Source organism: Alternaria ventricosa, assembly GCF_023758065.1.
Source record: "Alternaria ventricosa strain BMP 2768 chromosome Unknown scaffold_15, whole genome shotgun sequence".
Taxonomy (NCBI): Eukaryota; Fungi; Ascomycota; class Dothideomycetes; order Pleosporales; family Pleosporaceae; genus Alternaria; species Alternaria ventricosa.
In genome coordinates this window covers 769787-830412 of record NW_026055695.1, presented here as the reverse complement: position 1 = coordinate 830412, position 60626 = coordinate 769787, and the positions used below count along the sequence as shown (strand labels likewise).

The window sequence follows — 60626 nt, the reverse complement described above, 5'->3', positions numbered from 1 at the left end:
TATTAGGTTAGCGTAATTATTAAGGTTACTTAGTAACACTTCTCTAACTATTATACGTTAAAGTTTATAGAATAAAAAGTTCTAAAAAAATATAATTAAGCTAATCTTATTTAACTTAGTGTTAGTAGCTAGTTATTAGAATTTAGTAAAGTAGAAGGTAAAGCTACACTTTTCTTAATAGAGTTTACTTAATTAACTAAAAGCTATTAGCTTCTTATTTAGATCTTTATAGATAGCTTTAAGAAAGGTAATAAGCTAGTCTATATTATAGATATTCTTATCTATAAGTAGATTAATAAGAGCTACTACGTTCTTCTTAAGTCTAGAGTAGGTATATAGTAGGTAGAATCTTTTATTTAGGTATTAGTCTACGTTTCTCTTAAGCTTATACCTAAGCTTATAAATAAAAGTAGAAAGATTCTTTTATTAGCTATTAAATAGAGGTAGGTTAAGTAAATAGTTAGTTTAGAAAAGGTTCTTTAGGTTTACGTTAAGCAGTATTATAGAATTTAAGCTAATTCTAGATAGCTTTTCTAAATAAACTTAATCTCTTTTAGTGCTAGTTTAAGTAATAGCTAATATAGGTATATACTTCGCAGTCTAGTATACTTTATAGTCTACCTATACTAAAACTCTACTAAAACTCTTTCTATTATAGCCTATTATAATCTACTTTAGTATAATATAGTATAAAAGACACTAAAATAGTATTAAGAGGCTATCTCTACTTTATAATTATATGTTTACGCGTTATACTCTATATTATTATAATATCTATAGTGTTTTTAGAATAGTTTACTCTCTTTAATATACGCTAGCCTTTTTACTCTTTTTCTATTATTACGCGCTCTAAACTTCTATAAAGTAGTTCTATACTAGCTATTCTCTACTACTATAAACTTTTCTACTCTAACCTACTTTCTTTTATATAATTTACGCTACGTAGTAGTTTTATTAGCTACTTAAAGCTTAGTAATCTTTTTTTAGACTAATACTAGCTTATATATAATTATTACTACGCTTTTTAAAATCTTTTTAAAGGCCTCTACTATAGAAGTTAGTAAGCTATCTATATACTTTTAAATTCTCTACTTTACTAGTATTAATTATAACTCTATTTTAAAAGTATTACTAGAGGTTTATAATAGCTAGAGTAAGTTACTAATAGGTAGTAGTAAAAAGGTGCGTAAGCGTACGTTAAGGTCTATTATAACTCTCTCTAGATTAAATAAAACTAATCTAGTACTTCTAAACTCTTCTTAGATATTACTAGAAGTAATTATAGTATTAAAGGCGCGCTTAAAGTAAAGTAAAAACTTAAGTTTTATAATATAGCTAATCTAGTTATATATTAGCTTCTTAGCTTAGTAGCTATATACCTTCTTTAATAGCTTAAAATAATCTATATTAAGTAGCTATAGTAGGTAAGATAAGTGTAGAGGTATATATAGAGTAATAATCTTTCTCTCTTTATAGTATTACTTAAACTAAAGAGTATTATAGCTCTTATATTTATTAATAATAAGTAGCTAGTACTATTCTATAGTACGCTTCTCTATATAGATATTAAAGTGCTCTAACTATTAGAAACTAATTTTATTTATAGTTTAACTATTCTTAGAGACTAAAATTAACTAATACTAAGAAATAGCGTTCTCTTTATACTAGATAAAGAGGTAATAGTACTCTTTAAAGATAATATAGAGTAGAATAGTCTATTCTATTATATTAATACTTTAAATAACTATAGTCTACTTATAATTACCTAGCTAAATAGACTTTAGTTATTTTTACTTCTCTAAAGCTATAATAATAGCTTTAGTTAATATTATACCTATTATAAAGCTAGTCTTACTAAAGTTATAGATATTCTTATTCTAGATACTATACTTAGCTTTTATATTAGCTACTAGCTAGAACTAGGCTTAAATAGCTATAGAGTCTTTATAGAGAGCTCTTTTATAGTTATACTTATAATTAAACTTTACTTAGAGCTCTAGTTAGCGCTTAATAAATATACTAAGCTATCTTAGGCTAATCTAGGCTAGATTACACTTAGCGTGTAAGAAATTAGCTATATTAGCTATATTAGTAAAGTAAGAGAAGAATTCTTACTTAACTAGGTTAAGTATATACTAAATAATTACCTTCTTCTTAGTCTTATATAAACTTATTATTATTAGCCTATAATCTACCTATAAGAGTTATCTAGTATATTAATAGTGTAAAGTTATATAAAAGATATTATAAGTAGCTATAGCGCGTTATAATAAGAGAGTTATATTTTATTTAATAGTCTAAAGTGTAGTCTATATTCTAGCTTTCTTTAGTAGTTCTATCTAGTGTAGTTAATTATATATTATAGAGTAGAGGTAGTTTTAGTAGAGTCTTAGTATAGATAAACTATAAAGTATACTAGACTGCAAAGTATACACCTACGTTAGAGTAGTAGTAGAAGTAGACTTAGTTTTAATAGACTTAAGCTCTTAGCGAAGCTCTAGAATCTATTAGAAGTATTAGTTTTCTTATTTAGCTAGATTAGTAAGTAGTGCTTTATTACTAGCTTTTAATATAGTAGAATTAGCTTAAATAGTATTAAGCTAGTTTAGAATTAATTATAACGCGTTAGATTATTTTTAAGTAGTTATAGTAGTATAATATAATATAATATTATAAGACGCTATAAGTACGTATTTAGAAGCTTACTAGAAGTGTTAATTATAGCTACGTATAATATCTAGTATAATACAAAATGTTGCGTAAAAAATAAAGTAGAATATAGAAGTAGTAAAAGATATAGCTAGTGTTATAGAGATAGTAGGTAGAGAAGAATAGATATACGTAATTAGTGTATTTACTACGTATTGCTAATAGTATAGAGTTAGACTAAGATAAGAACGTAGCTTAAAGAGCTTCTAATAGAACACGTTTACGCGGGAATTTTAGTGTTATAGATTTTAGGTAAGCTAGCTAGCTACCTAAAATCTATATAGCTAATTAGAGTATAGCGCAGCTCTTAGCGCTTCTTACTAGCTACTACTATAATAGCTAGAGCTATACATAGCGCTTAGGCCTTAGCTAGCTAATTAATAGATTTTAGATAATCTAGTAAGTTACCTAAAATCTGCGCGTTTAGGTATTAGAGAAACGATAGTAGTTACTGTAACACTTATTAAGTATCTAGTCTACTAGAAAAACCTCTTGTTCTAGAGTTAATTACTACTACTATTAATATACTATTATATATAGTTAGTAGCTTTTTATACACTCTTAAAGTAGTAATTAAAGAACTCTATACACTTATATAGCTTATTACTAGCTTCTAAAAATACTAGTATTAAGATTATAAATAGTATTATTAAAAGTAACTTCTTAGAGATCTATATTAAGTATGTAGCGTTAATAGTATAAAGCGCTAAATTTAGAGTAACGCGTTGTAGTAGAGTAGCTAAGAAGTATATGTAGCCGAAAAGTATATAGCTAAGCTTAATATAGCTCGGGCGTTAATACGCACAGACTAGACTATAGAATAATGTAATTCTACTATAATATTGCATAACACACGTGTAACCGACCTACAGCCAGCTAGAACCTATAAATGCAAGGTTGAGTGATCTATGTTTGTAATCACGCAGCCTGTAGGCTATTCTACTGGTCAGCATCTGCTTTGTGGTTTTCCAGCTAATGTGCAGAGAGCAAGACTGTGATTGCCTGCGCATCAACTTTCCCGGCTCTCGTTAAGGGGAACTCGTCGACGCAAGCAATGTCCAAAGGCACAGCGGCTCTAGGCAGCGTGTGCCGCATGGCGTCTCTGACTGCATCTCGACACAGACTAGCCGGCTGCACCATGGCCACCAGTCCATCCCCCCTTGCAGATTTCGCGAGCGCCACCGCCCTGACCGAAGGAATCGTCTTGACAATGCGCGTCTCAAGATCATCCAGATCGAGCCTGAAGCCGCGCAGTTTGAGCTGGCGGTCTCTACGACCGAGACACACAACCTCGCCGTTGTGGTCCCAGTACCCGTCGTCGCCGGTGCAATACATGAGCTCACCCAGATCCGGGCACACGGTATCTGGGACGAAGCGGGCAGCCGTCTCGACGGGCATGTTGGCGTACCCCAGCGCCACCTGCACGCCCGCAATGTGGATTTGGCCCACGGCGCCAGGGGGAAGCAGGCGGCCGTCGCGGCCCAGGATGTACAACCGCGACGTGAGATTAGGGCGGCCGATGGTGACGGGTCGGCGCGGGTGGAGGCGCGTGATGGTGGCGCCCCCAGTCCCTTCGGTTGGGCCGTACATGTTGTAGAGCTTGTGGCCCGGCGCCCATGCATCGACGACGGAGGGCGGCACTTGCTCGCCCACGAGGTACACGGTTTCGAGGTTCGAGAAGTCGGCGGGCAGCAGAGAGCGCGCGACTGATGGCGTCATGATAGCGCTGCTCACGTGATGCAGCACCGAGAAGGGGTCAGCGGCTGAGGCCTGGGGGCGCAGCACTAGTGTGGCGCCGTGCCCCAGGGCGGAAAAGGTCTCGTGGATGCTGCCATCAAATGCCGGCGACATGAACTGGGCAATGCGAACGCCGGGCGCGGCATGCAGCCGCACCTGGAGGTCGCTCTGGAAGGCGACGAGGGCCTGGTGTGTGCAGAGCACGCCCTTAGGCTTCCCCGTCGAGCCGGACGTGAAGCAGAGGTACGCTGGGGCCCGTGGGCGCGGCGTCCGGCTGGTGACGGCGGTGGCGGTGCTGGTGGCTGTTTCAGGTGTGGCGGGAAGACGGGACATCGGTTCCTGGACGAGGCAGTGGGTGCAGCCATCGGGAACGAACTGCCTCTGCCATTCATGGCCAATGACAAAGACACGGCTCCGCGCTGCTCCAAACATGTCGCTGCGCAGCTGGTGCGGCAGCGTCACGTCGAGACTGCAAAACGTCGCCTCGGCCTTGAGCGCCCCTAACAGGCCCACGATCCATTCCAAGCTGCCGTCGGCATGCACACACACGACCTGGTCACTACCACCACCGCCAACACCAACACCAAGCTCCTTGAGCCTCTGAGCGGTGCGCGACGCAAGCCAGTTAAGCTCGGCGTACGTGACGCGCACGCTGCCCATCTCTACAGCGACGGCATCGGCGTGCAAGCGTGCCGTCGTCTCGAATACTGACACGAGATCCTCACTCTGGTGCGCGGCACGCGTCGTGAATCCGGACAGGCAATTCCCCCATGCGCGAAGGCGGCCCTGTATGGGCACTGTCATGACGCCGCCCAGGCACTGCTGCATGCGTATCGAGTGAGTCAGCCGCTCCAGCGCGCTCACGAAGCATGCCGCCATGTCCTCGACTACGCACGCTGCGTACTTGTCAGTATGGTACACAGCACGCAGCGTCATGGCCGCTTCGTCGAGCGCCAGGCTCAGCGGGATGCTGCTCTCAAAGTCGTACCGCACCGGCCGAATAGGGCGCATGCCGTCACGTGTCGGGTCGCTGTCGAGCCCTCGCGTGACCGACAGGGCCGCCTCAAAGTCGCGCTCGAAGCCGTGTTCACACGTGCTCCACTGGTAGCACGAGAGCTCTACGAGATCGCGGAACACGCCCTGCACCATCTCGTCCGTCGTCATGTCCTCGTCGACACTCACGTGTAATGGCAGGGAGTTGAGCAGTGGCCCAATGACTGTGTCGATGCCGTCGAGGGCCGTGTTCCGCCCGCTCATAATGGTCCCAAACACCACACGGCTGCTGTCGGCATACATGGCCTGCACCACCGCCCAGGCTGCATGGAACAGAGCGGCTACTGTGACTCCCAGCTGCCTGGACCTGGCCTGCAGCCGCCCGCTTAAGTGCGCAAAGTCGACGTTGACTTCGTTGCGCATCCGCTGACTGCTGGGTTGCTTCGCTTCTTGCATCGGCTTGCGCACGTCTGGACCGGTAGCCGCCCCCGCATGGCCTTGCACGCGCTTGTTCCAATATTCTGTCGCCGCTGCCCTGTGCTCTCTCCTCACCATCTCGAGCTCTCGCGCGACCGACAAGAACGACTTGCCTGCTTTCACTCCCGCTCCTGTCTCTCCTGCTGCCACCCGCCGAACCTTGTCAGCTAGCCGTTGCATGGCGAATCCGTCCAGGAGGGCGTGATGGATGGAAAGCATAATCGTGGCCTCGCTGTCGCCATGGCTATGCCTGCTGCTGCCCGACGCCTTGTACACCACGCTCTTGAAGACGAACGTCGGCCCGGCTTGCCCCTCCACTCTTGTCAATTCTTCCTCGTACGCCTTGCGGTCAAACGTCACCACGTCCGTCCATGGGAATTGGAACTCGCCCTTGCGCATCACATATGCGCCGGGGCCGGCTTCTTCAAACGTCGTCCGGAAGATGGGCTCAAGGGCCATGACTGTCTTCCAAGCGTACTTGATGAAGGGCAAGTCTTCGAGATGCCATGTCTCAAAGTAGTGGATCGTGCTCTGGCCGCTCTGGATGAAGGCGGCTTGGAGATCAGTTGCCGGCGCAGAATCTGCATCTAGCATCGGCCCGCTTGCCACTTGTTCTGAGAGTGGTAATGGATCCTCCAAGTCGTTTGACTCGTGCAGAAGCCTTGATCGTGCCGCGTCGATGACCATGCTTGCACCGTCTTCCTCTGCATCGCTCGAGTAGGCGGGGCTTGGAGTCGAATCTTCGGACGAGGAGAGCTCTTTGCACTCTGTCACTTGTACGATTGTCCGAGACTCGAGTTTCTTGGACGTTACCATGTCGTCTTCGAAGGGGCTCTGCGCGTCTACGGCTCGCAACAAGTCTTCGATGGAGGGCGATGTGAGTAGCGCCAAGACCGTTGGCGGCTTCGACACTGTACGCTTGCATGCATTTTGCACTTCGACGGCCGAGATGGAATGACCTCCTAGCCCTGTGAAGCATTTCGATGTGTCGATGCTTTCTGGTCGTACGCCTAGGGCTTTTGCGATGCAGGAGAGTACCAAGGCGCGCTCTGAGGATGGTGATGCGATCATTGCGTAAAACGTGGATGAAAGTGTAGGAGGAAAACGAAAACTGAGAAGCGCTAAGGTGTATGAAAAGAATGCTCGGATGCCGATGGTTGATCTTGTCGGTTACAATGGGGTAGTTCGTGAGGGGTAGTTGTAGGCAATGGTATTTGCTTCACACTACAAGAGAATAGTAGGGGAAGTAGTAAGAATAAGTCTTGCTAGTCTCCTTGCGTGCGCAGCGCAGGTTAAGAGCAAGTTCCTAGGTTGTGGCGCTAACGAGAGAAGTAAACCTATTGGGACCCAAGCGTTCTTTTTCCTTGACTGTGTCCCTTGGGTTACATAGTGCAAGAGATATCGAACCCTCCCGTCTACACCTGTTCGCTGGTGCTATGGTACTGGATCAAGTCGATGCTCGGAGATATCCTCCTCCGTGCCCCCGGCATCTGCTCCTGAGTTGTTTCCTCCGTTACCTGGTCTTCGGGAACCGAGAGATGGACCCAATCGAATGCCGACATGGGCCACTTCAATCCTCATAGGCCAAAGGATCTTTCCCCAACAGATACCAAGGACTGGAAACATGATGAGCTCTAGGTCCGATCCGAGACCAGTCCATTGCAGCTGTAGCTGAGGGAACCCATGGTACAAGATGTCTTGCAAAGTTTTCCCGAGAATCTCTGCAATGATTCTTGTCTGCTCTTCAGCTCTGTCCACCCTCACCAGTTCCTTGTTCCTCCATCACGATTCGGATCTGGCTATACAAATTCACTCTTCGATTACCACGAGTATGGTAGATATTAGAGAAGACGGCTGGGCGTTCTCTGGTTCTTCACGCTGGATTTGTGAATGCCTTTTCTGGGCGCATCCAGAGTTATGCTGGTATCTGCACGAATTATGAATATACAGTTCCGGAAGCCGACATGATGTCTGTGTTGCCAAGCCTTGCGGCTCTGGCCATCATTATGCTACGCGGAATTCTCATCTTTGGTCCGTGTGGTCCGTGTGTATACGCTTTGCTTGATCGTTGTACACGAGCTTCATGCGGTGCAAGGTATGTAAGAGCTTGGTCAACGGCCTGATCTTGATCTTTTTTGTACAACAGGCTAATAGACGTCTCAGCAGTCACACTACCTAGGTACGGTTGGCTTCGTCACATCAACCAGGACTCATCACATGGCAATGGCTTTCGAGTATGTTCTTCTTGATTCGTAGTGCGATGTTCGCGTACCTATCTTTGCCAACTCTTTGGCACCAAGTCAAATGCGCAATGCCACGCATTCCTCAGTGGATAGACCTTGGTGATGGTCCACCCCGCACTGTCCGCCAGCGCCATCCACTCGTCCCTCGTCCTCTCCACACCATTTGCTGCAATCATCATGTTCATGTCACCATACCTCGATAGCCTCTTACTCCTCGTCGTATCCAGCATCTCCTCCAGGATGATCAACTTGCTCTTCTCTCCAGGCACAATTGCCTTTTCAATGTTACGCAAAATGCGTCTCGCATCATCATCCCGCCAATCATGCAGCGTCCACTTGATCGTATAGATCCTGGACGGCGGAATACTCTCAAAGAAATCCCCCCCAATTAAATTCTCGACCGGAATCTGCGCACCCACATCCGCAAACTGTCGATCGTTCGAATGGAACAGCGGCTTCGCGTACTCGATGACATGCGGCAGATCGTAGATACCGCCCTTGAGCGCCTTGTGCGCGCGCAACAGCATCGCAATGAAGCCGCCGCCTCCGCCCCCAATATCCATAATCGTTTCGCCGTGAAAGTCTTCCCACGGGTAATCGGCTAGGATACCGGGTGCCTGCGCGGCCGCACCCGCACCGAGCGTCGCATGCAGCTGCGGGACCCATCCCTGGCCGCGAAAATACTCGAACATGTTGAGATCCGTATCGTAATTGATTTGCGCCGCAGACCTTACGGCGTCCTTGCGCAGCGACGACGGTATACCGCGTGCCATGTCGTAGAACTGGGTGCCGTACAGCGACGCCCAGCGATGCCACTGCGTCCAGTGGTCTGAGAGGAGGAGTCGGGACGTGGCATTGTTGGTGTACGTCTTTGACGTCTTGTCGAACGCGAAGATGCCGTTGCTGATTAGGACGCGGAGGACTTGGGCGAGGCGGTCGCTGCGGGCTGAGCACGTGCCAGCGAGGGAGTCGATGGTTGTTGGGCCCGAGGTTTCGAGGGCGTCGGCGATGCGTAGGTCGACGGCTGCGACGAGGCATTTGGCATGCACGTAGCCTGGAGTGGGGGTGGTTAGTTAAACGCGGGGGGCAATATGTGGAATTGGATGGGGGGCTTTTTCAACATACCTAGGAAGTGGTCGGCTAGTACGAGGTACCCTGGCTCGAGCATTTGTTCAATCTCGTGCAGCAGGTCGATGGATTTGTTGGCTAGGCGCTGTAGCTCTGGATCTGGAAGAGAACCTTTGGTGTGATCGTGCAGGCCTTTCTGTAGTTCCTGGCTGACAGCTTGTGATTTGAGAGTGCGGAGGACATCTTCGAGGTGAGTGTTTAGAGAGGTCAGGGTGCTGGCCATTGTGGTTACTAGGTTTTCGTGCGCTTACACGAACTGAAAGATGGGTATAGAAAGCGATGATAGAGAATGTTTTTCACAATTGGCAAGTCTTGAGGAAGTGTAATGGCATCGATATGATGGCGTGAGGAGGACGGTTCGATCTACGATGTTGATACCGATCTGGCTAGCGCGAGATCGGGATCTTGGTGGGGATGTAGGTCGGTACCCGACGAACCTCAGCTGCGAAAGAGTGCAGCCAATAGTCAGACACCATCGATGTACGGTACCTTGATCGTCAAAGTCGTGGATTGGGCGATAGTCTGCAATACGTTGGGAGATGGCTGCCTACTAGAATGCTTGTGTATGGGTGCGAGACTTGGACATGTGAAACATTATGGGTACTGCGAAGAACAGCATCCCTAGGGAACAATGTCTCGAGACGATTATAGAGAGTGTCGCGTGTCTCAATTACTGGTGAAACTAAGTAGTGCGGTCTTCTGAGGCGAATTTGTCGACAGATATCGTTCAAGGATAACATGCGAAGGATATCAGGACTGGCTGCCCTAGGTACTAGATAGTTCATTGGTGAAATATGTTTACCAGTCTTTCCTCTGGTTATACAGCTGGGATTCAATTCATTGCTTATAATCTACAGACACTTTGCGTTATGTACATTTCCCATACATGCCCGAATGGGAAGAACAAGGCTCACACGAGGCAAGCGAAGAGGCTAGCTAGGGTACTTCCGTAACGCCACTCTGAAAACCTCCTTTCATGCCATGTCGATCAGCTTCCTGTTCAGTGAAAATGTTGAATATGTCGACTTGGTCGACCTGTGCCGGGTTTGTTGTCGGAAAGGCAAGGTTCACGCCAAGATACAGCAAGAATCCTGTTGCACCCCCGAACAGGAATGAGAGGTCAAAGAGCTTCGCCGCGCCAAATGTGACATGAACGCCTGGATTGATCGCATTGATGAAGCCCGGCAACTGCGGTGCCCACGTGACCACCCACGCGAAAATGGCTCGCCAGTTGAAGCCATGAGTATACCAATACGGAGCGTACGGGTCCGTGTCGTAGAGCGCAGATAATTGAAGGCGACGGCGTCGAATAACGAAGTAATCGCAGATCTGTATCCCTAAGATGGGACCGATAATGATGGTGTACGACGAGACGACATTGAGAAAAACCGATGCACTCGTGAGGAGCTGCCAGGGACATGAGCAACAGGCTACTGCCAGTGCGAGAAGGGCTCCGCGCCGGATGTCGAGGTACTTGGGCGCCAGACCAGCGAGATCCATACCAGTGCTGAATCCATTCTCGAATGTATTGACCACGAGTTGACAGGCCATCAGACCAAAGGCCACGAAGAAACTGGCAGCCCGTGTTTTCGCCGAGTAGTCATCTTCCAGCCATCGCAGGGCTATCTCTGTGGGGTTCCAGACGGGCTGTCCGTAGATTGCCTGAGTTGCTGATGCAGTGATGCAACCGAAAAGTGGCATGAGGGTGCCGAACAGCAAGATCGACGTCCATTGCCCTGTGATCTGGGCTCCTGGTGTGCGAGCAAAACGAGTAAAGTCGGGTTGGCTCATCAGTCCCACTGCGATTGAACCAATTACTGTCGTGACCGCCTTGCAGATGCCCCATCCAATGTCACTGTCTGGTAGCGGACCTCGCGACAGCAGTGGTCCGCCACCGCCCGCGCGAGTAACGGCCCAAATCGTGATCGCCAGGAGCGTGCAGAATGAATAGACGTTCAGTGCCACAAACACACGCACAATTTTCCTTCGTTCGAGGCGCGCACAAAGGAACGGTACCGAGAGAAGATTGAAGACGACCCAGCCGATGAGCTGCTGCGTGGTGATATTCGCAGAAAGCGGCAGCGTATTTTCCATGCGATGGAAGGAGGGAAAAATGGCGCTGAGCATCGCGGTAATGCAAACACCACCCAGATAAGACTGCACAGCGATACCCACGATGCCACACATGATGCGCTGAATCACAGGAATGTAGGATCCACGCAGACCCCACAGCGCGCGCGAGTAGACTGGGAATCCAATGTGCCAGTCGGCACCGATGAATCCTACTGCGACTGCCACGGCAGCTATTATGATTCGTCCTATGACGATGGCGAGCATGACTTGCCATACTGACAGGCCGAGTGCGACCATTGAGGAGCCCATGGTGAAGTTGGTCAGAGAGACGTGCCAGGCTAGCCAGAAGGCGATGTATGTCCATGTTGTCCACTGGCTTCGTGATGGGGGCAGAGGCCGGATGTCGTCATTGATCCACCGATTGACGTCCTCGTGTTGCAGTCTCAAATGCCTAGAATCGATTAGTTTTGGACATTTTGGCGTCTCAAAATGTTAAACATACATTATGGCGGTATCCTATTCTACTGAGCAAGCTGCTTTGGATGCTGCTATGCTGTTACAGGCCGTTCTGATGTAGCCAAAGACTCTGTACCGTCGTGTGAGCTGGGATGAGGTGGATCTAATATATACTCGGTACCCGAGACCAGAAACAACCGACCTAGTAGTCCACTCCGCTTGATCGCTTCTTCCAACTTTAGCGGCATGACCTCGAACTAGGTCTTGCATGTTGGTAGATTGGTAATCATCAAATGCACAACATCATATTGAGAGTACATGGGAGTGGAAGTCTGGACCATACTAGAGTCATGCAAAGCCTAGTGCAGTATCCGTCTGAAACGCCAACAAGCATCCACGGACGTTTTGTGCTGACTGAGACTTCTTCTTTACGAACACTTTTGAATGAGATTTTGATAACGTGGCGAAATCATCGATGGACATGATAAAGTACTGTATCAATACATCGGACATCAAGCTAGAGTTCTTGTCTGAGAACGCACAGCAAGAATTTATTCCACGCGATATGACTAACTACGGTGTGTTTTGGAAGCTACATAGAGGAACATGAGTCATGTCATGAGACTTGTAGATCTTAGGAGCGTGGAGACATCCGGATGTCCAAGCAGCACAACTGGCCTCTCAGCGGCCTGTGGATCCCTACAATTTGTAACCGAGGATCCGCTTGGACCAAAAGCTCTCGATACTGCTCTTTCGTTCGTTTTTTAGCATTGAATAGCTGTAGCATGCTAATATCGTCTTGCAGCAGCTCAAGTCTCTGTTGTCTGGGAAGAGTGGCAGCATCCCATTCTGGAAGCACGTTCTCGGCGATGATAAGGCGCGTTCCTGGCCCGCTTTCTTCTAGGGCCGATACGATCGCCTTCAGAATGCGTACGCAATTTGCGTCGTCATTGTTGTGCAAGCAGTGCTTGAGGAAGAATGCACCTTCTTTTAAGGGCTTTTGAGGGGTGAAATAGTCGTGAACCTCAAATTTCAACCTGTCGTCCAACCCAGCTCTGGCGACCTGCTCAACGACATTTTCATTGACAAAAACATCTTGAACTACAAATTTCAAGTGTTCAAAGCGCTGTATGGAGGCTCTGTTAGCAATGATCCTTTGTTGGGGAACTAACCATAATACTTACCTCAGCCAGACATCTCGCAACTTGCCCCTCTCCCCCTCCAACGTCCACTACCATTCCTTCAACATCGTCCCAATCATACGCATCCTTGATTTCACCTAGTAACAACGGCTCATGGAGGCCGTGCTGAAATCGCGCCAGCTTTTCAGGCTGTCTCTCCCAAAACGCATAACACCCCTCACCAAACCTGATCTCAAATGCGCTGGGCTTCGCTCCATCTTCTCTCACAGGAGCCAAGAGTGCATCGGGCAAGGTCGTCGCAGACCCTCCAAACACCTCCAGACTCGTGCGGGTAAAGGATGCAAAGTGAGGGTGCTCTTTGACAAAGGCGGAGAAGCGCGTGTGGGCGAAGTTGCCTTCGGAAACTTCTTGGAAACATCCTCGGGCTTGGAGAAGGCGCATAACGCGCGTCAATACCGACGAGTCTACGCCGAATTCAGTCGCGAGCAAGGAGCTAGATGTCGTACCGTTGAGAGGAATGTGCTGGAAAATCTCTAGCTCGCTTGCGCAGCGGAATGCAGCAGTGTCGGCACATGCGCCACGGATGTTGGCCCAGTACTCGAGGGGGTGGACAAGGCCGTGTATCGCATTGTTGGCACTTTCGAGAAAGGCATTGCGGAGTTGGTCGAATTCGCGATTATCGATTTCAGAAAGAGTATCCGCTGTCTTCTCCAGGTGCGCTTCGACTTCGCTGGTCAGGGTGCGGAGTTCCCTCAGCAACGTAAGCAGGTGCGTTCTTTCTGTATCCATTGTAACTATCTTGTAACTGCTAAAATCTTTGGTACATTACCACTACTGATTCTTGCTCTTATCTATATCAGGGATTGATCATGTTATACGTTGATCGCTTTCCGGTTAGCTCGTGGTTGAGTTGGCGATGCGCGCCTCTGCGCTCGGCCACCGACGTCTGCATCACAGTGTTTCCACGTGTATACTTGCCCAAGTGAAATATAAACATGGTGGTCAACTTGTCCGTTTTGCTCATAGGGAAGCCTCCGCCGAAATGGCCAATGAAAACTTATCATTCTTCTTGTCTCCATCATGGATTCTGGTGATCGCCTCCGTCTGCGGTTCGATCGTATTACTACTATGGCGATATCTCCAGAAACCGGCACTGGTACTTGCACCAGGAGTCCCAGTAATGGGTAAGCCAGACGATTCCAGCTTTGAGAAAGCAGTTCGGGATGGCGATGAAACAGTGAGTCCCATCTCCACAAGCACCAGCTGAAAATGGCGCACTAACTTCGATCTTCAGTACCCCGAAGGCGTCTATCAGATAGCTTTACCGACCATGCCACATGTGTTCTTCCCACCAAAGGCGATGAAAGAGCTCTATTCATCGACCTCCGCAAGCTTTGCCGCTCATACGGCTGATATCCTTCTCGGGAAATACACGTATCAGGGTGAGGAGAACATAGAGCTCAAATCGGGTATCCGGGCTATGTCGAACAATCTGGACGTGGTGATTAGGTCTTTCGAGTCTGATGTTACCTATGCATTCGAAACAGTCTTTGGAAATTGCAGCGAATGGGTGACTGTGGATCAGATCTGGCCTGCTACCTTCCGGCTCGCGGCTATCATGAGCTCCCGCCCTTTCCTTGGTAAAGAGCTGAGCCGCGAACCGAAATGGTTCGCCGCCATGACAGATTATGTGGAGAGTCTGAGCAATGCAGTTGGCAGCTTGAGGCCGGTACCTACTGTCGTCCGATTCTTCTTCGAGTCGCGCATCCCACGCATCCGGAACCTTGTGAAGGCACGCGATCGTATGGAGGATCTGATGCTGCCAGTCATCCAAGAGCATCTTGATCGTTACCTTGCGACAGGAAAAGATTCCAAATCCCGGCGCACAGCTGCTATAAGCTCTGACGGGGGCGAGCTACTTGATTGGATGATTCCGGAGTACTCGAATCCATCCGCAAAAAAGCTGGCCCGCGATGAGATCACAATCATCCTTGAGTCAGTGATGAATATATCAGGAGGTCTCAGCCATTCGCTCTTTAACATCGCGAAGTATTCTGAGTACCAGGCACCACTGCGAGAAGAGTATGAGGAGGTTGTACAGAAGACGAAGGGACTGAGCAAGGCTGCCCTATTCAACATGAAGAAGATGGATAGCTTCATGAAGGAAGTACATCGCCTGAACCCCCCATCCATGAGTAAGTTCTTTTGCTAATCTAATTGAATCGTTCCAAACTAACGCATAATGATAGTGGCTATTATGAGAAAGGTAGTCGATCCAAACGGCATGCAACTCTCAGTGGGGCCCCGTATCCCATACGGGACACTGTGCGCCGTTAGTGCTGATCGCGTCAACATGTCACCAGAATATTATCCTGAGCCGAACAAGTTTGATGGCTATCGGTTCTATCGCATGCGCCAACAGCCTGGGGAAGAGTTCAGACATCAGCTTGTCTCTACTAGTAACTCTGAGATTAATTTCTCATTTGGTGGCCGAGCTTGCCCTGGTCGCATTTTTTTCTCCGCTTTGGAGAAAGTTGTGTTGGCCTATTTGTTGACAAACTATGACATCCGCGTCAAGCCAGGTCATGAGCACGTAGATAGCAGGTATATCGATGGCATCAGGGTTGTCATCGATCCTCGCGCGATTATCCAGATTAAGAAGAAACATGCATCATGAAATGAAAAACACGCAGTTCAACAAGACTTTGTCTCTCTACAACCTGTGAAGACTTTGCCACAACGTGTCCAGCCCACACAGAAGTGCCCGGGCAGGAGCCGAGATACCGTCTTCATTTTGCTCCAACCGTCACAAAAAGAAATGGCACTGTCAAGTTGTTGATATTCGCGATAGCTGTGATTCAGAGGCAAGTTTTGCGTTCGCGTGAAGATCGATCGTACGATTCATAAATGGCTCTCCGCTTTTCTACGTCATAGAAGGTTCAAAGCATTAGGTTGATGGTAATGACAGTAATGGAGCTGTCGTTAAATTGGACCGTACATGATGATTGGGAGCATGTATGCGATCAGGCTGTTTGACACTCGGCTTGTAGAGGATGTAAGCCCTTTGATTGGCTCGTAGATGTATACTTGGTTTTTGGACAGGTGGGAGAATTCTTTGGTAGTACTGAGTTAGGCTCCCCGCACGTGTTTTAGAGCTATGTGCATAGCACTCGGTCCTAGGAAAGTCCAACCTGATCCGACTTATGCCGCTCTTCCATGTATGTCGGCTTCAGCTCACTGATTGTTCTCCCGATTGTTAAATCTAGACTTCGACTTGCGTTGTATTCATGCTTTATCTAAAGTTCGCTATATAGTCTTCCTCAAGCTACGTTCAAACCTTCTCTTGAGTTACGCTCTCAACACTGATTTGGATAGTTCTCTCGTCACTAGTCTCAGAGCCAACATCGTTGTTCTTCGCGGATCGGTAAAACCCAACAAAGGTGAGACCTGCAACTCCAGTGACCCCAAGAAGCAGCCAGAAAGCGGCTCGGTAACCATTCAGCAACGAAGATTCCTCATTAGGGTCTTTGGTGTAGCTCTTCGCAGTAGCGTTAGCCAAAGCAAGTAAGATCGCGCTACCAGTCTGGTAGGCGACCATCAACATAGCTGTGGCTTGCCCATGCTGTTCTTTCGGTATAGTGTTGAGAGTAGTCGCCTGGGCACGTACTACAGCAGGCGCGTTTCCGAAGAGGTAAAGCAATGCGAAACAGATAATGTAGGCTCGATGAGCATCTAGTTGCAGCAGACCCCACGGGATTATGAAACCGGCAGTCCACAGGTAGGCTCCTCCGATCTGCACTCGGACGGAGGTGCGAGAGGCGAGGAAACTGCCCAGGGCTCCGGAGACAGTCGACGCCACAGCTGCTGGCTAGAATCATGTTAGCATATACTGTGCTTGATTGTGTGTGAACAGGTGCTCGAAACTCACCAGTAGATAAACAGCTGAGCGAATCGGTGACAGGCGAAGGCAATTCAGGTAGACCTGCGTGGCCAAGAGGATCCAAGTAGCGAAACCACCTCCGAAAATGACAAAGGTCAATAGCATCAGCATCATGTTGCGATTGAAGATGAAGGGTTTCGGAAGAATGGGGTTGTCGGTGCGACGCTCGTAGATGGGGAAGCAGATCACGAGTAGTGCGCCCAAGATGATGGTGATGAGGATTTCAGGACTGGTCCAACCACGATTACCACCATCGTCGATACCGTAGATGAGCATCGGAAGGCCGGTGATGATTAGACCCAGGCCAACTTTGTCGAACTTCTTTGTTGGGTCAGGCGTTGGCTTGGGGAACACTGGAACGACGAAGAAGCCGGCGATGCATAGGAAACTGTTCATGGCTAGAACTAACCAGAACAGTGAGCGCCATCCTGCGGGAGATTCTGTTCATGACCGTTAGACTTGTTTCTAGCAAAGATGGAACTATCGCAACCTACCGACGAGAAGTGCACCAAGGATCATTCCTGAGATCATGCCGAGAGGTCCACACATGATCAGAAGCGACAGTCCTTTCGTACGTTTTTTCTCATCAGTGAACAGATGTGTGATCATAGGCGGTGCAGTAGCCGTCTAGTACATGACCAATGGTATGTCAGCTTCTTTCTGATGGTTACTTTCTCAAAAGGGTTGGTCTGCTTACACTCATGGCTGCACCAACGCCGCAAAATACCCGCCCAGGAATGAGCCCGTATCTGCTTGGTGTTGCGGCGCAAAGCGCACTTGCCCAAGTCAAAAAACCGGTTCCAAACAGAAACCCAAAGCGCAGTCCGTACTTGTCGACAACAGCACCGGAGATAGGGAGGATTGTGGCGAAAGCGAGGTTGTAGCCGATCAGGACCCAGTTGACGTCGAATGGTGTCATGTCAAGGGACTTCATGATGGCTGAAAGCCCAAAGTTGACCATTGTTGCTTGAAACGTGTCGATATACATGGCCATACAGGCCAGTGTAGTGACGGTCCATGACAAGCGGTCAGATCTCGTGGCTTGGTTCTCAGCCCTCAGCCATGAGGGTGTCGAGATCAAGTTCATAGTGATGTCGGTATGGTGTAAAAAATGCCCAGTATAGGAAGCAATAAGATCTGGCAATAAGGACTGAGATTGTAGAAGATAGGTGTAACAGTCGTCGTAATTGGGTTGAGGGTCGGATGGGCCCGCCGGAAATTTTGCGGAAACTTACCGGAAACAAAATCAAGACAATGCCTGGAAGGCACAACTTCGGAACAAAAATGGGGGACGACACCGCTAATCAGCGGGATGCTGAGTCCCCATGACAGGGCTAAAAACACATCAAGGTCGGCTCCCGACAATTATGCATAAGTTGATCAACCCGAGTACTAGCAGAACATCATTACGTAGATCAGACCTCATTGGGCCATGCGCGCCTGAAGAGCCTCCGTAAAGGAGTTTCGGGGACTCTTGATCCACTAAAGGGGTCTCTTGGTTGAGAACGTACCGGCTGCTTGCGGACACTTGAGTACCTTGGCAACCCCAATCTTGACTCGATCTCCATCTAGTGCCAGAAAGTATGGATCTAATTCCTGCATGCTACAAACTGAGCATTATCTGGGCTCCGCACTGTATTTGCCGTAAGAACGCTAAGCATTTTTCCAACCATGGGTGCGCAAGAATGCTATTAGAAGCCCCGGCGCCACAACTACAACTCTATAATAGAAAACCTCAATGGTTCTATAAAAAAACGTAACTAATACCCGAAACCATGAGCTTGACACGCGTTCAAGCAGAGACCGCCTTCGTCTGCTTCTCCCACATCGACTTGTACCTTCCATTGATAGCCAACAGCTGCTCATGCGAACCCCTTTCGACAATCAGCCCCTGATGCATGACAAGGATCTGATCCGCGTCGGTGATAGTCGACAAACGATGCCTACGAGTCCAAGTCAGTGAAATGTCGCGCGCGACAAGCGATGCATGTAAACTTACGCAATAGCAATAGTGGTCCGTCCTTTGCACGCAGTCTTCAACGAGTCTTGGATCAAGCGCTCAGTCTGCGAGTCCAAGGATGCAGTAGCTTCATCCAGGAGCATGATCTGCGGGTGCTTGAGAACAGCACGCGCGATTGCAATACGCTGCTTTTCGCCGCCGGAGAGCCGGAGACCCCTCTCGCCAACATTGCTGTTGTATCCATCGGGGAAACTCACAATCTTCTCGTGGATACTAGCGACTTTGCAAGCAGCCTGTACGTCGTCAAAGGATGCCTGCGGGTTTGAGTACTTGACGTTGTAGAGAATGGTTTCGTTGAAGAGGATGGTATCCTGAGGCACGACGCTGAAGTGTGTACGCAGTGTTGCCATTGTGATATCGCGAATGTCGACACCGTCAATCTGTACGCTTCCTCCGTCCACCTCGTAGAACCGGAAGAGCAGCTTAAGGATGGTAGATTTACCGCTGCCGCTTTCGCCGACGATGGCTGTAGTAGTTCCCGGCTGGACTTCGAAGCTGACGTTTGCCAAGGTGGGCCTCCGTTGATCGTAGGCGAATTCCACGTTGTTGAATGATATCCTTCCTTTGCATGTGTTCATGGGCATCGCGTTGGGCCGGTCCTTGACCTGGGGTGTAATCTTGTACTAGAACGCGTGGTCGTCAGATTGAGCGTCATACCGATGGATGATTTAGGTCCACTTACAAGAGCAAGCATGCGCTCGGCATCTACCATATTGTTCTGCACCTGAGTGTAGAAGCTTCCAAAAAAGTTCAATGGTGCTTGAAGTTGTGCCAAGTATGTCAAGATTGTGACGAACATGGCGACCTTGTAAGTTCCCTCGGATATCTGGAAAGCGGCGAGGAGGCATGTGAGGAGAACGCCAAGGACGAAGATGAAGTTCTGCACCGCGTTCAAGGCATTCAGCGAGAAGAAGACAGAGTACTCCGCTTCCTGGAAGTACTTGACCAGGCGTTGGAATTTCGAAAGCTCGAGGGGCAAAGCACTGTTGTGATGCACGGTCTCGTAAGACATGATGGCATCGGTTCTGCGCGGTATGTTAGTACTGATAAGCAAGAATGGAGGTTCAGTGGACTGACTTTGCAGCATCCATCTCGCGGTCCCTCGTGGCAGCTTCGCGTCTTGCCCGGCCACGGTACTTGGCCATGTAGATGGTGATGAAGAGATAAAACCACATGACAGCAATGACAATGATTGCATAGAATGCGTCCAGGAAGACAAAGAAATAAACAGCCGCAATGGCCAGGTCAAAAACCATGGGGAAAAGCTGAAAAACAAGGCCGTCAAGGAATGTGTTGATGGCGCTGCCTTTGCTCAGCGCGCTAATGACTTCGCCAACGCGCTTACTCAAGTGGAAGTCCAAGGAAAGCTTCATGACGTGCTCGAATGCGGCCACAGTGAGTCGACGGTAGGCCGATTGACTAATAGGGATCCATAGAATCGCACGGAGTGAGCCTAGGACACCTTGCTGGCCTTGAAGACTCCGGTATAGCACGTACAACGCGATATCCTTGAGCGGTAGTTTGCCTTTGCCCAGGTGCTCCACCAGAATACCAAGTTGATGCGGCACCATGATGTTGATGGCTCGCTGTGCGACCAGTAAACCGAAACAGAAGACTGCCCATGCTTGTAGAATGCGGTTATCAGAAGGCCTCTTTTATGTTAGCCCACTCCGCGTTGCCAGTCTAGTTGCAAAGAGAACATACCAGAGATAAGGAATAAGATCGCAGAAACCGGCTAGATAGTCAAATGCTGAAATGCTCTGCGCATCTTTAGGACCTGGCGACGCAGCGGCTGGTGTAGAGCCGTAGTGCACGCTCTGTTCTGGGCTGAGAAGAGATTCTGTCTCGCTGTCGGAGGTGGGATCTTCGACCACACGTCGGCTGAAGAGGAAGAGTATCACCATCACGCCTAGTATCACAATCCTGGCGGCGCCCAGTGTCTCGCAAGCTATCGACAGCGCGTTCTGTTGTACATTTGGCGACTTCCTGGCACCGATGAAGCATATAACCAGGATAGCTGCCTCGTATGCGAGGCTGAGAAGCCATGTTTGGTAATTGGGGCGGTTCGGCGAGTAGGGTAGATCGGGGTCTGGAAGGAGAGAGCTGCAGAAAATCAAGAAAATCGAGATGATTTCACCCTGGGATGTACCGTTAGCTATCATCTCATCTTGTGACGTTGGTCCATCTTACCAGATATGCCTCGCCAGCAAACAGGGGGCCGGGAACCTGTTTCACAGAACTATATGCTGCAAGACCGGTGTTAACAGCCTATCCAAAGTCTGTGTTAGTGGTAACTTTCCCTCCAATGGCGACATGAGACTCACGAGGACAATAACTAGAACGTAATGAAGCAAGAGCAACGACTTATCCGCCCTCTCTATGCGTCGACGATTCAAGGTCTTGTTTGCAACTTTGTTGGATCCGTATAAGGCTTCATAAGAGTTGCCAGCGAGCGAAACTAGTCCAAAAGCAACCGGATACGACCAAAGGACTGCAGTCAACAACTTTTGCTCCATCGTAGGCCGCGACTAAAAAAAAAGAATTGCGTATCAGCAGGGACAAACAAGCTGTGGTGGTTCAAGAAAAACAAAGATACGGTAATGAACGACAATGGTAGAGACAGTGACTAAAGGCATAACAGCACCAATATTGAATGCATAATGGCAATATCAGCACTAGTGGTGGTCCTGATTCGGTGTGGCTTGCCAGAGTGGCCAGGGTGTAGAGGATGTGATCGGCTTCCGACCACGATCCTCGAAAGCCGACCGTCCCTGTCGATCCCGGAAGCAGGAACCGCGAACGCACATTTGGGGCGGATTTGGATTGTCAGCGACATGGTATAGGGGATATCATTCATGGGCAGAGAGCTCTCGGATAGCGCATAGTGTAATAATCTCACAGAGACCAGATGATCGTTCTTGTGGAAAGGTAAAGTAATTGCAGTCTTGAACTTGCAAAGAAACTCGGTGAGCATGCGGGTGCTAATTTCCGCACTAGACTCAGTCCAGCTAGCACATCGGAACCGTCGAATTCCGATCGGAATTTTCAAGAACATGCATTTCCACAGCATCGTTGTTACATGACCAACAACACTCTAATTCCCTATCGTAGGCGCAAACTCCAAAATCTTGCGCACAGCAGGCCGACCCAACATGCGCTCAGACCACTCCTTAATCCTAGGCCAATCCTCAATCTTGACCTGCATGAACTCGAACATGTACGGCATCGCGAACGGCAGATACGCCAAGTCGGCGACGGTGGGTCGGTCCTTGAGCGCAACATATGTCTGGTCTGGCTCGGAAAGACGCTTCTCCATGATATCCCATTGCTTGAGCACATTGGCATATAATCTGTCGTGACTGGGTCAGAACTGAAACGCAGATAAGGTGGAGTGAGGATCGGTGACTCGTACTTGTCGATTGTTTTTGGTAGTTTTTCGTTGTGCACGGCGTAGAAGTATAACCAGTACTTGGACGTCGCTCTGCGATATCCCGTTAGCCAAACGAAAAGTTTCAGCGGGGGGAGAGTGGGAGAAGCCACGCACCCCAGCCCGGCAGTTTGATACGCTATCCATGACAATATGTTTCCTTTTTCGTATTGAGTCTTGCCATGCCAGAGCCCCTCTTTGTCGTACGCCTCCGCTAGGTACTGCAGACACGCTGTGCTCTCGAATACATATATGTCTTGGTTTGTTTCTGGGTCCCGGTCGCGGATCGTGGGTACGTAGCGCTCGGGATGGATACTATGGTACCATTCGTCTTTGGTGACGACGACGGAGATGTCGTAGTCGATACCGAGTTCCTTGGCTAACATTAGAACCTTCATGTAGTTTATGTAAGAGGTCTTGGTCGCTACGCGGCGTTATCAGAATGGTAGTCTCCTGGATGTGTGCCAAGTGTGATGTATACCTTTGACGACATACAGAATCGGCTTTCCATCGTATGGTATGTTGCCTTCCTTGACAAGGGGAAACTTGGTATCAGTAGAGTCCATCCTGTATGATGATTTTCGATGCGTATCTCTGTTGGTGATCTGTAGATAAGACTAGACTTTGCATGGTTTTATGAAAGCGTATGATATTCTATTCGGCTTCCGACGATGGAAGTTATCACCCGTGACAATATGATGGCAGACGGCGTCACGCATGTAATAGACAGCTCAGACCGCCAAATTGCTTTAGAGCAAAACAAACCCCCTAGCAGTAATACGGTAGTGATGAAGTATCTCACAGCTACTGCAATGTCCTCCTGGGGGGTCATTACACGCCCACTCTCTCAATGTGGAAAGAGATGTAGGCGGGGTGTCGCGTCTCATTCCACTGAATCCCTGCAAGATCAGAGTGCTCGGGTGCCGATGAAGCCTGTGAGCAATAATCCCACCATGGTCGGCCATGGCGTTGAGCTGCATCGTTCGTCGGCGCCAAATTCATGACTATAGTCCATTTGTAGCCATCGCAGCCCGTCCTGGGGGAAAACCTGCTGTATGAACCCTATCTCACAAAACTCATCCTACGTTCTTTCGAAATCTGGACTCCAAGTATGTTACTCCAGGACGTCATTGGCGCCAGCCCGCTGGACCCCAAGCATCTGGCGTTGGGCCTAAGCGTAACCACCCTATTCACCATTGTCCTAATCAGAGCCCGCTCATTCGTTCGTGGGGTCGTGACAAAGGTGCTTTCGGCTGTTCTGAACGTACGTGGTAACACCCAAGAAGGCTGAGCTAGGCGTGAACTTACAAGGCGTAGTGGTATTTGCACTGGGCGAATCCTATCAAAGACGAGCACGGAAAGAAGAGCCTGCCATCGCTACCCTACATATGGCCGAATGGCAATGGAGACGTCGCAAAGTTCCTCCAAGGTCGCGAGAATGCTGAGGGGTGGCGTAAGGCGCATGGATCTACCTACAGAATCTGGTCCGGATCTGTTTCAGAGATGTAAGTATGGTGCTATACTGCAATGAAGAGTTGACCAACAACTGTGTTTAGTGTCGTCTCTGACCCACAGCACCTGAAGGAGCTTTTCAAAGACTCGGATCAGCATTACAAAGCCGTCAACAATGATTCCGGGTACTTGATGAGCCAGATCCTAGGACAATGCGTTGGTCTGCTCAGCGGGAAGTCATGGCAAAGTCTACGAAGCCAAATGGAGATTCCATTCACACACACGGCCATCTCGAACAACGCAGCCATTGTGCGCGAACAGACGCGAAAGTTTGTTGAGCAACTGCGCAATAACGGAGACTTCCGCAACGGCATATTCGATCCGGCCAAGGACATTAGCTTCTATCCGTTCCTTGTCGTTGCAACCGTCTTGTATGGCGACCTCGATGCAGAAGATGTGCGATGTCTTAGGAACATTGCGCCTGTGCGCCAAAAGCTCTTTACCTATGTTATTAACGGTGGCATGGCGCGATTCTGGATATCCAAGTTCTTGCCCACCACGGCAAACAGACTTTTGGTCGAGTTCCGGCGAGAGTGGCTAAGCTTCAACGAATCCATGTACAAAAAGGCCAAGGCCAAGGGAGCTGTGACTGCCATGACAGAGCTGTGGGAAGACTGCCAGGCGGGCAGGGTCTCTCAGACACAGCTGCTGCAAACGTTGGACGAGTCGCTCTTTGCCAATCTGGACGTGACAACAGGCGCCATCTCGTGGAACTTTATCTATCTCGCCGCATCGCCCGAAGACCAAGCCAGGCTTCTCGAGGAAATTGAGAGGGAGAGTGGGCCAGACGATGCTCGCTGGGACGCCTACGTTGCTCGAGGCGATACCTTTCTCGCAGCCTGCATCAACGAGTCATCGCGTCTGCGGCCCGTCGCACCTTTTTCTATCCCGCAAGCTCCACCTTCGGACCGCAAGATTGGCGAATGGATCATACCCGCGCGCACAATGGTCATTGTGGATACGTATGGGCTGAACATTCGCAACCCCTTCTGGGGCGACAAGAGCGGCGAGTACATCCCGTCGCGGTTCTTGGAACTCAAGCCAGCGCAGACGCGATACAACATGTGGCGTTATGGATTTGGGCCGCGCCAGTGCATGGGCAAGTATGTTGCGGATCGTATGCTGCGGAGCATAATTGCGTCCATTATCAAGGAGTGGCAGGTGCAGCTGCGACCACAAGATGCGAACCGCGACTACTCTGTGAATCCCGACGAGTGGATCACACACCCTGATATCCGGCTCATCTGCACCAAGCGACGGAGCTGATGGATGTTGTTTGTGTTATAGATACGCAGTGAGGCGGAGCGGGTCGGAATTGATGATTGTATATCTAGTTGCGGAGATTTTCGGTCCCGCGCGCAAAAGCATCAAGTTGAGAAGTGGGCTGTGATGGAAAGTGCAGCCAATTCGCGGGTCGTGTGATTGATCTAATGATGAGGATTGACGGGTGTGTCTTGGGTCTACCGAGCTAGCTATGATGGGATGAGTCATCCTTGACACAGTCATGTGATATAAACGTGACTTTGATGTTGGTCGGAAGTTCCGACGCACCGCGTACTCTCTCGGGTGCCTCTGTCATTCCGCACTACAATTACTTTGGTTACTCATGCGGAATGTCCATCGTCCAATGTCTACAAGAACAATTGTTGCAATACTCTAGTAACACATTCATCACGCAGCGCTACAAACACCCAACTACGAATACGCTCGCCGACGCAGCAGCAAGAGCGGCGGCAACAAACAGGACACTGCCGCCCGGGTGAGTGCTTTGCCATGCACCCAGCAATGGGGCAGAGGCCAGGCTACCTAGGCCCTCTGCGACGGAAATCGCAGCAACTACCAGGGCATCGTGCTGTCTGCGCTGCACGAGATGGGCCTTGACAAAGGACGGGGTCGCCAGGCCCAGCGACACAAGAGCTACCATGGGGAACAGAGCCCAGGCGACATGAACCATGGCGAGTGCGGCCAAAGCAGCCACGAGGACGGTGAGCGAGATCAGTACGGCGGCGGCATGGCGGGCAGGACGAGAGGCGGCGGCGGCAATGACGAGGTAGACGGATGACGTGCCTGCTGCGACGGACAACAACAGCCCGTTTTGGGCCGGGGTGAAGCTAAAGTGCAGCGTCGCGTATACCATGAGGGCGGGGAACATGTACGATATGGCGGCGTTGTACAGAAACATGGCCGCACCATGCGCCGCCACGACGCGGTCGCTGAAGAGGCGCAGTGCTGGGCGGGCGAGGGCTGTGAGGCGCGAGGGGCTGTCATCGCCGCCGCTGCTGTCGGCTTGGTTGGCAACGGTCCCCCCGTCCAGCGGGCCCACCAACGCCAGGTAAGCCGCTGCCACGGCGAAGATGACGAGCGCGACGGCGAAGGAGACGCGGAAATCCGACAGCAGGGCTGCCAGCGCGGGGCTGAGGGCCATGCCGGCCATGTACAGCGCGAGCGACGCAGACATGAGGCGGCCGACGTGGCGCTGGTCGCTGCTGCGCGCGTACAGCCCGTTCAGCACCATGTGCAGCGTATTGTCCGTCGCCAGGCCCTCGAGCACACGCGCGCCCAGTGCGAGTCCGACGCTCTTCCGCACCACTATCTCCACTCGTCAGCCATGCACCTGTATGTAGACGTTGCCTCGTCCGTCGCCTCGCCCCGCGCTTGCGCTGCCTTACCTCCCGCTCCAAGCACCACGACGCTGCCTGCCCTGAGCCCTATCCATACCGCAAGCCCCAGCCGCGTCGACAGCCGCTCGTATATGCCTACTGCCGCGAGTCCGCATACATTCGCAAGCGTCGTAGCCACGGCCACGGCCGATGCGTACGCCGTCTTTTCGGCATCTGCGCACTGCGACGCGTCCTTGCAGAGTATGTGTGCATAGGCGTAGACTGTCGAGGCTGCCGTCGCAGCCATGGCACACGATGCGAGCAGCGACACGGGCATGGCCTTGTAGCCAGCCGGCGTTTCTTTCGCTGTCCATAGCGGCGTTTCGTCGTCGGCTGCCTCAACTTCGTTGCTGTCTGCGCGCAGCAGCCAGTCTGTCTCCGTGTCCAGGGCCATGCTGTTCCTTAGTTGGTGTCTCGTCCAAAAAGATGACGGTACAGTTTCGTCCAAGGAGACAGGACGGTCTTGTAGCTCGCGCGTCATCGTCTGATGAGCTCGGTGACCGACGGATCGCATTATCCACTCTTGCACGCTCAATTGACTGCCCATCATCATCATATTGCGCATGCGACTGCATCGTCATCAAGAGGCAGCATGTGCATTTGCTCTATGGAACAGTCCACACTACTAACCCAGCCCTTCCATCCCGCTTCAGTGTCCGATGCTAGGCGCTGAAGACATGACCTTTTGTACCGCCGGCCGTGCCAGCATCACTTCTCCCCAACGCTTTATGTTTGGCCAGTCGTTGACGTCCACCCCGAAAAAGCTAAACATCCACGGCATGGAAAAGGGAAAATACGAAATGTCGGCAAGGGTCGGCCGGTCCGCCAAGGCAATGTACGCTTGCCCTGGCAGAGCTAGCCGTGCTTCGAGCATATCCCATGCTTTCAACGTGTTTGCGTGGAGTCTGCGCGTGGTCAGAAAACTTGTTCATGTAGACCTCGGTGCAACAGCCTACTTTGCGCATGTCTTGGGCATAGGCTCTGGGTTTTGCCTGGTGGGATATCCTCGCATAAAGTAGAGCCAGTACTTCGCCGTCGCGCTATGAACGTTAGGAGAAAACGTTTTTGCCACGGCTCTGATAGACATACCCAAGCCCGGCCGTCTGGAAGGCCGTCCACGAGAGAACCTGCGCCTTTTCCCACGCCGTCCTACCCGACCATGCCCCATTGCTATCATACTTTGCAGCCAGATACTGGAGGCATGCTGTTCCCTCGAAAACGATAACCGTCTCTCCAGTCACATCATCTTTGTCTTTCAAGGACGGAACCATGCGCTCTGGATGCACCGCGTAGAACCACTCATCCCGCGTATCGATAACAGAGAGCAGGTATGGGCAGCCAAGCTCCTCAGCAAGAATCAACGGCTTGATGTAATTAATGTACGAAGTCTGATCGGCTACACGTCGACCATGTTAGCTGCAACCCAGTGGCTCGTGCTCCGGGGCCCCGCACCTTTGATGACGTAAAGAATGGTCCTGCCGTCGTGTTCTACGTCCCCGATGACTACCACTCCATTGGCTCGCGAAGCTACTGCTGAATTCGTCATGTTTGCTGGATATTCGTAGGTGATATTCTCGTCTTCTTTCTGTTTAAAGAGGATACGGGTGGTAGTCACTTTGTGCATGTGCGAGTGTTGGTGCGATCAAAGAAAGCCACGCTCGGTTCCCGACCACATCGACAAGCGCATCGCTCGAGTAAGCTAGGCACTATACTTTCCGCGCACTATACTTTCCGCGCACCCCACTACAATCGTGATCTCTACACTCAACGCGCAACAACGCAACTATAACGCACTTAATATAGCTAATTATAAGTTCCTTATATAATCTACTATTACTAATCTTAATACTAGCATTTTTTTAAGCTAGCGATAAGCTTATTAGGTATATAATATACCTAAATTAACGCTACGTAGCTACTAAGTAGATTAATAATACTAACGTAGTTAATAAGTAAGTAACGCAGATAAGCAAGTAACGCACTTTTACTAAGACCTAACTAAACTTTAAGCACACTATAATACCTTAACCTAATAACGTAAAAAAGATCTTAAATAAAGTAGATATATAGCTTATAATACTAGCTATCTAATAAAATATAACACTAACAACGCAACGCGCTATAGCTAACTATAGCGTCTCTAAAGTAACACTATAAAGATAACTTACTAGAACGCCTTAACGTTATAATACTATACTAAAATTAATAGCTCTTTAATAATCTAAAGAGGTAGTAATTATTAGGTATATATTAAAGCTATTAGAGTAAGAATACCTACCTTAGCTTATTAATATTAAAGAAATAGCTAATTCTTTACTCTAGGTTTATAACTAGAATCTAGTTAGTAAAAGATAGGCTATAAACTTTATAAAGCGCTGTCTAGAGCTTAAAGTTAAGTTTAATTAAAAGTATAACTATAGTAGAGCCTTCTATAAAGATTCTAAGGTTATAAAAGGCTAGTTTTGCCTAGTATAGAATACAAAAGCTAAGTATAGTATCTAGAATAAAGATATATATAACTTTAATAAGACTAGCTTTATAATAGATATAATATTAACTAAATTAGTAGTTATAGTAGTAAAGTATTAAGAATAGCTAAAGATAGTATAATAGAGTAACTAGAAGTAGGTTATAGCTATCTAAGGTATTAACGTAATAGAATAGATAATTTTACTCTTTATTATCTTTGCTAGTAAGTACTACTTCTTAGCCTAGTATAAAAAGAAAAACCTACTCTAGAACTAGGTTATTAGAGTCTCTAAGAATAGCTAGATAATAAATAAGCTTAGTATTAAGTAGCTAGAGTACTTTAATAGGTATACAAAGAGAAAAGTTATTAGTAACTACTATCTACTAGTTCTTAATAGTTATAAAAGTTATAGCTTAATTAATTTCTACTAGCTCTATAAGAAGAAGAAAATAATTACTCTCTATATACTTTCTTACTTATTACTATAAGAGACTATACTATATTAAGTAGATAGTTCTAGTTATATAACGTATAACTTAGCGCTAACTAAAGTAGTAAAGTATAAGATCTATAAGAGGTAAGTTATATATATAAAAAGAACTTTTTTTTTCTTATCTTTCTTCTTCTGTATATAGAATAAATATATACTTATTAATAGATCTCTTTCTACCTATAATATAAGAAGAAATATTATATATTTTTTACTTTTTCTTCTTATACGTAATAAAGTTAGAATTAAAAATAACACTTTTATATACTACTATAATATAGCTAGATAATAGCTATAAAGTAATAGACTTAGCTAAGACCTATAAAGTAAAAGAAGTAGAGACTTTCTTTTAACTATAGAGTAACTTATATAGATATTTATAATAAAAGCTTATTAATATAATTAGTATTCTTAGAGAAAATCTAAACTAAATAGTAATAGAATAATAATTATATAAAGCGCTATAATAATAAATATAAACTCTAGCTTAAGTAGTATCTTATAAGAGTCTAAGCGTACTAACTCTAAGTAGAGTATTATCTTATACTATATTAGTACCTATACTACCTTTACTCTACTAAAACACTATACGTTAATATAAGAAACTAAAACTACCTAACGTAGAGGTATTTAAGAAAAGCTTATATAAAGACTATATCTAATAAAAAACGCGTATATAAGTAAAACTCTTTATAAACTAATAAGTCTACTCTTCTAAAGAAGTCTAGATATACTATATTATTACTTATATAAAGAGCTAGGCCTTTACTATCTTAAGAATATATATTATAAGTATAATAGAAGACTCTTTATAACTATTCTTAGTGCAGCTTTAGAAGTAGCTTAATAGGTTTTTTATAAACTTTATAATCTATAAGAAAGTAATATAGTAGATCTATATAACTAAATAGAAAAAAAGTAAGTTTATTCTCTATGTATAGGCCTTTAACCTAAATTTTTTAGAAGTAAGTCTAGAAAATATAAGTAATATCTAGAAGATTAACTATCTTAAGAACTCTCTTAATAAAAGATTATTATATTACTAAGTAGACTTTTAGCTTATAAAAGATAAGTTATATAAAAAATTTATCTAGAGAATATATATTACCTAGAAAAACTTTAGAGCTATAGATTAATATAGTTTCTATATACTACTAATAACCTCTTTATATAATACGTCTAGTAATAATAATATAATAGATTAGACTTCTACTATAGTAGCGTTCTAGTTTTATATAAAAAGAAAATTCTAGAGAATATAAACTTAGGTTTAGAAAAGAAAAGAGTAAGAAAACTATTTAAGATATAGATACTAAGGCTATAAAGTTACTTAGTACTAAACTAAAATTAGAAAGTAACTTACTTATATAAAAGAAAAAGAAGCTATAGTTACTATAGTTACTTTTATAAGAGTAGATACTAACTCTAAGAAGTTAGAAAAAGAAAAGCTTTAGCTTAAAAACGTAAGCTAGAGCTAAGTATAGTAAAGTCTTTTTAGGCTGTATAATCTCTTTAGAAAATTCTATTATAGCTAGTAGTAATCTTTTCTATATTAATAGATATTATAATAAATAGCTTAGAATACGCTACTACTATAGTTAATAATAGTTATTACACTTATAGAATTATAACTAAGAAGCTTATATAATTAAAAAGCTTACTACGTATAGAGATACTCTAAATCTAGATTAATAGAGTAAATAAGTAGAAGAGCTTTATTAACGCTATTATAGAGTTTAACTTAAATATTAGAGAATTAAAATAATATACTATAGTATATATTATTTCTATAATATATAATTATAATATAATTCTTAGAAAGTTATAGCTAGAATAAGTTAGTAGAATTATTAATTCTAGCTAGTATATATTAAGGCTACTCTAATATAGTATTACTATACGCAGTATAGAGTTATAAAAAAGAAAGATAAACTTCTCTCTAATCTCTACTATAGTTTTCTAACTATATATATAATAAAATTAGTAAGAGAAGAATAAGATATAGATATTTATAGTAAGTCTTTATAATATTAAAAAAGCTTTCTAAATTAAGACTCTTTTAATAGTAGAGTAAATCTACTAGTAACTTCTAGAATACCTATAGTTATATATATACTTATTCTAACTAAAGAAAAAAGAGAACTTTCTACTCTTATAAGAGTTTTAGATAGACTACTAGCTAAAGCTAAAATAAAAGAATAGTAAAAATCTAAAGATTCTGTATAGGTCTCTCTATAGTATATTAAGAGATAAACTATTAGTACTATAAAAGATACTATATAAGCTTCTAGATAAAGAGTTTATATAAGTAAGTAATTTTTTTATAGCTTTACTAGTTCTATTTATATAGAAGCTAAGTAGTAGATTATAATTTTATATTAACTATAGAGCGTTAAACACTATTACTAAGAAGAATTAATATCTACTACCTCTTATTAAAAAAACTCTATACTAGATTAAATAGACTAAGTAGTATACTAAGCTTAACGTAATAGCTACTTTCTATAAAATAAGAATTATAAAGAGATAAAAGTAGATAATAGCTTTCTAGATAAGATTTAGCTTATATAAATAGCTAGTAACTCTTTTTAGCTTTATAAATACTTTAAGTATATTCTAGTACTATATAAACTAGGTTCTAAGAGACTTCTTAGATAAATTTATCTTAGCGTATCTTAATAATATTATTATCTTTATAGATAGACTACTATACTAGCACTATAGTTATATATAAGTAGTATTAGATTAACTTAAGGTAGCTAGACTATAATTAGAGATAAAGAAGTATAAATTTAATATTTAGTGTATAAAGTACTTAGAATTTATTATAAAAGTAGAAAAGAGTATATTTATAAACTTAGATAAGGTATAGACTATCTAAGACTAGAATATATCTACTATAGTTAAAGGTGTATAAAAATTTCTAGAATTTATAAACTTCTATAGAAAGTTTATTCTCTACTTTATATAACTATCTAAACTACTAGTCTAACTTATATATAAGAATACTAAGTTTATATAAAGAATAGAGTAAAAGAAAAGCTTCTATATAATTAAAAAAGCCTTTCTATTTAATAAGATTTTTATACTTTTTAACTTAGAGCTATTTATAATTCTAGAATATAACTCTTCTAAATATATACTAGAAGGTACTCTTTCTTAAAGAGGCCTAGACAGTGTACTTTATATAGTTACCTATCTATTATATAAGTTTCTTACTTATAAATATAACTACTTAATCTATAATAAGAAACTTCTAGCTATAATCTACTATTTAAAAGAATAGAATACTAAACTCTAAAGTATATAAGAATTTAAAGTTATTATAGACTATAAGAACTTTAAATACTTTACTAAAAAGTAAAAAATAATAAAGCGCTATATATAATAGTTAGTTAAGCTATTAAGGTTTAGAAATATAAAGATTAGGTATAAGCTAGAAAAGAAAAACGTATAGGCTAACGCTCTTTCTAGATAGAACTAAGATATACTATAAAATAAGAATAATAATAGAATTATAAGTAGAGAGTTTATAATACTAACTCTAGCTTACTAATAAGATAGCGTATAAGTTACTATATTACTTTCTCTAGTTATACTAATAGTCTTAAATATACTACTCTAGCTACTAAATAAATAAAAGTTAATATAGAACTACTAGGCTATAGTAGTAGCTAAGAATAATCTTTATTAAAAAGTACTCTAGTCTATATAAAAAAGATAATACTTACTATCTATAACTAGAAAGATAGCTATATCTCTAGAAAACTATATAATTAACTTAAATAACTACTTTATATAGAGAATATAAATCTAAGTATCTAAATTAAAACTACTTTATATAAGTATAATTTAGATAGCCTATCTATTCTTATAGATAGGCTATCTAGGTTAAGAAAAGATATATAGAATTATAGTAAAAGAATAGTACTAGCTAAAAATAAGTAATAATATTAGATACTTTATATAAAACTATAAGCTTTATAGAAAAAGTACTCTATAAAGAAATAGAAGATATAGTTACCTCTACTCTTTACTAGTTCTAAGTTATATATATTAGTACTTAATAGTAGACTTTATTATAGAGCTTTCTCTTTTAGAAAAAAAGTTAAATCTAATAGTAGTAAAAGACTACCTTAGTAAAGCTATAATCTTAATACCTATATAGAAGATAAAGAGCTAGAATATAGCCTAGGCCTTTATATAAAAAGTATACTATTACTATAGTTTTTCTTTCTCTATTATATTTAATAAAGGCTTTTAGTTTATAAGCGCTATATAGAGAAATATCTATAGATTATTAGGTATAAAAAGAAATTTATCTATAGTCTACTATCTATAAACTAATAGTATAACTAAAAGAGTAAATAGTAATATTAAAGTAGTTATATAGGTATTTTATAATAATAACTAAGATAACTAGGCTACGCTATACCTAATTCTTAAGCTTATACTTAACTTCTATATAAATACGTCTACTAGTATCTCTCTTTTCTTTCTATAATATAGTTACTATAATACGCTTTTCTTCTAATAGAGAGAATAGAAATATATAGATAATAGTAAAATAGCTAAAAAGTTTATATATAAAAAGGCTAAAGATATTATCTAAATAATTACTTCTACTATAGAGTAAGTAATTATAGCTATATTATATGTATAGTAAGAATAGAAAAGATAAGTAAATAAGTTTAGAAAACCTACCTCTACTTATAAAGTTAGAGATTAGGTTTAGCTTAATTTATAAAACGTATATACTATAAAAGCTAGTAAGAAGCTAGACTAAAAGAGTAAGAAGTACTAAGTATTACGTATATAAGACTCTTACTAGATAGAGTTAGCTATTCTTTAGAAAACTAAGTTATTCTATATTAATAAAATTAGACTAGCTACTACTAATTCTTTACTCTTATAATAGACTAATAATCTAAATTCTATAGTAGTTATTATATAAGATAAAAATAAATAAAAGAAATATCTTAAATAGTAGGTAGAGAGTATTATAAGTAAAAAAATATATTAAGAAACTAAGTAATATCTTATAAAATAAAATAGATTTTAAAAAGCTATATAGAAACTAGAATAAAATCTAGCTAATACTACTACTTTATAGTTCTAGCTAACTTATATATAAGCTATATAGTTACTCTCTAGTTCTCTTTAAAGAAGATAGAACTACTAGTAGTAAAAACTTAGTTATCTATATTAATAAACTCTTTCTTAGTAAAGAGAGTATAAATTACTTAACTACTTATATAAGAATAAGAACTAGAAAGAGCTTCTTCTCTACTATTAGGCGCTTTTTAACTAATAAGACTATAGTGCGTACTATACTTAGTCTAGATATAGTTAAAATAGGCACTATTCTACTCTCTAGAAATAGAGATATAACTAGTAAAGGTAGTAAAAGCTCTAGCACTATATATAGTATAGACGTAGTTATTAGAGTAGCTAGTAAAGTTAAGAATACTATAAATATAAATAATAAAAGCTTTAATATATAAGTTATATCTAGTAAGAATTTAGTAAGTATAGATAGTACTATAAGTAATAATAGAGAAGTACTTACTATTACCTAGACTCTAATAAGTGTTATATAGTAAGTTCTAGATAGAATAGAGAAAGAACTTAGTAATATAGTAAATAGAAGTCTATTAGATAGTTAGTAAAGTAAAAAAGAAGTTAAGAAAAATATATAGAGGCTATTATAAGTATATAATAAAACTTATTAGTAACCTCTTTATTAAGAATATACTAAATAGAGTAGTTATTTATATTAATACTATCTTATACATTAATAACTATAATTATAGTATTAGAATAGTTATAAGTAAGTAAGTAATAGATAATATTCTAAAGGTTAGTTATAGCGTTAGTGTATAAGCTATTAGCCTAACTACTAGTAGTAGAAGTAAAGTAGTTAGAACTATTAGTAGTTTAGATACTATAAGTAGAAGTAGCTATTATTAAGTTATTATATAAGAGGTTTTAATAAGAAGTAAAGAAGTTAGTATAAGAAAAAAATAAGTTAAAAGAGAGAAGCTAGCCTTATATACCTAGAAGAGAGCGCTAAAACCTTTTCTTACTATAAGAAGTAGTTAAATAATAATAGCTAGATCTATATAAGAGACTTTATCTACTATTAGAGTAGTTAAATAATAATTAATATATATATATAGAAGTTAGATTTACTATAAACTCTAATATTATATTATAAATACTCTTTTATAATAACGCGTTATATATAATTCTTAGAAAAGAGGTATTATAAAAGACTACGCTATATTAAGTAAATAGTTCTAGTTATATAATATATAACTTAGCGCTAACTAAAGTAGTAAAGTATAAAGTCTATAAGAGGTAAGTTATACGCGTAAAAAGAACCTTTCTTCTCTTATCTTTCTTCTTCTATATATAGAATAAATATATACTTATTAGTAAGCCTCTTTCTACTTATAATAATATTAATCTACTAATTATGCTAGTATACTAACTCTATCTAGCGCACTTACTTATACTCTAAGAACTAACTTCTATTTTATCTTAGAATAATCTTTATAATAATTAGCTAAATTAGATTAGTTAGATATATTTAGAAGTAGAATAGCTTATAATAAACTATTTCTAAGTAAAGTTCTATACTTTTAAAATACGTAGAAAAAAATTCTATAGTAAAAAAATAAAGTACTTACTTCTAATATACTTATCTTAACTTATAAAATATATAGAGTTTATATTAGATAGTAATAGTCTATTATAGTCTAGAATACTATTAAATACTTCTAAAATCTTTTTTTAGAAGAAGTAAAGTAAAGCTATACTTTTATTTATACTATAATAGTCTATTATAGCTTAACATAGATATAGAGTAAGCTAGCTAGTAGAGTAAGCTAGCTATCTACGCTAAGACTTTATTAAAATTAGTACTATATATAACTATAGAGTACTATTAAGAATAGTAATTAAGAATTATAATAGGCTATTCTACTTAGAATCTATTACTACTTCTTACTTATATATACACGTATTATACTCTACTTTACTATAGTATTTATAGCGCTATTAACTAGGCTTACCTACTTTAATACACACTTTTTTCTTACTTTTCTTTCTATTACTACGCGCCTTAAACTTCTTAAAAGTAGTTAATTACTTACTTTTATTAATAGTTAATATATCTTCTTACTATATTTACTTTCTTTTATATAATTTATATTACGTAGTAGCTTTATTAGTAGCTTTAACCTTAGCGTTACGCTTAGTTATTAATACTAGAGAATATGTAATTATCTCTACCTCTTTTAATAGGCTTTTAATTACCTTAACTATATACGTAAGTAAGCTATTAATATATTTTTAAATTCTCTTTCTAATTAGCCTTAATTATAACTCTAATTCTAGAGTGTTACTTAGAGTTTATAACTACTAGAGACTATTCTTAATAGTAGATAGTAGTAGAGTACGTAGCTATACGTTAAGTGTTAATATTACTACTTCTAGATTAAATAGAACTATACTAGCGCCTTAAAAGCCTTCTTATATATTAGTTTTTATAATTATAGTATTAAAAGCGTCTTTAAAGTATAGTAGAAACTCTAGTTTAGTAATATAAGTAATCTTATTATATATTAGATTTTTAGCTTAGTAGCTATACGCTATCTTTAAAGGTAAGAAATAGCTTATATTAAGTAGCTATAGTAGGTATAATAAGTAAGAAAGTATATAAAGTATAGTAATTTTATAATTCTTATAGTGCTACTAGAATTTAAGTAAGTTATAGCTCTTATAGCTATTAATAATAAGTAGTTAATAAGTATCTATATCTCTTCTCTTTATATACTTATTAAAGTGCTTTAACTACTATAAGCTAAGCTTATTTATTATCTAGCTATTCTTAAAGACTTTAATAACCTAATTATAAAGTAGGTTCTTATTTTTATACTAGGTAGAGAGATAGTACTTACCTTATAAGATAATAAAGAGTAGAGTTACCTACTCTATTACGTTAATACTCTAGATTGCTATTATTTACTCTTAATTACTCTACTATACTATTTTTAGCTATTTTTAATACTTAGAGCTAGTAACTACTACTTTAGTTAATATTATATCTATTATAAAGCTAGTTTTATTAAAGTTATACGTATTATTATTAAAAATACTATACTTAGCCTTTATAATCTCTATAAGCTAGAGCTAGCTTTATATAATTTTAGAATTCTTATAGAAATCTCTTTTATAGTTATACTTATAATTAAACTTAACTTTAACTTTAGAGTAACGTTTAATAAAGGTTATAGCCTACCTTAGACTAATAGAATTATAGTAGTATTTAGCTAGTAAGAAATTAGCTATATTCTTTACTATAGAAAGCTAGAGTAGAAATTCTTACGTGTTAAGGTTAAGAATATACTAAATAATTATATTCTTCTCTATCTTAAGAAGCTTTATAGAGTTAGGCTTATAATTATATTAAAGAAATATTCTAGTAAGGTAGTTACTAAGTATTACTTAAGAAACGTTATAGATTACTATAGTATATCTCTAGAATATAGTTGCGTTACGTTTAATAGCTAAGAGAGTAAGCTATAATTAAGCCTTCTTTAAAAGTAGTAGACTATCTAGTTATTAGCTTATTACGAACGTATAGTGTATAGTACTAATTTTAATAGAGTCTTAGCGCAGATAGCTAGCTTACTCTACTAGTTAGCTTACTCTATATCTACGTTAAGCTATAATAGACTATTATAGTATAAATAAAAGTATAGCTTTACTTTACTTCTTCTAAAAAAAGATTTTAGAGGTATTTAATAGTATTCTAGACTATAATAGACTATTACTATCTAATATAAACTCTATATATTTTATAAGTTAAGATAAGTATATTAGAAGTAAGTACTTTATTTTTTTACTATAGAATTTTTTTCTACGTATTTTAAAAGTATAGAACTTTACTTAGAAATAGTTTATTATAAGCTATTCTACTTCTAAATATATCTAACTAATCTAATTTAGCTATAAAAGCTATAAATACTCTTAAGTAAGAATTTAACTTATTAGACTATTAGAAAATAACCTCTTATTTCTAGTCTCTATACTATTTAACTAGTAAATTATAGTCTTAGAATATTTACGCTATTATCTAACTTATTATTTAGATAAGTTACCTACTTTATCTAGATTAGTATCTATATACTAAAGAAATATAAGCTATATCTACGTAGTTAGTATATAGATAGAAAACTTAGTAGATAAGCTTTTATAGTTTTACTCTTTTAAATAAAACTACTAGCTCTAGAGTATTAAAGCTAGAAGTATTCTATACTTAGAACCTTTCTAGTTTTAGATCTCTATAGATCTTACTATTTAATTTAAAGCGCTAGGTAATATTACTAGAATATAGTAGATAGACTTTAAACTTATTTAACTAACTAGAAACTAGAACTAATAGAGCTATAGATAATAATATTCTCTATATACTTATAATTTAAGCTTACTTCTACTAGATATCTCTTTAGATTCTATATAATTCTAGAAGCTATATTCTACTTAATAGTATAGGTTATAAAAAGCTTAGTAGAGAAGTTCTAGATATAGTAGATAGGCTATCTATTATACTAAGATTATGCTTAGTAATTATTATTAGCCGAAAGCTATAGATAGGCTATAGATATAGGTATTAGCTACTAGCCTATATAACGTATCTACTTTTTATTATATCTACTTCTAGTGTATATAGAGAAGAATGCTAGAAAAGAATTAGACTTACTTAGACTACCTAGTTTTTAATATCTATACTAGAAAAGTTACTTATTAGGCTAGTTTAAATAGTTAATTTTAGAAAGAGAATAGAGATTTTTTTTTCGCATAAACTACTTATACTATAGTTAGTATAGTAGTAAATTACGTTAGCTAGCGTTTTAGTAGTAGGTAGTAGAGATTAGAATCTACAGTAGCTTTCTCTATCTACGTAGTAGTAGCTTTACTTTTACTATATTTATATAGTATATATCTCTAAAGCTCTATTACTTTTACTTAATAATACTACGTTCTAATAATAATTATATAAAACACTAGCTATATAATACTAATAATACTCTTTTATAAACTTTATAATTCTCTATCTACTATTTTATTATAGTTTAAAATATACTACGCTATAATAGCTAATAGTGCGTACTGCAACACGCCTAGAGCTAAATAATAATATCTATTATTAGCTCTTTAACTATATTGCAATTACGTAGCTTTTAGAAGATCTTTAATAATATCTCTAATATCTACTCTTAGATAATTTTAGCTATAGTCTAAGTAAAAGTTATTTATCTATATTTTGTTTATAAATAGCGCAGCCTCTATATAGTTAACTAGATAAGTATAGTAAGAATATTAATCTTTACGTATATTATTAATACAAGATAAATAGTATAATAAAACCTAATCTAATTAACGTAAGAAGATTTATAATCTATATAACTAGAGATTTAATAAACTATAGTATAATAGTAAAAGTAAAGAAAATACATTTAGTCTTTAGACTACTAGATTAGTTTCTTAAGAACTTGCTTACTAAAAGTATCTTCTAGTAATTATAACTATTACACTAGAGATTAATATTTAGCGTCTAGTTAATACTATTATTTATTACTATTTGTATTACTATATAAAGAAATTAGCTAATCTCTAATATCTATAGTACTTTAATTAAGCTTACGTTAATATGTATAATAATCTACTAATACATAGAAGTAGTTTACTTACTATTATTAGATTATAACAGTATTATTTACTACTTTATACTACTAGACTTTCTCTTATATTTCTTAAATATTAGTATCTTGCTAGGTAGAAGCTTTAATAGAATCTAGTTCTAATACTTCTATTAAGCTTTATAGTTCTTACTATTAAATTCTTCTTAAAAGTTTCTTTTATACTCTACTAGATATCTCTAGAGTAGTTTAATATTTCTATTTAAATTATAAAGATCTTAATTATTAATCTACTTAACCTATAGTATTACTTTTACTTTTACTATCTCTTTATTAATCTTAAACTATTTATTATAAGTACGCTTATAAGTAGAGTACTTCTATAGTATACGTAAGTGTTTTAAGTTAGCTTTAATAACCTACATAGTACGTTTTATCTCTTTAATCTACTCTAAGATATAAATAAAGCTTAACTTTAACTTATATCTTATATATTCTTTTATTTATCTATTAATATTCTTTATACATTTAATCTTTACTATATCTATATACTTTAGATCTTAGAAGACGTATATAAATCTCTTTTCTTTAGAATTTAGAAGTTTTCTATAAATAATTATATCTAGTCTAGTATTTATTAGGTATATAGAGTTACTAGCGTTTTCTTTATTTACTTATATATTACCTATTATATTATTATTACTTTTAATATCTAGAATCTCTTTTTTTTTACTTACTTTTATTATATACTTAGTGTAAAGTAGAATATCTAGAAGCTTTAATCTTAAGCTTATTACTAAGCTATCTTATAAATAGTAAATATTTAATCTTTTTTACTTAGTAGGTATACTATTCTTCTTATTATCTAAATCTATCTTTATTAGAGTTTTAATTAAGAAACATAGTATTAAAGATTCTAAGCTTATAGTTAATAATATCTCTAGTATTTAAAAGAGTTTATTAAGCCTTTTACTTATATACTATATATATATAGAAGTGTCTATTCTATTAATTAAAGTTATAGTAAATAAGCTCTAATAAGCTATTTATAATAGAGTGCTTATAGTAGTAAACTTAGAGAAGAAAATAAGTTAATATATTTAGATTAAGAAGACTATAGACACTAGAAGTTTTATAGTATTATAATAGAATTTATAAAAAAGTAGAGTTACTCTATTATAGTAATACTACTACGCTATAATATAGTATATAAATTTTCTATATAAATAGCTATATAACTAAAAGAGCTTAGAAGTAATAGGCTTAGTGTACTAGCCTAAGTTTTATAACTATAGATATAGTACTAGCTATTACTATATAATTAAGAAGATAGAAAGTATATATCTAATAATAAATACTCTAAATAATCTTATTAACGTCTTTACCTCTAGTTATTTAGATTACTACCTTAGTAAACCTAACTTTTAACTTTATACTATTTAAGTAAAGTACCTTTATATAGGCTATAGTATCTATACACTAGTTATATATAGTTACTAGTTATATACCTTTACTACTACTATAATAAAACTTTAACGCATTATAACTTAATAACTATAGATCTAATTTAAGAAGTAATTATAGAAATTAAATTACGTAATTTAGAAGAATAATTCTTATACTAATAAATTACTAAAAAGTATAGCATAGAATAAATAACGCTAATAAGATAATATAAATACTAAAATAATAACTATAGCGTACGTAACTAATCTCTCTACCTAGAACGTAAAGCTAAGCTTATATAATATATAGAAATACTTACTAAATAACATTTACTACCTATAAAAATAATAATATAATAGTTTACTAGTTAGTTAGCTAGTAAGCTAGTCTCTAAAAGCTAGGTTTTCTAGTTTATAAGAAAATACCTATCTAAACTTATATTATGCTATATCTTTAGAATAGACTATAAATGTTATAAAGCTAACTTAGAAGCTAAATATAAGTTATATTTTAAGCTTCTATATACTAAAATAATAGAGTATAGAGTATAACCTACTTAGATTTATAATATAGATAAAAAGAGGTTTTAAATTAAATACCTTAGGTAATTAAAACGCGTATTTAATAAGATATTAAATAAGTAAAAAGAGGTTAGAGTATACTTTTAAGATAGTAATACTTAATAAATTACTATATTAGTATACGTTTACGCTAATAGTATAGCCTTAAGTTTATTTTTTATTTTCTAATTAGACGCTAAAACTTTATAAGCTTTATAGGTTAACGCTATTAACGCTAAAAAGTACTTAGTTTTTATAGTATTCTCTTTAATAGACTAGATAAATAATAATATAGAGCTTATCTAGCTTAAAAAGGTATTTATAAAAGAGATAAAGCGTTTAGAAGTTAATAGGTACTAATTACTTATTCTTAATAGCTATAGATTTTATATTACTATAGACTTTATTAATTTCTATAATAATAATAAGATTCTTTTTACTATCTTTCTTTTTTACGCTATTTATACGCTTTAACCTCTAGATATATTATTATTTAAACCTCTTTTAAATGTCTACTTAAATAAGCTTATAAAGTACCTTTAGAATAGCTAGAGACTACTTCTAATAGTAAAAAAAGACTTCTTTTATCTTTTCTAAAGCGTCTAGTATACTACTTTTAAGTCTTTAATAATTATAAAGTTCTTTAAAGCTATAGGTATTTACCTTTCTAATACTAAGGTTATACTTAGAAGATTTATTAAAAAGAGCTATAATTTAGATTATAGCTTATCTTTATACTTTTCTAAAGAAGACTAGATTAAAATAAAGAGTATAATATAGTATTAGGTAAAAGATTAATATAATAAGAAGGTTAAAAAGCTTTACTAAAGTTTTTATTATATCTTTATCTAAGTAAGCCTTCTTAGGTATAAAGTAAGAGACCTCTAGTAGACTATAAGTATTAGAAATAGATAGAAAAAGAAGTTCTATACTCTATAACTTAATAATTCTTATAAGTATAATAGTAGAGCTATTTTCTAGTTTTCTAAGAAGGTTTATTAAGCTTAGAATAATAAGGTAGCTTAATAATAATAACTATAACTTAAAAAAGTATAAAAAGTAAAGAAAGCTTAGAAAAAAAAGTAATTATAACTAAATAAGCTTTAGAAAGCTAAATAAAAGTATATTAAAAGAGAGAGGCTTAAGAAGGTAAAAGAGAAGAAGTAAGAGAAAGAGTAGACTAAAAAAAAGTATTAAAAAGTAGCTTATAATACTTAAAAAGCTATATAATAGTTCTAAAATAGTAAGTATAAAGCCTTATAAAGCTTCTCTTAAAAGTAGAAGTATTAAAAAGATATTAGTAATACTATATAATATATATAAAGTAAAGTAGCTATACTAGCTATTCTAACTTAGATAACCTACTATAGCTATATAACTAAGTTACTAAGTAAATATAAGTAGCGCAACTTTATTATAATAATATAATTACTATAACCTTATAAAATCTTATAATAATAGCTATTATAGGTAGCTCTATAGCCTTATTTATATAATTATCTAATATTATTAAATAGCTTATTTAGCGACCTAGCTTATCTTACGTATAGATATAGTATAAGATTATAATATATATTTTATACTCTACGTTCTAGGTAGAAAATAGTAAATAGTAGAAAGGTATCTAATATATAACGTAGCTAAGATAGCGCGTATATACTTCTAAAATTATAGTTTATATAATAAAGTACTACACTAAACGTTTTAAAGTTTTATTTTCTTATAGAGCTAAAATTCTTAGCTATTATAAATAGCTATAGTTTAGAAGTGTATTAGATTTATATTCTATTATTATAGTTATAGGTTTTAGACTCTTTTCTATTAAGTATTAGACTACTAATAGAGCGTACTAGTAATCTAATCTAATTTATAGATATTAATGCTAAGCCTCTACGTCTAGAGCTTAATCTAGGCTAAGTAGAGTAACTACCTATAGCTCTATAGTATAGGTTATATACCTACTACTAATCTAAAACTCTTTAATCTTAAGAGTAGATATCTATTCTAGCTTTAGCCTATTTCTATATATTTAGAAGATAAGCTTATCTATCTATAGTAGAAGTGTAGCTACGTAATTAGACTACTATAAAGCCTTTATACTTATAGTATTATATAATTATAATATCTAAGCTAGATATTATAGTAGTCTTAAGATTTTAGCGCAATTAATAGATAGTGTAGCTTTAGGTAAGCTATCTTTTCTAGTAAGGCTAATAATATAAAATAGTATATAAACCGCTTATATTAGTATTAATAGTATACCTATCTTCTTTACCTTAACTTATATTCTTTAGATTACTCTATCTATTATATCTCTAACCTTCTTTTTAAAATTTCTACACTTATTATAAGAATAATATATAAAGTAAACTTACGTAATTTTGTACCTAGAGAGATCTACTATTATATCTAGAATTATTAAAATAGGTACAATTAGATCTAATTTAAAGAAGAACTTTTCTATAATAGTAAAGTTAGTAAGAAGTTATTATCTATATTATTAGATAAATACTAGCTGTATTAGTTATAGTCTTGTGTATAATATGTAATTCTCTCTCTTTAGTAAGAAAACTTAAGAAGAATATTAGGTAAAGAAGCACAAAAGTAGAGACGTAGGTATTATTAAGGTAATCTATTGCACGTAACATACGTGCTAGTTATAGCTACTCTACTCCGCGTAGTGTCTTAACTTAGAATATAGCGTATAAGCAGACGCTTTAATTAGTAGATTAAAGCGGCTGTCTTATTAGCTACGGTAATAACGTAATTACTATTTTCTGTCACTTCTCTAAAGTTAGAGACTAGAGCGTCTTTATTCTGCTGAAAATTAGCTCGGATTTAATATAATACATCTTATAACTACGAGGTTGTAATTAGAAGATGGATTTCACGTGATCCTCAAGGGGCTGCTGATCCGCTAGGTCCCGCGCTACCTGCTCGACCTCCGCCAATACGCGCAGAATGTTCGCCCCCGCCACCCCACGCACGTCGGCAACCGACACGCCTCTGCGCAACAACTCCTTAATCAACGCCGGATAGGTCCCAACATCCTCAAGCCCAACTGGACCACTATCAAAGCCCATTCCGTCGAAATCCGCGCCAATGCCCACGTGCTCGAAGCCAATCAAGTCGCCCAAAAAGACGATGTGGTCGGCGACGTCCTTGAGCGTAGCTTGGGCGCTGCACGTCACGAAACCGGGGAAGAAATTCACCATTATGATGCCGCGTTTCTCCTTCAGCATCAACAGTTCTTCGTCAGCGACATTGCGCGGATGATCGCAGAGTGTGCGCGCTGCCGAATGTGTGTAGATGACAGGTGCGCGCGACGCGTTGAATGCGTCGCGTTGTGTGGCCACTGAAGTGTGCGACAGATCAACCATGAGGCCAAGCCTGTTCATCTCAAGCACAACATCGCGTCCTGCATCCGATAGGCCGTTGTTCAGTGGCTCCGACGGACTGCAGCTATCGGCGTAGGCATTGTGGCAGCTATGTGTTAGAGTCACATAACGTACGCCCATCTGGTGCATCAACCGCAGAAAGGAACCGCTGTTGGCTACCTGATGCAAGCCCTCGACGCCCATGAGACTGGATATGCTGGATGCTTTCGATTTTGCAAACTGCGCCCATACCTCTGCAGCCGATGTCGCGCGCTGCAGCCGTGTTGGGTATGCGTCGATGAGTCGGTTGATCAGGTCGATCTGCTGCAGCGTTTGGTGCATCGACTCGTAGTATGTTCCCTGGTCGTTGACATCGCCTCCATCACGAGGACATTCGACGTAGGCGCTCCAGAATTGGGCTCCCAGGCCACTCCGTTTCAACTTGGGAAAGTCGACTTGCCCGACTAGATCCGCCGTGTCGCTGAAATTGGAGCCGTAAATGTGGTTGTAGTAAAAGGCGCGGATGAAGATTGGGAAGTCATTGTGTCCATCTGCATAGTTTCATTGTTTAGTACATCGGCTTACAAGGAGACAAGGTATTATCGCTTACCAATCAGTGGAACTTCGCTAAGGACCTGATCAACGAGATTGGTGGGATTCGAGCGACAAGTTTTTACGGCCGTCAGTGCAGTGAGGAGGAGCGCCAGCAAAGCCAAGATGCCAAATCTGGTTCGTGTCGATTTCCTCCGCTCTAGCACCTCGGGAGATACTAATTGCTCGTTCTTCTCCATCTTCTCGAATCAGGAATGCGTGATCTAACTAAAAATCCTGAAGAAAGTCGATTCTAACATTTTAATACAACATGAATCATGTCTAAGCTAGAAAACGCTTCTCGGTCGCCGGCCCTTGACAAGGATGTTCTGCATAACAACTCCATCAGGGTGTTCATGTTACTAAGCATGTCGATCGAAGGAACGGCAATCTTCACCCAGGAAACATTTGATATACGCAAATGTTCCTAGCTTTCGCGTGTTGGTGATGAAGGCTCAGGAGCTGAAGAAGATTCTCAGGTGACCGTCCCAGGTACTCTGCGCCTCACCCGTATCTTCGCGTCCATGTTGGGTCCATTCTGTACCTCTATGCACATATTTGGAGGCCGCGTCTTCACGACACCTTCCCATTCCATGTCGTACTCATGGAGCAGCTTTGCAAAAATGAGCTTCACCAATCTGACCGTATAGAATCGGCCTGGACAGGCGTGTCGACCGTAGCCAAATCTGCGGCACGTCAGTACAGCGTTCTATCTGCACAGTCTCGCCACGGGGAGGCTTACGTGAGAAAAGTCTTATCCACTGTAGATGCATTGACCTCCTTGCCGTCGGCCGGATTTGCAAACCTGAACCCCCGGAAGGTGAGCGGGTCTTGGTAATTCTCGGGATCACGTTGAATGGCTTGGATTGGAAAGGCGAAACGAGAACCCGCGGGAAGTGTGTAGCCATCAGAGAAGCTGTGGGGCTTGTTCATCACGGCTCGCGTCACCGATACTGATGTGGCATTAGCACTGAATATGGCTGAGTTGCGAAGCACTTACCAACACCAGTGGGATATAGACGCATCGTCTCGCGCACAAAACTCTCCATGAGCGGCAGCCGCGATACGAAGCTAGCTGTAAACCCACCCGTCTCTTCGAGCGTGCGAGAGATTTCATCTCTTAGTGGCTCGAGGTATTCCGGGCTCATCAAGATCTGGTAGATCATCTGCACGACCAGACCTCCAGGCGCGCTGCTTCCAGCGAACATGAGGTGCATCAACTGCTTCGCCATTCGACCCTGGTTTGACTCAACCTCATCTCCATCCGCAAGTTCGAGCATCCACTTTACGGCATCGTTGCGATCTTTAGGTTGGCTCCGCACCTTTTCGATCTGGGGAAGTAGGAACTTGATGCAACGCGAGAGGTGCACTCGATGTTTGGCTGCAGTGAGCCATGCCACCAGGTTTCTGAATGGTCCAAGGGCAATGCCGTTGACCATGATAGCACTAATGAAAAGAGTCCGGTTGAACGATTGCGATTCCTTGATGAAGGTCTTGTCGCGCGCGAGCTCTTCGCCAAGTAGTATACGACAGGTGATGCGATGTGCCATTTCCGTAAACGCGGGGAAAACTCGGACTGTTTTCCATTCATCCCTAACGTCCAGCTCGGCTGCAAATACGTATTCGCATTCGGCTTCCATAGTTTCCACAAGAGATGCTGTAATTCGTTAGGAGACGTGGTGAGGTATTCATGCAAACGTGAACGTACGCAATTGAGGATTGAGGTACTGTTTGACAGCATCAGGCATCATTTTCGACGCATATACATCGCCAGCAGAGACGTGGACATTGAAGGCCTCACTGAAACATTGCGCAAAGCTGAGATTGTCTTCATCTGCTTTGCGAACATCATCAAGATACTCGGGAGGCATGAGAAGGTAATCCCACCCAAAGACCTTGCTGATGAATGGCTTTCCCAGCCCTTTGTGAAACTGCGCCACGGATTAGCTCCATGTAGCATAGCGAGAATAAAGGCTCTCACCTTTCGGTATCCACGTTCGGCCCATTTGTCCATCTCAAATCGCATAGGCACCTGACCTGGGATGAGCGACCACCATCGTGATTTGCCGAATCTAGTGGCGTTGTAGGGTGATCTGCGGGATAGGCAAAAGGCAACGATGAGGACCGGGAGGACAATCGGCAGGATTTGAGACACTAGCTGCCGCGTCTCCAGCTCAATTTCCACCGGGGTTGTGATGTTGTCTGTGACATCCATATTGTTGTTGGCTAACATTCATGTAAGACATTGATGGTGATCTGAAATAGTCACACAGTAAATCCAGTCGGCGACCGACACGTCTGAAAGTTGCATGTCCGCAAGTCGGCGACCTACCTTTTCTCAACCACCTCTCATACACGCAATTACAACGAGTTACAGAAACATGACAAATTTCTCAATGCATAATAGAACTGGGGCATCCAAAGTCTTTTTCTTTCTCACTTGGAGACAATCATAATCCTAGCGATGGATCCGCAAGACATCCCCCTGAAGCCCACGTACGGTACCTCCATTCCGCACCTACTTCTCATTTTCGCGCAGCTCTTCTTTCTATGTAGCCCACCCTTTCCTCACCGCAGACCGCTCGCTATAATTACACTCGCAGCCCTCGGTCTCTGGGCCCAACTAAGTCCTTGGACACACAATCCCGGCGCTGCCAACTTTGCCGCCCTCGCATGGCCCCACTGGCTCGCCACTATCGAGAAATTTCTGAATCACAAGCCCAGTCCAGAATCTGCGCTTTGGCCCGTGGATAAACCTCCTGGTGTTGCGTTGACATGGCCGGCATTTGAGTGGCGAAAGCTAAAGTGGGCAGTCTCACTGATTCTCAATTTGCGGGGCATCAGGTATAACTTCCAAGTCAAGAACGTACCTAGGACAAGGTTCTGGTCGAGCAAGCGACATGATACATTGAGGTTTTTGGCGTGGCAGGTCGTCGAATTGGGTTTGTTCATGCTTATGGGCGACTTGGTGGCCCAGTTAAGCATCAAGCTGTTCTTCGCTTCTCGTGGAACGGACAGTATGAAGCTTACGATACGGGATCCAGATTGGAGAGCGAGCTTTGGAAAGGCTCTGGTATTTGGTGCGGGGCCGTACTTTTTCATCAATATGCAGTATATCCTAGTTTCCATCATCTGTGTTGGTTTGCAGATTAACAAGGCAGAGGTGAGTGATACCTTCCCTTCTGGTCTACTTAGATTACATCGCAGTATCATCTAACCTGTGGTTTACAGGACTGGCCCCCTCTTTTTGCCCGCCTAGCGGAAGCGACGACAGTGCGCGCATTCTGGGGAAAATTCTGGCACCAAATGATCCGCAAGGTGAGCTAACACTCATGGCTTTTTCTTGTCAAACGGGCGCTGACGACTTATCAAAAGCCGCTGTCTGGCCTCACCGGCTCTCTCGTCGATGCCTTGGGCATCAAGCGCGGAACGAACACTTCCTCGTACACTCAGCTTTGGATCTCATTCGCCATCTCTGGTGTCATGCATGCGGCCTCAATGACCTTGATGCCATGCCCAGCCAACGTTCCAGAATGGGATCGCTGGCGAGGTCTGCTTCTGTATTTCATTTGGCAGGCCGCGGCTATTACGGCCGAGGATTTCGTAATCTATCTATGGCGAGCTGTATGTGGAGGCGGCCAGGAAAGTCACGTATGGAAGAATGTTGTGGGTTATATTTGGGTTACGTGGTCATTCTGGACATCGTTGCCGTGGGCAGCGGATGTGCTGTTGAAGCTAAGAATAGGAGAGACCTCACCATTTCCAGGGACAGTGTGGGGCCCATTTGTGGAGCGGATGTTGTCTTAGTTAGATCTGTCAAGCAAGCAAAGTAATGTGTCAAATTTACTATACCTTCGGATGCTCAAAGAAATGGGAGGATGCTCGTCTTGGTAGCATGCATTTTCTTAGCTGAAGTTTGCAGCCCTGTGGCTTGGTCCAGGGGCATATGGCCGATTCGAAAGAACTGCTTACACTACTGCTTGGATATCAAAGAACGATAGTTTAGAATCATCTACGTGCCACCTTTGGCATTAAGTGAAGTAGATATAGACATAATAATACACCATATCCCATCAATAGTGTTCGATTTCTGGATTCGACTATCACGTGTAGTCGTCGGCCTTATTCGAAGTACTATACTCGATGCCTCAGAAGGATATGTTTTTGATTGAATCCATAGCATACTAATTCCCAGATCGTCCAATGCCAACAGGTTATCATCATTTGGACTGACATCCTTGCCCAAAAGTCGACTACAGCCACACCCAACAGCTAGTTTCCCCAGTAGTCGCCCAGAAACATGAAACCATCCAACACCAAATCAGTTCCCGCCAAACACCAAACACCTCACTTCAATACTCTCCCGTCTCGGCGCATCAGGCTTCGTTTCCGGGTGCTCAAACGCACAGTGCGGGCAAACTGCAACAAAAGAACAACGTCAACAACCATCGTCACAACGTTACATCAACATACACAAGAACCACACTTACGTTTCGCGGGCACATCCGGCGCGCTATCATAAATCTTGATCAACAGCGCTTCATCGCAGCGTTGTCCACCAAGGTAATACCACTTCTGTCCTTCACCGTAGCTGATGTTGTACGTCGAACCCAGTTCTTCCCATTGGTGCTTCCATAGGTCTGTCGCGTGCAAGTTTTCTGGACGCAAGGATTTGCCGTCCATGGTTGCGAGGGGCCAGTCTTGTACGGGGCCGTTGATGGGTCGCCAGACGCTGTGTGTGTGTGTTAGTACGGATCATGCTGGCATTTGCTGTGTGGAGAAAGGTTTGGCGGCGCTTACTTTATGATTCTGAACCGGCCTTTGAGAAGTTGTTCGGCTTCTTCGCCGGCATATTGACGGGCACGCCGGATAGCGCCTTTGGGTGTTCTGTCGCCGCGTCAGCTTCATTGGTCTAGACGCCCGAGGCAGTACTAGACATACTGATCGCAATGCACCTGAGCCAGTATTAGCATGTTCTTCCTACTATCAACAAAGAACATCACGTACCGTACGTCCCGGCTGCTGCTTCCCTGGGCTCCCGAAGAACCCTTCACTCGGATCGCGTTTGCGAATGGAGTGATTGAAAATGATGACCTTGTCCGCCCCCGTTTTCCGTTTGACGAGCGCTTCAACCGCAGGATAGTATTCCTTTTCGATTGTTGCGACGTCAATGTCGCGAATCGCTTGCAGTAGCTCTGGGCATCCGCCATCGGCATCATCAACAAAGGTGAAGGCGTGGTCATCCAGCGTAAAGTCGTCTCTGCGCGACCGACAGTCTTCCACGCTGACTTTGTAGGGAATCCAGTCGTAGTTCTTGGTTTCGAAACCGGGGTCTGGGTTCGTGCGGTAGTAGGGTGCTTCCTGTTTGTCTTGCCAGGGCTCGATATAGAGCATTTCTGCTTCGTATTTGGGCAAGGCGGACATTTTCGTGCGTAATTGGAATCTTTTTGCAATTATCGCAATGGATGGCTTGTAGGGTACACATGTTCTTCACGGCTCCAGTCGTGCACATATAAAGCATCAACATGTGTCGGTGTCCGTGGACGCGGGATCTGACCAATATAATCATCTGGTGCTTGCAGCCGATATGCCCAGACGCTTGTCATTGATGGTATGCTCGTCTAAGCCTTCCAAACAGATCTTTTCTTAATGCATGAGGCCAGCTCACTGCGTCAAATCGTTACAAGGATGTAGCGATGTAAAAGTAAGACTGGCGTCTTAGACCGGCAGTCACTCGGTACCCGATCCCAGACGCGCCAACGAAGTCAGCTCCGCCGTATATCCCATTTTTTCGCCATCGTTTGTCAAAACAATACACCTACTCGTTTTCTTGACGCAAGGACATACGCAGCCAAACACCATGGAAGCCATGTCATGGTCCGATAACAGCACGCAAGCGGATACCACCTCTCCCACCTACCCATCAACCCATGGCTATTTCCCTGCATCCTCCAATATCTGGAACCCCCTAGTTGCCAGCCTATGCACCATCGCAATCCTCCTTTTCAGCCTCGGCCTGTTCTACGACCACCTCGAGCGGCGCGGAAGCAAGCATGTCATTCTCGGCGACTGCGGATGGTGGCTGCGCCGCACCATGATGACAAAATTCAATCTCGACCCCAACAATGTCGTCTTCGATGGCTACAAAAAGGTACACACAAGCCCAACTCCAAAGATATATACCTAAATAGAGAAGCTAAAAAGAAGGGGTTTGTTTGTAGTACACCAAGCAGGACAAGATCTGGGCGACATGGATCAACGACGAGCTGATCCACATTCTTCCACCAAAGTTCTTCGACGACATCAAGAACCAGCCGCTACAGAAACTCTCGTTTCTCAAAGTAGTCGATGAGGTAATGGGATACGGCAACCTGTGGTTGATTTGCGAGTCTGAAGCTTACTTAGTCAACAGCATTTCATGTGGAACCTGCACGTCGGCGACATGGTGTGTCAGCGCGACTACGTCAAAGCCGTGAAATCGCAACTAAACTTCAGTCTCCGTACGTATAGGAAACCAAATCCTTTTGAGGCGATATACCGGATACAACGGGCTAACGTTGTTTGCAGCGAGTATGACCGATTACATCGCCGAGCAAACAGACATCGCCATCGCCGAGCGCCTCGCACCGCCCAAAAACACCAGAGGTACGCCAGTCATTCACCCTTTCCCGGCCCTCCAACAAGACAAGACCAAATAAAACTAACACCACCTTCCAGGCTGGAGAAACGTAATGCTCTGGGACGCCACCCTCGACATCATCCACCGCGTCACCGCCGCCGTCATGGTCGGCCCCGAGCTCGCCGCCAATCCAGACTACATCCACCACGCACGCGGCTACACCGAGGAAGTCACATCCTGGAACGCGCCGCTCTTCGCCATGCCCGCGTTCCTTCGTGTACCCTTTTGGTGGGTGTCCAGCGGGGGTCGCAAGATCCGCGCGCACCAGCGACACGTACAGCGATTCGTGTATCCGGAGCTGCGCAAGCGGCAAGCAGCGGGCTACGAGGCGAAGAATTTTTCGATGCTGGATGGGTTGCTGAAGAGCGCGAAAGATGGGACCGAGGCGTCGTATGCGCGAATTGTGAATCAAGAGCTATTTTTGACGTTTGCGGCTGCGGGATTGTTTTCGGTGGTTGTGTGCCAGTTGATTCTGTCGGTGCTGGGACGTCCGGAGTACATGGAGCCGCTGCGGGAGGAGATTGAGAAGGCGGTGCGTGAGTGTGGGGGTTGGAATAAGGATGCGTGTGCGCGGATGCCGAAGCTGGATAGCTTTTTGAGGGAGACGCTGAGGTTGAGTCCTCCGACTGCGCGTAAGTCGTACTTTGGATGTGGATCGAGACTGGGAATCAGTATGCTGACAAAGGTTTTTCAGTCACATTGCAGCGCAAGGTCGATGCGGATATACCATTGTCGAATGGCGAAGTCATCAAAGCGGGCACGCTCATCGGATTCCCGACGTTGGCTATCCAGCGAGATGAAGAATACTATGAGCGGCCATTGGAGTTTGATGCATATCGGTTCTACAATGCCGAGACCAACACTGTCAAGGCCAAGTCAGTTACACAGAGCCGAACCTATCTCCCGTAAGTTATAGCCCAAGATTTTCTGTTTGACATGGGCTAATCGAATGGCATCCAGCTTTGGCTACGGCACGCAAACATGCCCTGGAAGATTTCTCGCAACTGAAACTTCAAAGATTGTCTTTGCAAAGTTCCTGGTCGACTACGAGATGCGCTTCACCCCGAAACGCACCGGCAAGCCTGTGGATTGGCCAATTGGGGGGCAGATCATGCCAAGCATTGACGTCTATGTATCTTTCAGGCTGCGGAATCGGTAGTTGCGCATCGCGACAGCTGACGGGTTTGGTCGGTAGAGCGAATTCGCAGTGCGAAATTGCTGCTTGGCGGATAATAGCAACCTATCTAGCCATAGCTTTGTGTGATCCCCGCCTGTGTATATACTAAGCTAGGCACTACTGTATCTATGCGCGAAATAAGCTAGGTTAAGTAATAAGCTACTCTAACAACATAAGTAAACTAAAAAAATAAGGCTATAGAACTATAGTAAATAGAGATAATATTATAATAACTTTATATTATACTAAATATATACTTATAAATAATTTATACTACTTAGAATATTTTCTAGATCTCTAGATTAATTATATTTTAGTCTTTTATACTAAAGTATTTATAGTAGTACTACTAGCTACTATATAAGTTATACTAATAATAGTATATTTCTAATACTTTTTAGAAGGCTTAAAGACTTATAAAACTTTATACTTACTCTTTTAGAGTAGTTATATAGCTTTTTAAGTATTATAAAAAGCTTTTTAGCACTTTTTATTAGCTTCTTTTATAGTCTACTTCTTTTTTTATACTTTTTTAAGTTTTTTTCTTTTAGTATACTTTTTTTAAGCTAGCTAAAGCTTATAAAGGTAAGTTTTTTTCTTAAGCTTATTTTTTTTATTTTTTTATAGTTATAGTTACTATACTTACTACTATTATAAAGTTTTATTTTTATAAGCTTACTAGACTTTCTTAGATAACTAGAAAATAGCTCTAGTATAGTACTTTTTAGAGTTATTAAGATAGAAAGTAAAGCTTTTCTTTTATTACTTTTTTTTAACTATAAAAGTATCTTTAAGACCTTTAATCTTTTTATAAAAAATACTATTTTAAGCTAAAATATAGTATAAACTTTAGTAAAGCTTCTTAATATTTTTACTACTTTAATCTTTTACTATATAACGTATAATAGACTTAAGTTTAAGCTAGTTATCTCTACTAAGGTAAGAAGTAGAGCTTTTATCTAAACTAAATATCTTCTTATAGAACTTCTTAAGTATAATATTAGCGCTAGATAGGTAAATACTAGTAGCTTTAAAAGATTTTCTAATAGTTTAAGGCTTAAAAGAAGTACTCTAGGTATACTAAAAAAGTAGAAAGAAGTCTTCTTTTATTACTAGAAGAATTCTCTAACTTCTCTAAAGGTAGTTTATAAGCTTAGTTAAGTAAGCTTCTAAGAGAGGCTTAAATATTCTAATATTAAGTAGTTAAAGCGTATAGGTTAAGTAAGATAGAAACGTAGCTAATAGAATCTTATTATTTTTATAATAGTTAATAAACTCTATAGTTATATAGAATCTATAGCTATTAAGAATAAGTAATTAGTAACCTAAGTAAGCTTACTGTCTAGTCTCTCTCTTAAATACCTTCTTTAACTAAGTAAGCTCTATATTATTATTTATCTAGCCTAATAGAGATAAGCTTATAAAGACTAAGTACTTTTTACTATTAATAGCGTTTACCTATAAGAATTATAGAGCTCTAGTAGCTAACTAAAAAATAAGTAATAGGCTTAAAGCTATACTATCTGCATAAACGTAAGCTAGAATAGTTACCTACTATATATTACTATCTTAATAAGCTACTCTAACCTCTTTTTTATTATATAATACCTTATTAAATACGCGTTTTAAATATCTAAGTAATCTAATTTAAAACTTTTTTTTATCTATATTATATATATAGGTAGACTCTATATTATATTTCTTTATTTTATTATATAGGTAATTAAAGTATAAGCTATACTTTACCTCTAAATTAGCTTTATAACACTTATAGTCTATTACTATCTACTAATATAATATAAGATAGAAGAAGTTTTTATTTATAAAGCGTATAACCTAGGTTTCTAAAATATTTCTTCTAGCTAAGAATAACGCAAAGTTACGTATTATTAACTTTATAGATAGTAAATATTACTTAGTAAGCCTCTTAATATACTATATAAGCTTCTTCTTATATTATAGATATAAAGTAAGGTAAGTAAGCGTATAGAGCTAGTATTAGTTATAGTGCCTTTAAGTAAGTGTTATTTAATTAACTCTAAACCTTTTTATAACTATAAAGGTTATTCTAAAATAATCTAAGAGTTAGTTCTTAGAGAGTAAGTAAGTAAGGTAGAATAGGTTAGTGTACTAGTACGTTTAGTAGAATAATGTAATAGTATAAGAGTATAATAGTATATTTAGTAGAATAATGTAATATTATAAGAGGTTAAGAAAGAAGTATAATTCTTAGATTAAATACTAGAGTCTTATATAAAGTTAAATACACTAAACTATAAGAGTTCTATATCTAAGCTATATACTTAATAAGTGTTATACTTATAAATAAGCGTATAAGTAATTATAGATAAGTAGTAATATATCTTACTAGTTATTAGTCTAACTACTTATGCTTATAGATAAGTACTTATATAAAACTAGTATTATTATACTTATAGATAAGTAATTACGTAACTATAGCGTAGTTCTTGTACTATAACTCTATAACTATACTATACAATTCTTTAAAGTAATTACGCTAACGCCTAGGTATTCTTTAGCTTAAATAATAATAGTAACTTTATAGTATAAGAAATTATCTCTAGCTTTATATAACTCTAAATATTTAACTACTTCTTAGATTAGACTTATAGTAGTAAAGTTATAATATATTAAAGTTATAAGAATAATATTATAGGTAGCTTATTACTTAACCTAGCTTATTTCGCGTATAGATATAGTAGGTCTAAATTGCGTTTAGATAATAATAGATATACAATATAATATAATTAAATTATATTAAGTACCTATTCTAATAGAGATACTAATCTCTCTACTATAGTAGATATAGTGTAACTAGACTATAGCTATATAGAGCTGTAGTAGATAAGTATACTACGCTAGCGTAATATTATCTAGATAAGAGAAACTAGTGCTATATAGCGTTCTAAAGCTACTTATTTAATATAATTTTAATTTACTTAGTATAATTCTTATACACTAGGTTAGAGCGCTATTAATTACTACTTCTAAAGTTAATAAGGCTAGTAAAGTTAGAATAGAAGAGGTTCTCTACTTATACTCTATTAGTTCTTTAGTTCTTAGTAGTATAGTTTTATACGTGCCTCTATAGATCTTATCTATATTTATAGTAGATAAGGCGCGCCTTATCTACACTATTAAGCTATAGTAGTAGACTATTAGTAAGCTAAGTCTTAGGCTATAAGCTATAGATAGAGTGTTTACCTGCTATACAGCTATAATCTATAAGGTAGAATCTACTTTATATTATAAGTAAAAAGAAGTCTACTAATAAGTATGTATTTGTTCTATATATAAAAGAAGAAAGATAAAAGAAGAAAGATTTATAATAAGTAGACTTACTAAGCTAAGCGTATAACTATATACGCTATCTATATACTAAAAAGATAGAGTATAAGATAATAAAGCTAAGTGTTATCTTACGTAGTTAATACTTAAGCCTATATAATTACTTCTATAATTACTTACTAAGGTAAAGCCTTAGCTTTTATAGTACTAGTCTATAATAAGATTCTTTTTACGCGTATAACTTACCTTTTATAGACCTTATACTTTACTACTTTAGTTAGCGCTAAGTTATACGTTATATAACTAGAACTATCTACTTAATATAGCGTAGTCTTTTATAATACTTCTCTTCTAAGAATTATATATAATATATTATTATAAGAGAGTATTTATAATATAACGTTAGAGTTTATAGTAAATCTAACTTCTATATATATATATTAATTATTATTTAACTACTCTAATAGTAAATAAGGCCTCTTGTATAGATCTAGCTATTATTATTTAACTACTTCTTATAGTAAGAGAGGGTTTTAGCGCTTTCTTCTAGGTATATAAGGCTAGCTTCTCTCTCTTAACTTATTTTTTTTTTATACTAACTTCTTTACTTCTTATTAAAACCTCTTATATAATAACCTAATAATAGCTACTTCTACTTATAGTATTTAGGCTGCTAATAGTTCTAACTACTTTACTTTTACTACTAGTAGTTAGACTAATAGCTTATACGCTAACGCTGTAACTAACCTCTAGAATATTACTTATTACCTACTTACTTGCAACTATTCTAATACTATAATTATAGTTATTAATATATAAGGTAGTATTAATATAAATAACTACTCTATCTAGTATATTCTTAATAGAAAGATTACTAATAAGCTTTATTATGTGCTTATAATAGCTTCTATATATTTCTCTTAACTTCTCTTTTACTTTACTAACTATCTAATAAGCTTCTATCTACTATATTACTAAGTTTTTTCTCTATTCTATCTAGAACTTACTATATAACGTCTATTAGAGTCTAGGTAATAGTAAGTACTTCTCTATTATTACTTATAGCACTATCTATACTTACTAAATTCTTACTAAATATAACTTATATATTAAGACTTTTATTATCTATATCTATAGTGTTCTTAACTCTACTAGCTACTCTAATAACTACGCTTATACTATATATAGTGCTAAAGCCTTTACTACTTTTACTAGTTATATCTCTATTTCTAGAGAGTAGAATAGTACCTATTCTAACTATATCTAGACTAAGTATAGTGCGTACTATAGTCTTATTAGTTAAGAAGCGCCTAATAGTAAAGAAGAAGCTCTTTCTAGTTCTTATTCTTATATAAGTAGTTAGGTAATTTATACTCTCTCTACTAAGAAAGAGTTTATTAATATAGATAACTAAGTTTTTACTACTAGTAGTTCTATCTTCTCTAAAGAGAACTAAAGAGTAACTATATAGCTTATATATAAGTTAGCTAGAACTATAAAGTAGTAGTGTTAGCTAGATTTTATTCTAGTTTCTATATAGCTTCTTAAAATCTATTTTATTTTATAAGATATTACTTAGTTTCTTAATATATTCTCTTACTTATAATACTCTCTATTTACTATTTAAGATATTTCTCTTATTTATCTTTATTTTATATAATAACTACTATAGAATTTAGATTATTAGTCTATTATAAGAGTAGAGAATTAGTAGTAGCTAGTCTAATCTTATTAATATAGAATAACTTAGTTTTCTAGAGAATAGCTAACTCTACTTAGTAAGAGTCTTATACGCGTAATACTTAGTACTTCTTACTCTTCTAGTCTAGCTTCTTACTAGCTCTTATAGTACGTATGTCTTATAGATTAAGCTAAACCTAATCTCTAACTTTATAAGTAGAAGTAGGTTTTCTAGACTTATTTACTTACTTTTTCTATTCTTACTATACGTATAATATAGCTATAATTACCTACTCTATAGTAGAAGTAATTATTTAGATAATATCTTTAGCCTTCTTATATATAAACTTCTTAGCTATCTTACTATTATCTATATATTTCTATTCTCTCTATTAGAAGAAAAGCGTGTTATAGTAACTATATTATAGAAAGAAAAGAGAGATACTAGTAGACGTATTTATATAGAAGTTAAGTATTAGCTTAAGAATTAGATATAGTGTAGCCTAGTTATCTTAGTTATTATTATAAAATATCTATATAACTACTTTAATATTACTATTTACTCTTTTAGTTATACTATTAGTTTATAGATAGTAGGCTATAGATAGGTTTCTTCTTATATTTAATAATCTATAGATATCTCTCTATATAGCGCTTATAAACTAAAAGTTTCTATTAAATATAATAGAGAAAGAAAAGCTATAGTAATAGTATACTTCTTATATAAAGGCCTAGGCTACATTCTAGCTCTCTATCTTCTATATAGGTATTAAGATTATAGCTTTACTAAGATAGTCTTTTACTACTTTTAGATTTAACTTCTCTTCTAAAAGAGAGAGCTCTATAATAAAGTCTACTATTAAGTACTACTACGTATAACTTAGAACTAGTAGAGAGTAAAAGTAACTATATCTTCTATTTCTTTATAGAGTACTTTTTCTATAAAGCTTATAGTTCTATATAAAGTATCTAATATTATTACTTATCTTTAGCTAGTACTATTCTTTTACTATAATTCTATATATCTTTTCTTAATCTAGATAGCCTATTTATAAGAATAGATAAGCTATCTAGATTATACCTATATAAAGTAGTTCTAATTTAGATACCTAGGTTTATGTTCTCTATATAAAGTAGTTATTTAAGTTAATTACGTAGTTTTCTAGAGATATAGCTATCTTTCTAGTTATAAATAGTAAGTATTACCTCTTCTATACAGACTAGAGCACTTTTTAATAAAGATTATTCTTAGCTACTACTATAGCCTAGTAGTTCTATATTAACTTTTATTTATTTAGTAGCTAGAGTAGTGTATCTAAGACTATTAGTGTAACTAGAGAAAGTAATATAGTAACTTATACGCTATCTTATTAGTAAGCTAGAGTTAGTATTATAAACTTTCTACTTATAATTCTATTATTATTCTTATTCTATAGTATATCTTAGTTCTATCTAGAAAGAGCGTTAGCCTATACGTTTTTCTTTTCTAGCCTATACCTAATCTTTATATTTTTAAACTTTAATAGCTTAACTAACTATTATACGTAGCGCTTTATTATTTTTTACTTTTTAGTAAAGTATTTAAAGTTCTTATAGTCTATAATAACTTTAAATTCTTATA

General features: G+C 39.7%; 11 protein-coding genes across 11 annotated transcripts; 3 read left to right on the top strand and 8 right to left on the bottom strand.

Moving 5' to 3' along the window:
- Positions 1–3681: 3681 nt before the first annotated feature.
- On the bottom strand, positions 3682–6841 carry J4E93_008161 (NRPS; the record flags this gene model as incomplete). Its single annotated transcript, XM_049346063.1, has 2 exons — positions 3682–6748; positions 6834–6841. 2 exons carry the CDS (start codon positions 6839–6841, stop codon positions 3682–3684), a joined length of 3075 nt encoding a protein of 1024 aa, XP_049196996.1.
- Positions 6842–8188: 1347 nt separating this feature from the next.
- Positions 8189–9510, bottom strand: J4E93_008160 (uncharacterized protein; the record flags this gene model as incomplete). The annotated part of the gene is made up of 2 exons (XM_049346062.1): positions 8189–9213; positions 9285–9510. 2 exons carry the CDS (start codon positions 9508–9510, stop codon positions 8189–8191), a joined length of 1251 nt encoding a protein of 416 aa, XP_049196995.1.
- Positions 9511–10223: 713 nt separating this feature from the next.
- On the bottom strand, positions 10224–11669 carry J4E93_008159 (uncharacterized protein; the record flags this gene model as incomplete). The annotated part of the gene is made up of 1 exon (XM_049346061.1): positions 10224–11669. One exon carries the CDS (start codon positions 11667–11669, stop codon positions 10224–10226), a length of 1446 nt encoding a protein of 481 aa, XP_049196994.1.
- Positions 11670–14288: 2619 nt separating this feature from the next.
- Positions 14289–15170, top strand: J4E93_008158 (uncharacterized protein; the record flags this gene model as incomplete). Its single annotated transcript, XM_049346060.1, has 1 exon — positions 14289–15170. One exon carries the CDS (start codon positions 14289–14291, stop codon positions 15168–15170), a length of 882 nt encoding a protein of 293 aa, XP_049196993.1.
- Positions 15171–16832: 1662 nt separating this feature from the next.
- Positions 16833–17601, bottom strand: J4E93_008157 (uncharacterized protein; the record flags this gene model as incomplete). The annotated part of the gene is made up of 3 exons (XM_049346059.1): positions 16833–17326; positions 17474–17480; positions 17596–17601. 3 exons carry the CDS (start codon positions 17599–17601, stop codon positions 16833–16835), a joined length of 507 nt encoding a protein of 168 aa, XP_049196992.1.
- A 4411-nt stretch (positions 17602–22012) lies between these two features.
- On the bottom strand, positions 22013–22492 carry J4E93_008156 (uncharacterized protein; the record flags this gene model as incomplete). Its single annotated transcript, XM_049346058.1, has 2 exons — positions 22013–22246; positions 22484–22492. 2 exons carry the CDS (start codon positions 22490–22492, stop codon positions 22013–22015), a joined length of 243 nt encoding a protein of 80 aa, XP_049196991.1.
- A 1255-nt stretch (positions 22493–23747) lies between these two features.
- On the top strand, positions 23748–25123 carry J4E93_008155 (uncharacterized protein; the record flags this gene model as incomplete). Its single annotated transcript, XM_049346057.1, has 2 exons — positions 23748–23755; positions 23902–25123. The coding sequence occupies 2 exons, from the start codon at positions 23748–23750 to the stop codon at positions 25121–25123; spliced, it is 1230 nt and encodes a 409-aa protein (XP_049196990.1).
- Positions 25124–25538: 415 nt separating this feature from the next.
- J4E93_008154 (uncharacterized protein) lies at positions 25539–26794 on the bottom strand (the record flags this gene model as incomplete). Its single annotated transcript, XM_049346056.1, has 2 exons — positions 25539–26450; positions 26789–26794. 2 exons carry the CDS (start codon positions 26792–26794, stop codon positions 25539–25541), a joined length of 918 nt encoding a protein of 305 aa, XP_049196989.1.
- Positions 26795–45065: 18271 nt separating this feature from the next.
- Positions 45066–45710, bottom strand: J4E93_008153 (uncharacterized protein; the record flags this gene model as incomplete). The annotated part of the gene is made up of 2 exons (XM_049346055.1): positions 45066–45638; positions 45705–45710. The coding sequence occupies 2 exons, from the start codon at positions 45708–45710 to the stop codon at positions 45066–45068; spliced, it is 579 nt and encodes a 192-aa protein (XP_049196988.1).
- A 1394-nt stretch (positions 45711–47104) lies between these two features.
- J4E93_008152 (uncharacterized protein) lies at positions 47105–47922 on the bottom strand (the record flags this gene model as incomplete). Its single annotated transcript, XM_049346054.1, has 2 exons — positions 47105–47817; positions 47919–47922. 2 exons carry the CDS (start codon positions 47920–47922, stop codon positions 47105–47107), a joined length of 717 nt encoding a protein of 238 aa, XP_049196987.1.
- A 5477-nt stretch (positions 47923–53399) lies between these two features.
- On the top strand, positions 53400–53748 carry J4E93_008151 (uncharacterized protein; the record flags this gene model as incomplete). The annotated part of the gene is made up of 2 exons (XM_049346053.1): positions 53400–53405; positions 53545–53748. The coding sequence occupies 2 exons, from the start codon at positions 53400–53402 to the stop codon at positions 53746–53748; spliced, it is 210 nt and encodes a 69-aa protein (XP_049196986.1).
- Between the last annotated feature and the right edge of the window lie 6878 nt (positions 53749–60626).